Source organism: Zalophus californianus, chromosome 10 (assembly GCF_009762305.2).
Source record: "Zalophus californianus isolate mZalCal1 chromosome 10, mZalCal1.pri.v2, whole genome shotgun sequence".
NCBI classification, from domain to species: Eukaryota; Metazoa; Chordata; class Mammalia; order Carnivora; family Otariidae; genus Zalophus; species Zalophus californianus.
The window spans coordinates 78,104,209-78,164,428 of NC_045604.1; the positions used below are offsets into that span (position 1 = coordinate 78,104,209).

General features: G+C 53.1%; 2 protein-coding genes across 11 annotated transcripts; one reads left to right on the forward strand and one right to left on the reverse strand.

Moving 5' to 3' along the window:
- Window positions 1–263: 263 nt before the first annotated feature.
- On the forward strand, window positions 264–48,031 carry CIITA (class II major histocompatibility complex transactivator). 10 transcript variants are annotated; one of them, XR_003522955.2, is made up of 20 exons: window positions 264–694; window positions 22,989–23,132; window positions 23,383–23,478; window positions 25,789–25,851; window positions 26,031–26,111; window positions 28,154–28,198; window positions 28,853–29,005; window positions 29,473–29,616; window positions 30,568–30,732; window positions 31,469–31,537; window positions 32,356–34,009; window positions 35,064–35,222; window positions 35,866–35,937; window positions 38,792–38,872; window positions 39,423–39,515; window positions 40,761–40,847; window positions 42,957–43,040; window positions 43,208–43,284; window positions 43,967–44,064; window positions 44,524–48,031. XR_003522955.2 is itself a non-coding variant. In XM_027610589.2 (20 exons), the coding sequence occupies exons 1-19, from the start codon at window positions 412–414 to the stop codon at window positions 44,040–44,042; spliced, it is 3,633 nt and encodes a 1,210-aa protein (XP_027466390.2). In that variant the 5' UTR covers window positions 265–411; the 3' UTR covers window positions 44,043–44,073; window positions 44,524–48,031. The 10 variants fall into 10 exon arrangements, 9 of the variants coding, with proteins under 9 accessions (XP_027466394.2, XP_027466393.2, XP_027466392.2 ...); XM_027610589.2 differs by having other exon boundaries at window positions 265–694; window positions 43,201–43,284; window positions 43,967–44,073; XM_027610588.2 differs by having other exon boundaries at window positions 265–694; window positions 43,201–43,284.
- Window positions 48,032–48,424: 393 nt separating this feature from the next.
- Window positions 48,425–59,982, reverse strand: DEXI (Dexi homolog). The gene is made up of 2 exons (XM_027610598.2): window positions 59,522–59,982; window positions 48,425–48,905 (listed from the first exon to the last, which is right to left on the reverse strand). The coding sequence occupies exon 1, from the start codon at window positions 59,955–59,957 to the stop codon at window positions 59,670–59,672; it is 288 nt and encodes a 95-aa protein (XP_027466399.1). The 5' UTR covers window positions 59,958–59,982; the 3' UTR covers window positions 48,425–48,905; window positions 59,522–59,669.
- Between the last annotated feature and the right edge of the window lie 238 nt (window positions 59,983–60,220).

Sequence of the window (60,220 nt, forward strand, 5' to 3'; positions counted from 1 at the left end):
AAGCCAATTGTTTAACCTCTATGCCCCAACTGCCTTCTTGCTGTGATAAAACATCTGAAAAGGACCATCACTGTGTAAGTTCCCAGAGAGGCAAGTTCGCTTCCTGTTTAGTGAATATCAGACTGGATCAAATGGAACCCACAGGCTCTGGGCTTCTCTGACACAGGCACGTGGGCGGTCCCAGCCAGTATCGGTGGGGTCCGAATCAGCCCGAGCACCCATTTCCAACCATACCTCAGGCACCCCAGCCTACAAAGCAAATGAGGAAACCTGCCTAAGCAGGAATTAACAGCACCCAACTGCAGAGGTTCCCTCATCCTGTTTTTCACTTCGTGTTTTGGATGCTGCAGACTGGGTGAGCAGAGATCCTAGGCTTTGGCCCAGGCAGCTAGCCTGCCTCCGAGCCCTGCCATGAACCACTTCCAGACCATCCTGACTCGGGTCCAGATGCTGCTGTCCAGCCATCGGCCGAGTCAAGTGCAGGCCCTCCTGGACCACATGCTGGAGAAGGAGCTTCTGTCCCGGGAGTACCACTTCGCCCTGCTCCGCGAGCCTGATGGCGAGGCCCTGGCCAGGAAGATCTCCTTGACCCTGCTGGAGAAAGGAGACCCAGACTTGGCCCTCTTGAGGTGGGCATGGAGTGGGTTGCAGGTCCCAGCGGCCGAGAGGGATCCCGACTCCAAGGACCACAGTGGTAAGTTGGCATCCCCTTCGCCCAAGTAGCAAGGACTGGCCGTAGGCAGCACACGGGTTTTCCCTCCTCTCTGAAAGGAGAGTCAGTGTGCTCATCCCCAACCCCAGATGGGAAGGCGGAGCTGGACAGGAGTCAGGGCATCTGGATGATCTGGCAGGAGCAGCAAGCGCTTGGACAACTTGGTCTGTGATGCTGGGTGTGCACATACAGCACGCTTCCCACTCAGCTTAAGAAAAGACCATCCCGGAGGCATGCTATCAAATGCCTGCTTCATTTACATTCTGAGTGGCCTTGATGTGTCAGGCACTGTGCTGGGCACCGGCTGGGGGCTACGGATCAGCTCCTGCCTGCAAGGGGCTCACGGTCCAGTAGGGAAGACAGCTGCAGGACTCGGTGGGGTTCAAATGTGGAGAGAAGAGGTACCAGAGAGAGGACGGGCCACAAAGCTGGAGAGCAGAGGATGCTGTGTGTGCACGCATGCGTGTGCATCTGTATCAGTGAGAGACAGAAATCAAAAGACAGGGTGAGAGAAGAGAGAGAGAGAGAGGGAGACCGAGACAGGAAGAGAGAGAGAGAGAGAGAGAGAGGGAGACCGAGACAGAGAACAGGAACCCGATCAGAGAAAAGAGAGGAAGAGTGTCTTACTTTTAGAGTATTGACGACACTTGACACCTCTTAAATCAGAAAAACAAGCCTACACCATGCTGCTTCCACCCACATCCCTGGCCCCGCAGACCGTGTGGGTCTTTCTTCCCTGTTGCGAAGAGGTTCTCGCTTTGTTGCCAACAACGTTCTTCCTAAAGATGCGTGTCTGTTCTGCCTCCTGCTCTATCCAGATCTAGGCTTTTCCAACTTGAGGACACAGCACTCATGGCCCCTCTATGGTTTCACAGTCACTTCAACTGGGAGAGGATCACAGTGATTGATATTTATTGGGCATTGACCACATGCCAGGGCCCGCCTCAGCGCATGGCAGCGCTCTTAGTTCTGACGTAACGAAGAAAGCACAGACCACCCAGAGGTGACCCCACCCTGGGTTCTCCAGGTGGGAAGTAGTGGAGGCTGGATCTGAAGGCAGACAAACTTAATCCTCGGAATAAAAAGGAGTAAAAAGCCTTCCGATGGTCTTGACTGGGGCACTGGGGGGCGTACGCATTTCTCCCGCTCTTCTGCGGAGACATGAACTTACAAGGGGTCAGTTTTCCTCATGGTTCAGTTCTCTCCCAGATGGTCTCTGTTAGTTCCTTGGACTTGTCTCTTACTCTTTCCCTTCCCCACCTGAATGATCTCCCTGATTTCTTCATGGGGGTGCAAGCAGCCTGTGTGGTCTTGAGGGCGGTGAGCAGCCACCCCGGGATGGTGGGGGTGGTGAGTCAACCCCGTCCTCCTTCCTTGCAAACCGCATGCCCCTTTCTCTTTTATGTGAGGCTGCCTAACACCTCGGCACTCCCCTCCTCTGTCCGCTGGTTCCTGTTATTTAACTCTGTTTCCTCCCTGGGGATGTCATATTTTTATTTCTGAGCCCATGTGACTCAAGAAAGGGAACTGGGTTCAGAATGATGTGGCCTTAAGGGGGCTGGGAGACAGAGAAGGGCAGGGTGCCTCCTTTCCCAGCCCTTTCTTCCTGTCCTCCAGCTCAGCCCCCCATCAGGGCTGCCGGGTGTGTGGCTGCGGTGGAAGTTGGAGGGAGCAGCCTTTGGAGGGGAAGCGGGAGAAGGGGAAAGAGAATTGTGTGCTTTGTAAAGAAAGGGCCCTGACTCTGGTTTCAGTGGGGGTTCAGAAGAGGAAATCGTCATGTGAAGGTTTTGTAACTCTCTCCACAACCCTTAACGATCTTCACCCTCCACTGGTCTAAACCCTGTGCTGGCTCCCCATCACTCAGAGGAAAAGCCAAATCCGGACGGTGGCCCACAAGGCTCATCACAGTCTGGCTCTCGTCGCGGCTCTGCTCTCATCCCCTACTTCTGCTCATCTCCTCCAGCCATACTGGCACCCCCGCTGTCCCTGGGACAGGCCTGGCATGCCCTCTACCACAGGACCTTGGCACATGCTCTTCCTACTACCTGGAACATTCTTCTCCACATATCCTCTTGGAGGATGCCTCCTAAGCTCTTCGCTCAGATCTCACCTTCTCAACAAGGCCTACCCCGAGCATCCCCTTTAGCATGGCAGGTCCCCGCGCCTGGGTGGCTCGATCACTTAAGCATCTGCCTTCAGCTCAGGTCTGGTCCCGGGGTCCTGGGGTCCCAGGATCAAGTCCTGCGTCGGGTTCCTCGCTCAGCAGGGAGCCTGCTTCTCCCTCTGCCTGTCACTCCCCCTGCTTGTGCGCTCTCTCTCTGACAAGTAAATTAAAAAAAAAAAAGAAGAATTGCAGGTCCCCATCCACGCTCTGAGCCCTCTCCCTAAACTGACATTTTCACCTTCTATATATTTTACTTTTGTATTATGTTTGTCGTTCATTGTCTGACTCTCCCACTAGAAAATAAGCTCCACGTGGGCAGGGATCTGTATTTTGATCATATCCTATCCTAAATGCCTAGTACAGTGCCTGGCACTAGGTAGGTGTGTAATGTAGATTTGTTGAATGTTGGATGGTTAAATGGATAGATGGAGGGCACCTGGGTGGTTCAGTTGGTTAAGCAACTGCCTTCGGCTCAGGTCATGATCCTGGAGTCCCGGGATCGAGTCCCACATCGGGCTCCCTGCTCAGCGGGGAGTCTGCTTCTCCCTCTGACCCTCTTCCCTCTCGTGCTTTCTATCTCTCATTCTCTCTCTCTCAAATAAATAAATAAAATCTTTAAAAATAAATGGATAGATGGAGGGATGGATGGATGAGTGGGTCGGTGGATGGATGGGAGATGGATTGGGTGGGTGGATGGCTCAGGTACTACCATTATTCTCACTTTACAGAATGGTAAACCGAGGCACAGGGTGGTTAAGAGATGGCCTGGGGTGAGGGCTAATGGACGTCACAAGGTCGGATCTACCGCTACACTTTCTGCTTGGCTGCCTCTCCTAAACAACCCAAGGGATACCGTAAATCTACCCATAACAGGTTGACTATCTTCAAACTGAAACCAGGTCTGAAACTTCTAACTGATTCAGAAGTCATCTTCCACTACCACGGTGCCTTGGTGCATTGTGCAGAAAGCCTATTTCTGGGGCTTTGACCTTGGGTATCTGACTCTGCTACAGGAGACAGCACGGGTGCATCCAACCCCAGGCAAGCTCAGGGGGCGGGGGGAGGCCTGAGAGCCAAGGTCCTTGTCCTGACACAACTCAGCAGCTTCCCTGGGGAAACAAAGCAAACGCTCGGGGCATTCTTTGGTGACAATGGGTCACAACGCGTGGCAGGCAGTCTGGGGACAGAGAAGAGACAGTGAGGATGGCAGTGATGGAGAAAGCCCAGGCTGGACACTGGAGAGCTCTGGGTCTGAGGCCACGCTCTGATTCTTACAAACCGTGTGAACTTGGCCACATGATTGGACCACTCTGACCCTCTGTTTCTTCATCTTGAAAATGAGAGCAATGATATAAAGCCCCCAGGGCTATAGTGAGGGTTAAATTAAATGAGATGGTAGCTGGAAACTGTCTAAGGCAGTGCTTGGCATTGGATAGCTAAGTCTCGAGGGGTCATAGCAGGGAGAATTGGACAAGGAAGGAAAAACCAGGGATTTGAGATGCAGAGAAAACAATTATGTCTACAGTCTCATGGGGGGCCGCACAGAATATCTAGACACCTCTTCCATGTGAAACACAGCACTGAGTGCTTGGGTGCTGTGTATATGTGAGAAGTGCATCAGTGTGCCCCCACCGTTGGGCTGGCACACGGTCTCAGCCCTCAGACTGCCTAAGTGCTGGTCCTCCCTAATTCCAAGGGGTGTGCCTGTGAGCACCTTCTGGAACCTCTCTGAGCCTCAGTTTTCCACATCTGTACAATGGAGGCAATGATAGTACCCAGGGTGGTGCTCTGAGGATTCAGTGACCTCATCCAGTGTAGGGCACTTGCATTTCCGGCAAGAAGAGAGTGGATTCTGACCTATCAGCTCAGGGGTGGTGTTTGGGCAGCTACAGCCCTGGGGTGACAGCCAGCTTGGGTTTTTGAACGGAGGCTTTGCCCAGCAGTGCCTTTGGGCATGTGTTCTCAGAGGCCATAGGAACCTCCCCACCCCCCACTCCCCAGGGGTTTATATTTTATTTTTTTCTTTGGCTTTCTTTTGTTCTTTGGTCACTCTATGCTTTCATGATGCGTTATATTTGCCCACGAGGACTCAGTTCTAGGAACCATAGAACAAAGTCTCCCTCTAGGATGTTGCCTGATTTATTGGAAAGGAAGGGACATGCCCCAGGCTGCCAAACGTTTCCTCTGGCTTCCTTCCTCATTTGGCCCTTACCACGAGAGCCACCTGAGCCCAGACCTCGGAGAGGAGAGGTGCTGTACCCTCCCAGCCTCCTCTTTCCCTTCCCAAGACCGGTTTCTTCTCTGATCCTGGGGAGCCTACTCTGCCTTCTGGAAGGAGACGTGCTGGCAAGAATAACTGTTGTCCATTCACCTTGGACGGCTTCCCCGCCAGCCAGACTCACTTCATCTTCACCCTTGGGGGCTGAAGAAAGAAAAGTGCCTGTACCTGGAAGTTGGCACTTCCCCATGGGTTTTCCCAGGCTGACCAGTGGCCCATTCCATACTCTACTTGGCTCCAAGCCTGGCGCCTGACCCAACCAGAGCCGGTTTCTGTTCTCTGTTGTCATTACCTGAAGCAGCTCACCTGTGTGCTTCCCTAGTACCTATTCATCTCTCTAGCCACCTACCTGCCCAGCCACCTCCCTGCGTGCCCTCAAACTTACCTGGTCTACATAACCACCTACCAGTGTTTACTTATCAATCCATCAATTTATATCTGTTATCCACTTATACATACTTACCAATCTATTTATCTAACCATTTATAGTTTTATGTATCAACTTATTTACCTGCCTTCCTACCAACTCATCTGCTTGTGTATTTACCGACTAATAGGCCTGCATTCTCATGCACATTCCTACCTGCCTAATTTAGATACATACCAGTTTTATTGTATCTATTCACCTACTTCTCTAGTCACCTTTCCCTTCCTTCCTTATACACCTTCCTTCCTTTTTTTTTTTTAAAGATTGTATTTATTTATTTGACAGAGAGAGAGAGAGCCCATAAACAAGCAGAGTAGCAGGCAGAGGGAAAGGGAGAAGGAGGCTCCCCGCTGAGCAAGGAACTGGATGTGGGACTTGATCCCAGGACCCTGGGATCATGACCTGAGCCGAAGGCAGTGGCTTAACCGACTGAGCCACCCAGGCGCCCCTCTTCCCTCCTCTTTAATCATTGTCTTAGCACCTGCTAGGGATTATGGTGGTCACCAAAAAGCATAAGAAAGGGCACTTACAACCTAGGGAGAGGGGACCCTTCACCATTGGGCACTTGAGTCTGCCTTGATCATACCAATCCAAACTCGGTTCCTTCACTCAAGCAATCTTGGAGTAGTGTGAATTTTAAATAAGAAAATAAAACTGTGAGTCCCAGACAGTAGCAACCTCATGATCTAATCAGAAGTAACAGAGTCTCTACTTAATGAAATGGGAAGTTCACCGATGCATTGCCAAATACATGGCAACAAGTTTTCTAAAAATGAGTAAAGCATAAGATTGATGTTACCTGGAAGGGTGCTGAAAGCAAGAGCTCAGGCCTTGAAGGATGGCTAAACTAGAGAAGACAGGAGCTTAGCCCTGCATGAGCAGAGGTACCCACGTAGGGCAAGCAGGTCTTTTTGGGGAGACTACAGCAAGGGATGACAAGCCTACTCAGAAGTTGTTCCCCCCATGTCCTCCCCTTGGGGCTTGGCAGGGGACCCTGGCAGGCAATTTTCACAACGCTTCTGCTGGTAGCCAGTGGTCTTTGTCCTGCTGGATCCTGCCTGGAGGCAAAGACATTTGCATGCCCAGGGCAAGGTGGCTTGAACAGCGCTGAGAGGGCTCCCCAGTAGGGAGGAAATTGATTTTGTTCAAAGCAGCCCTGGGCTCAGAGAACGGTCACCATCTCTGAGGGAGTTTCAAAGAAGGACATCGGCAGGAGGAATGCAGGATGCTTTAATAGGGAGAAATTTGGGGCTCGGCTTACCCTCCGCCCTGCTCCTTGCCCTGACCACCCAGGTGGCTTGGCATTCTAGCTCTGCTACGCCAGGCTGCCCACTCCTCATCTCTGTTTCCACTGAGCCTGCCAAAAGTCAGACCCCATCAGCTCCTGGCTGGGCACCACAATGTCTCCTCTCCCGTGTCTCTACCTGGGGCACTGCCTGTGCTAATCTAACAGCCTCCGGCACCAGCCAAACATGCAGCATGGTCCATGTCACCACCCAGCTCGGAGCCCTGTGTTGACACAGGCATGGTCAGGTTTGGGGATTGAGTATGGGTCTGGGGGCGGGGGGGACGGTTCAGTGTGGATGTGGAAAGACCAGGTAGCAGAGAGGAGATTGGACCCAGTGAGAGGTGATGGCATCCAGGCAGGTGCACTCCGGTCGGACGGACTCTCATTGGCATGTCCTGCCATGAACCAGATTCAGAACTGCCTCAGCCATGGCCGTCACTCAGAACTGGCTGCCTCCAAGGACGGGAAAGGACTCTCACAAGTGGCCTTGAGACAGGTGAATGGGCAGGGGTGCCTCTCCCTTGGCACCAGGTCATGGGAAGGTGACACTTCTTGAGATTTCTAATATTTGTCACGTCTGTCTTATTAGCCTAACAAGGCAAGACCGTGTTTCAAGTTGACTACTAGCGTTTCCCATTGGTCTGCCTACTTCCTCCCTGGGCCTTCTAAAAGCAGGGTCTGTTTCAAAATAACCACCTTACAAAGATAGGCATCATTATCTTTATTTCGTATGTGGGGGAAACCAAGGCCCACACAAGGGAATGAGGGGTCCAAGGACACGCACCTGCTAGCAACAGCAGGGGCTCGATGCCAGATCTTCAGACTCCTAACCCAGTGCTCTTTCAGTATAAGTGCAGGAAGGAGGCACTTGTCATTGCTTCCCAAACTTCATTCACTTCTGGATCACGGTTTCGATTTCTACGCACCATCGTATACTAATTATTTGCCCGACAGGTGTTTTTTCAAAGCGTTCACATTTTTTTTTTTAAATTCAAGTTTATTTTCCAAGGAATGTTTATGTTCGCCATAAGTGGAAGGAATGCCACCCACTGAAGTGAACTGTGAAACAGGAAGGGGGGACAATGTTTATACAAATCCAGCCAGAAACTGTCTCACTGAAGGCTTGCAACTAGGGAATGCTTTCTGGGAAACAGGGATGTATCCTGCATTTGAAGAGGTTTGTTAAAGACCTATTAGCCTGACAAACACTCTTCCAGATGCCATCAGGAGCGTGGGTAGAGACTTGCAGGAGCACTAACTTTCTCCCTGTGGGTCAGTGCTATTTAGCACTGCATCCGTGTGTCGCCCCAAACCATCTGGCTGTAAGTAGACCACATTTGGGGTAACATTGTTTTATGTGTAATTTACGTTTTGGTCCCATGTCTTGGAATAAAAATCCTGAGTGGACCACTCATGATCTCCAAAGCAATTCAGGGCAGTTTGGTGTGGGGGTGGGGTGGTGGAGGAAATGGAATCTGGGGAGCCTGCTGGACCCCAGCTCAGCTTGTCTTGAGGCATTTTTGGGGCTCTGATCCTGGCCCCGTCCTGCAGAGGATGGCAGGGATTGGGGCTCCATTGTGGTCACCATAATTTCAGAATGTCATTGTGTTAAAGGTCTCCCTCCAAGAAACGACTCTCAACCTTCTATGGTCACCCCCTTTGGTCCACAAAAAGGAACTGAAATTACCATCAGAGGCACGGGGAGGGCTTAAGGGAGTGTGGGCAAATTAGAGAGTTTTAGACCGAGAGATCAGACGGCTTGATGCCACTTCATAGGGGGAAAGTTTTCTGTTGGTCCCTTGCTTGCTTTGCATGTGGGCTTAGTCTTGGCGGGTTCCTGACTGGTATAGGTGGCTAAGCTGGAGATGAAGCTGTCTGCTCTTGAGCTGGGCATGTAAAGGCATCGTTTTGGGCAGGCTGAGGGCACCAGGAGGGGCTGCCAGACTCCAGAAGCCACTGCCTCACTGGTTTCCCACACCATGCGTTGCCTGGCTCCACGCCCTGCGGGGTCCTACCTGCCAGAGTCTCAAGGTAAAAAGGGGGGTGAAAGAAGTTGGGGTTGACAAGGCTTCTTGATTTAGGGTAAGGTCTCAGCTGGCCCCACCATCTCTGAACTGGGGAGTGGGAGCAGAGAGTGGGGTCCTTGTCCCATCGGGGCTGTTGGGAAAAGTGAGGTGGTTGATTATTTCCATCCACTTGAGGGACATTCAGATCCGTCCAGGTGCCTGGCATGTGAGAGGACTTTATCAGCGCTAAAGAGTTCTAGAGGGCCAACTTTCAGGAGGCATGTCGTTAGCTCTCAGCATTGATAGCCCGGCTTGGCCAGCCACAGGCGCTCTCTCCACCAGGTAAACACTGAGGGGTGCCCTTGAAGGACAGACCCCACCCTACCCCCGGGGAGAAGCAGGAAAATCAAAGTCGGAGTCAGCTCCTTGGCATAGCTGTTGAGCGCCAACCGGCTGGACAGATGCTCCCCTCTCCCCAGTTTCTAGATTGTGTTTTGGGGAAGAAGTGGGGGCTAGGAGACAGATGGCACCAGCTCTGCAATCAGCATGGCAGGTTTGAATCCCAGCTGCATTGTTGGCTGGGTGTGAAGTGACACAGAACATGTCACCAACCTTCTCTGACGCTCTTTGCCTGGGCTGTTAAAAATTCTGACAGGGTCATGATGAGGGATCAAAGTCCAGCACAGAGCCTGGTACATGGTAGGAACGGAATTTCATCAGGGAAGCCTGCTATTACTAGTGCCGCTGTGTTGTGTGTTTCAGAGGGGGCTCAAGGGGGTGAGACCCCTTTCCTCAGACACCGCTGAGGTTTGCCAGCTCTGTTGGATTGAGACTGTTGGGAGTTTCGATGGGAAGGAGAGGTCAGGAGTCACCTTGACCCACGCCTTCAATTCCAGACAGGAACTCCAAGCGTGGGAAGTGCCCTCCCCAAATTCTCATGGTGGGTGGAGCTGGGGTCCAGAACCTCTGGAGGAGGAAAGGCAGGAGGAGTGTCGGCCTCAGGGATGAGGCTGAATTTCCAGCCCGTGAGGGTCCCTGAGGCACTTTCTCTTGCCTCTGGAGGGCATTTGCCTTCCCAGGAGTGAATGGCTCATGGAGCAAGTCTCTGGGTCCGTGTCCCCTGCAAGGGCAGTTCGCCACCTTCATGGCCGGGCTGAGCTGGAGAGACACGGAGGCCAAGCCAAAGCAAGGGAGAGCTGCCTGCAAGTCAGGGTTTGCAGATGGCGAGCCCGCAGCTCCCCCGGAGAGGGGTGGAAGGAGGCTGGCCCTTTCCAGGAGCCGATAGACGTTCCAGCAGTGCCCAGGAGTGTAAGGATGTGACCCTAGCCCTTCCAAGAAAGCACGTGGTGGGTGCTTTGTGCCTGTTTACTCCCCAGCTTGGCCCAAACCCCGGCGCAGAGAGAAAGTGAAAGAGAAAAGGACGGCCCTGGCGGATGAGGTGGGGGGACTGGGCGACCAACCCGCCCCAGTCTCGCAGCAGCCCCACAGCTGGCGGGAACGAGAGGCCACCGGCAGCACGCGAGAGTCGGGGAGCAGCGATAGGTGACCAGGGCTGTCCCCCTGCACCCCGAACGTCGGCCCGGCAATCGAGGCTCAGAGGTTGGCTGCTACTTTCCTGAGGTCACACAGCAAGGCTGGGAGGAGGAGGAAGGGAATGTGCGGCGTGCCGGACCCGCGAAAGTCCGCGTTTCCGGCATCCGCGGTCTGGAACGCAGGGACTGGGGCGCAGACCGGAGCTGGGTCGGGGTGCCCGGCCGCGGGGCCCGGAGAGAGCGCGGGGCAAGGGGAGGCGGGCGGGAGCCGGGCATCTGCAGACACCCTGGGGGCGCAGAAGAAGCGCGCGGAGAGGAGCCCAGCGCCGGCGCCAAACCCGGGGCGCACACACCCTCCGCGCCTCCTAGAGTCTGGAGAGGCGATGCCTCTATGGGGACCCTGGGCCCGGGCCGCCCTTCTCTGAGCCTCAGTTTTCCAGTTGGATCACAGCACCGCTCTGACTCAGGAGTGCAGGTTTCCGACCCTTGGGTGGGGTGCCTTTTAGGAAGGTTTGTGGGGCGCACGACCTTTAGTGGGCGCCCTGGAGAAATCCTCACCTCTCTCCCCCAGGAGGCAAAACTGAAAAAGGAAAAAGACCTTGATTTGGGGGTCTCAGAATTGCAATTCGGGGAGCACAGAAAAGCGTCTTGCTCAGGTGGGGGAAAACCGGGGGTTTTTATGAGAAAGAAGGAGGGGGGTGATTACATGATTTAGGTAAAGAGCAGAGAACAAGCCTGCTAATTTGGTGCTTCCCCATTGAGCCGCTTCTGTTGATTACCTTACTATTTTGTTGCTGCTATTAGATGAAACAGTCCCTTGTAGGTATGAACTCTCCTGTCCCCATGCGGTCTGAATGCCAGTTGTTCTGTTGACTTTTTATGAACAACTGCTTGTAAAAACAATTGCCAGTCCAAGAGTTCATTAGAAAGGAAAATGAAATTTTAAAATGGAGTCTCTCATGTCCATGAATTTTATACAATTCCAAGCCTCTCTTTGATAATCTGGGGTGGGGGTGGGGCAGCTTTCTGGGAGGGCTTTGACAGGGCTGACATATCCACCTCACTTTGGGGTCCTGAGCCCCGCCTTCCAAGGAGAGAAACCAAGGAGCCCCAGAAACAGCTGCGGGGGGATCTCTCTGGAGCCCCAGAATGCGAGAATTGGAACTGCCATGTCTAGCTCCATCTGGGACCCTTAAGGCCCACAGTTCTCTTCTGAGTCCCATGCCCTCCCCCATCGAGGTGACAAAGGATAGGAGACGGGCGCCCAGCAATCCACAGCACCCCACTTATCACGGCCAGGTGTTCCTAACTTTGGCAAGATGCCTTCCATCTGTGAAGCCCCCCTCCCCACCAACCCAGAAAAGAAATACTCCCAGCCAATCAGAAGGTTAAGGAAACTGGTGCTTCTTGCTCTAGGGCCTGGTGGAGCAGAGGGGGGCGAGGGGGAGACCCCAGAAAGTCCCCACCTTCCAAACCCCAGACTGCCTTAGGTAAGGAGCTGGTCTCCAAGATCCCAGGATGTACAATGGAAAGATCCTCAGGGGGAACTGAGCCAGGGGGTCCCAGGCTTCCCGCACAAGGGAGTCACTTGTTTAGCGTGTAGGCTTCTGGGTTCTGCCACCAGGACCCACCCAGGCTAAACCATCTATCTGGGTGATTCCTATGGCAGAGGCCCAGAGGTTATATACATGTATTGAGAGGCATTGATGTGGTCCAAACCCTGTTGTCTCACCATGTTACAAAACCTCTGGGGACTTCCCCAGGAGGTTTTGTAACCAAGGTCACATAGTCGAGGTTTTGGTAGAGTCAAGATTTGAATCCAAGTCTCTGGAGAGCCCAGTCCAGTGCCTGGGCAGGGGTGTGAGCCTCCACAAATGCAGGGCAGGTCCTGGGTAGTCAGAGTCTTGCTGCTGTACAGCAAAACCTGTCTGACAGCAGGGACCTGGTTTGACCTCTTGAGACCTCAGCCCCTGGTCCCTTGTGAAGAGTAGTTAGGAAATTAGCAAAAGGACTCAACAGCATGGACTGGGGTCAATCCCCGGCAATCAGAGAAGTGGCCTGAGGAAGAGGGAGAAGCTTCTGGACTTGGCTTTCAGACTTGCCATCCATCAACCCTGGATAAATGACTTCCCTCTCTGAGGTACATTTGTAACACGGCTAAAACGAGAGCACTGTCTGGGAAGCACTTGGGAAGAATCACCAAAGAATCCACCTGGGCCAGGAGTAAGCATTATAGCCCCTGAAGGGATTGTATGGAAAGATCTGAGGGGAAGTTGTGGGCGGAAGGGAGGCTTCTAGACTTTGTCACATACCTGATGGGTGGTCCACGGACAGTTCTCAAAGACGCGTTCATTGATACCAGGTAGGAGATCCCTACTTTTCTGATTCGTTCTTGAGCCGCCTCCCCCGTTTTTGTGTGTAGACATCTTTGACAACACTCATACTGAGTGATGTTTCTTTTTAGCAGAGTAGGGCAGCTGACCTTATTGTAATAACATTGTTTTGTTTTTAGTGGTAAGTGATGCTGGGTTTTTCCCCCCCACGGGAGGGAGTGATAGAAAGTTTCCTTTTTTTTTTTCTTAATGATAATATAAAATTTACCAAGGTACCCATTTTAAGTATACGATTGAGCTGTAATAAATACATTCCTGCTGTTATACAACCATCCCACCATCTGTCTCCAGAACTTTCTCATTGCCCCAAACTGAAACTCTGGCCCCATGACACGCGAACTCCCCACTCGGGCCCCCTCCCCCGGCTGCTACCCTTTGATTTTCTGTGTCCGTGGAGTTGACCACTCTAGGTGCCTCGTGTAAGTGGAATTCTATAGTATTTGTCTTTTTGTGACTGGCTTCTTTCATTGAGCATGTTGTTTTTAAGGCCCATCCGTGTTGTAGCAGGTGTCCGTGTTTCCTTCCTTATCATGGCTTAGTAATATCCCAGTGTATGGATAGGCCCTGCTGTGTTTATCCATTCTTCTGTTGATGGACACTTGAGTTGTTTCCACCTTTTGTCTATTACAAAGAGTATGCTATGAACATCCGTGTACCAGTATGCTTTTGACTTCCTGCTTTCAAATCTGGAAGGTTTTCTTTTAACATAAATATATTTATTTCTTTAAAAAGTTAATTCAAGGGACGCCTGGGTGGCTCAGCCATTTAAGCCTCTGCCTTCGGCTCGGGTCACGATCCAGGGTCCTGGGATCGAACCCCAAGTTGGACTCCCTGCTCAGCAAGGAGTCTGTTTCTCCCTCTGCTGCTCCCCCTGCATGCGCTCTCTCTCTCTCTCTCTCTCTCTCTCTGACAAATAAAGAAATAATACCTTTAAGAAAAAAAAAGTTAATTCAAGGAAAATGCAAAGGTAAATTATAGAACAGGTGGTATGCAGATCTGACCCCAAAATTGTAAAGGGGGCTGATGAACACCTGAAGTTTGGGAGACTGGACTGGGGAAAAGACCCGGTAGCAATTGTAACAATCCAAAGTGTGGGGCTGGGGGCTCCTCCATCAAGGGCATGGCAGTCGACAGGGAGTCCTGGAAGGAGAAGGAGAGAATTGAGGAAGGTGTTCACTCTGGTTCTAGGATTTTCAGCTGGGGAGAAGTGGAAAGGTGGCAGAAATGGAGAGCCTGGAAGGGTCACTTGGGAGAAGGAGAATTGCAGACCTCCCAGAGTTCAAGAAAAGTCACCCCAGCGGGGGGGGGGGGGGGGGGGGGGAGGGCAGTGTTTTCTTGGCAAGTGGAAAGTCAGGCTGCCTTGAAAATAAAACCCATTTGAATTCCCTACAAGGCAGGTGTGTGTGTGAGGGGGCACAAGGGGGTGCTCGTTTAAAAATACAGAATCTCTGGGAGTTGGCCCAGGCTGCTGTGTGTTTAGCGCCCTTTTCAGGCAGTTTTGATTCACAGCCAAGCCTGCCAATGGCTCGTCTCTGCCGTCAGATGCTAGCAGGCAGGGCTGGACCATGATCCATGGCTCAGAGGCTCCAGCACCCAGCAGAGGGCCTGGCACTGGCTTAGGCACCCCATTAGGTCAAGCTGGGGGTCAAGACTGGAGCCGAGGGCCTGGCTTGGCCACAGGGTGCTCATTCCCCTCCCCATCCCAGTACCTGGCTCAGGTTGTCTTCCGGGGAGGGGGCTGGGGTTGGAGGGAACCTGTCGGACTCCTTTCCAGGTCACTCTGATTGCAGCTCGGAATGTTGGGGCATGCAGAGTGAGGGCCACCTGGAGGTGGGAGGGGCCAGGCCGGCCTGAAGGGGACGGGCGCTCTGGACAAACACGGAGCCTACCTCCTCCCCCAGCTGCAGCTCGTACTGCTGGTCTCCTGCCTTCTCATCCTGTCCACCAGGACCCTTACCCCCAGTCACTGGCCGTCTGTGGGCACACACGCCAGTTGAGGTGGTATCATTTGAATCCTAAGTCGCGATGAGGTGAATGTCCTCAGTGGGGGTCCAGACTAGATAGGTGGCTTGCCCCAGCTCTTCAGAGGTGGTCTCTGGTGGGGGAGGGCTTTTGTGGGGTTCTGTGTGGTTGCCAGGCCCCCTGGTAGAAAAACAGAATGAGCTAGTCTCTGGTGAGGTTCCTAGGAAGCAGATTCGGAGTTGAAGATTTGCATGTGGGAGATTTATTGGGGAGAGGTGAGGTGGGGGACACCGCAGGGAGAGGGAAGAGGCAGGATTGGGCAGAGGGAGGATTGGGCTGCCAGCCATAAGTCTCAACAGGGGTTTCAGCCACCCCCACCCGGAGGCCCCACAGAGCGTGCTGAAGCTGGGACAGCCTTTAGGGTTACTGCAAATTAAGGCACCAGACTGGAGCTTTGCACCCCACAGGGACCAGTCATCACATATGGTGTCCCCTTGGAGAAGGGGTGTGACTTGGAGCTATGCCCAGAGCTGTGAGTTGTGAGCCCCTTGCCCTCCAGCAACTGGTGGATGGGCACCCCAACCTCAGCCCCTTGAGGGGGTTCGTCCGTGTTGTAGCAGGATGCTACATGTAACACATCACACCAGTTAAAATTGTCAAGTCAGAGTATCTGGAGGCCGAGGTCTACACGCTCCTCCGGAGTTGTATTTTAACCCTACTCTGCAGCCCCTTTTGGGGAGGGAAGGTTGTGGGCCCTCTGTCCCCTTTAAGCAGCGCCACATGCTCTGAGATTTGCCTTCTAATGCATTCAAGGTGGGTCCCTGTGTTTGCGTGTATTCTTGGAACCTCTCTGCTGCGTTTTCATGCGCCTCAATGTCACTCTGCACATCTATGCACATCTAGCTTTGGGGTCTCAGGGCTCATTCTGTTTCTGACTTTTCACTCTGCACTATGTGGCTGGGTGTGCATTTGGTCTGTCGCTTCTAACACGGTATCCTCCTCCATGGATCACAGTGTCTACTTTTGACTGCCCTGCTCTCAGCCACGGACACCCAGATGGCATCCCCCTGCTGTCACCACAAAGAGTCCAGTGCGTCCCCTCATGGGTGTCCCCATGCAGCTGTGGGAGTGTTTCTTTAGGAGATACATACCCAACCTGGAGTTGTGAGGTTGTCAGATCTCTGCATCCTTTGGTATTCGAACAGGTGCCGGGGTGTTCGCTGGGGTGGCTGCACCAGCCCACTTCTTCCAACCTTTGGCATTTCCTAGCTTTCTAACTTCGACCAGTGGTGCAGTATCAAGTGGCACCTCGCTGTTCTTATTTGGAAACTCACATCACTAGAGCACTTTCTGGAAATGTCACTTTATTTTTTTAAAGATTTTTTATTTATTTGACAGAGAGATAGAGAAAGCACAAGTAGGCAGAGTGGCAGGCAGAGGGAGAAGCAGGCTCTCCGCCAAGCAGGGAGCCCGATGCGGTGCTCGATCCCAGGACCCTGGGATCACGACAGGAGCCGAAGGCAGACGCTTAACCAACTGAGCCACTCAGGCGCCCCTCTGGAAATGTCACTTTAGGCAAGTCACAGCAATGTAATAAGGTAGATGCTCTGCCAACCAAATACGGTAGGTTTCACAACTGGGAGAGGCTGAGGAACTTATATGAGGTCACACAGTTAGCACGGAATTGGGATTTGAACCGAGAGCAAGCACTCTTAACCACTGTATTATTATCATCATGATTCGTCTCCCTCTTAAAATATTATCTGAGTCTACATTGCAAGCTTCTTGGCAGGGAATGTGTTTTAAACCTCTTTAGGGCCCCTGGAGAACTGAGCCCAGGGCCTTTTTTTTTTTTTTTTGGTAGGAGATGCTCAGTAAATCATTGTTTTACAGATTTGGATGAAAACCAGTGCGGTATGTCTTTCAGAATTTATCTGGAGGACAAAAATGCAAGAGAAGAGGAAACTTGTTTGATCGATTAGCCCCACAGAGATACTGACTGGGGTCTGGTCGTGGAAGATAAAGTAGCCCTGGGCTCTTGGCTTCCTGCCTTCTGACCCCCAGAAGTAGCTTGTCAGGAGGTTAGGGAGCAAGGTAGTGTTAGGAGGGCCCTTGGGGGAATGGAGAGGGGCAAGGCTGACAAGCAGTGAGGAATCTGGAATCCCAGAATACCTCAGCTGAGTTGGCTGCACCCCATTTCATGAAACTAAGGCTCAGAGGGTACTCAAGAGCAAAAGCTGAGCTGGAACGCAACACCATTCTCTCGGACACACAGTTCAAAGATCTTCATTTCTTCCTCAGGAGGAGAATTAGAGTCAACATGCAGGGAAATATTTCTTTTTTGTGCTCTTTTATCACAGTGCAGAGCAGAGCTGAAGAGTTCGGGGGTAGCAAAGGTGCCCCTTTCTCCCTCCCAGTGCTGCTTGAGACCCTCAAGGACACACTCCCTTTTCTGGGAAGAAAGCACCTGTTAAACTGAGCCTAGCCTCATTGTTCTCATCCGTAAAATGAATATGATAATACCAATTTCCCAGAGTTGCTGTGACAACGTTATGCATCTAGAGTACCCAGCACAGTCCCCCAACACAACAGACTCTCCCAGTAGGAAAGGACCGTTATGTCAGCAGACACCGGCTGTCAGGTTACTTCAGGAAGAGTTTGAACAGTTTGGTAATACTTGATTTCCCTCAGGCAGGGGAGAGAGAAATGAATTTATTCCAGGAACCATCTTGGTGCCTACAGTCTTTCAAAACCTGTGGTGTAGTACAAAATGGGGACGGAAATGAACCCCCCAAAGGGACTTTTGGTGGCCAAGAGATTAGGAACTTTTTCTCAAGTTGGATGTGGAAGGTGGTAGCCCAGGGGGAAGGGCGGGTTCAAAGAGGACCTTCTAAAAATACCATTCATTTACCAAAAAGACACAGACCACTTCTCTGTGGTGCCCCAGACAGCTCCTCAAAAGGAGAAATCATCTTGTCACCCATGCCTCCTGTCACCAGGCAAGGACAAGAAGCCATGGTTTTGCAGCCAGGCATCTGGCTCAGATCCTACCAGTTTTTCTCAGCTGTTTCTTTATCTGAGAAATGGGAAGACAAATCACAAATGTGTGTGTTAGACTGAATGGAATAAGGTCTACACATCATGTCATTTGGTGCCTGGTGCTCAGCGGGCACCTGTGAATTCTAGTTATGCATCACTTTTATGGGTGGAGAGAGCCTGCTATGTGCAAGAGCATGCTGGAGTCTGGGGATAGGTAAGCTAGACAGACAGGGCTCCTTCCCTCACAGGACTCCTGGCCTGTGTGATTTGCCTAGTGCTAGGACAGCTGAAGGGCTCCCTGTCCTTTGCAGTGGGGTGATTTGAGCCATCTCTGTTCCCAGTCCCCTCTAGATTGGCATGTGGGGGAAAGAGTCCAATCAGAAGCACTTCCTAAACATCTAGAGAGAGACATAAGGAACCTGGTTGTGGGAACCCTGGTCCCAAGCCAAGATGTAAGTCGATCTTGGGCATGAATGGGAGACACTGTGGCTTTGGGAGATCGAGACCAGGAGACTAGACTCCAGAACAGAGCCCCAGCTCTGCAGCATCCCAACATCATGGGATTCCTTTGACTGTGGGCCTCCTGTGTGCCTCCAAGAGCTTCTCTTGGCCTTTCAATGGTCCCACAAGGGAAGTGTCAATTATCCTGATCTAGTAGTGGGAAAACTGATAGAGAGGTGAAGTCACTTGCTTAATGCCTCCTAACCAGGATTCAGATGAAAACTCTCCAACCAGGTGACCTTGGACAAGCCATTTCACAGAAGTGTTTGACTATCCTCATCTATCAAATGGGCATTAAATCCTGCCTTCTCCCTAGAGCTCTTTGGGAGCTCAAATGAGGGGGTAGGGTGGAGGCAGAAGCCCATTATGAGCTGGAAATCCCTGTATACTCAAGACAAGTGCATAAGGTGCAGAGTTCATCTTGGGGTAGCTGGAAGGAAGGTGTGGAGGTATATGTTGGGGATATCTGAGTGTGCATGTCCTCTTCTTCTTCTTCTTCTTTGAGAGAGAGAGAGTGCGCATGAGTGGAGGGGTTGGGAGCAGAAGGGGAGTGAGAGAAAGAATCTTAAGCAGGCTCCATGCTCAGCATGGAGCCCAATGTGGGCCTCGATCTCACGACCCTGAGATCATGACCTGAGCCGAAATCAAGAGCCAGACGCTTAACTGACTGAGCCACCCAGGCACCCCAAGAGTAAATGTCTTCTTGTCTGGGTTTAGCCAGTGACACAGAACTCGGGCCCATAGATGACTTTTTTCCCAGGCACTTCTCAGTGGTAGCGATGGGGGACATGAGCAGACCTCCCAGGCTGCACTGCTGGCTGTGGGATTTTCTTGTTCCTATGGGGTCTGTGGGAGCTCCTTAAGTAAAAGAACGGAAAGCTTGGCTTCACAATGTTGTGACTTACGGAGGAATGAAAGAGAAAGGGCCCCTTTGTCAACCGCCAGAGCTTAGAAGCAAATTAATAATCATAAATAATGATAGTGATGATGATGGCCATCTCCCACATTTGCTTACCGTGTATGTGCTGGATGCCATTCTAAGCCACCATTCCCTAAATTCTTGCTAAGTGCCAGTCACCTTTCTGAGGGCTTTATGAGAATTAACTCACTGGATCCTAATGAGTTACCAGTTATTATTCCCATTTTACAGATCAGGAAACTGAGACTCCAGGAGGTTGATATAACGAACCTACCTAGGTTGTGGTGAGTTGGTAGGTAGGAGTGATTTCAGAGGCAGGCAATTTGACTCCCAAGCTCACGCAAGTTGGCTTTTTTCTCTTCTGTCAGTGTGTTTCTCTGGGATCTGATCGCATTTGGCAATGCTGTCCAAAGTTTGAAGCTGAGCCCGTCAATAGTGGGGCTGGGTTATACTTCTTCAAGCTCCTCTCCATGGCACCTCCTGCCGTCACCCTTCTGCGATAGGACCTGGTCCCTCCCTATTCCTGGGCCTAGATATGACGGGGAGAGTTCACTGAATGGAAACATTTTGATCGGCAGGAAAGAGCAATGGACTGAGAATCTTGTGCTTGGGAGGGATCAGGTGCAGGCTTGGCCAGGGACAGGCTATGGGGCCTTGAGCAAGTGGCATCCCTTCTCAGGGTCTCATCTGCTCTGTAGAGTGAAGAAGGTTGGACTTGAAGGCCCCTGGCAGACCTGTTACCCTGTGAAAAAATAGTTTGGGGAACTTGACCAAAGTCACCCAACTCATTGGTGAAATGGTTAGGCTCAATCCAGAGCTGTTGTCTCCAGATCTGGCTGCCTGGAAAAAGAGGTGGATTGCTACAATGTAAGCTGTCCACAAATACCCCAGACTGAAAAGAGGAGGAAGGCACCGGGCAAGATTTGGGTGGAGGGGGGTCTTTTCTTACCTCCCTGGAGAGAACAGATTTCTTCTCTGGTCTCAAGCCACTGTGCTGGGAGGGGTGGAATTCTTCCTCTGACCCCCAGGCTTGGCTTCATGACAAGAAAAGGGTGGGGACTCCATCTTTCGGTTCCGCTTCCTCCAGTCATGGCTGGCTGGACCTTTGAGGCAAGTCTGTGATGTTTGGGTTCCCGCGGCCCCCACCCAACACATTATCAACAGGCAGCCCCAGCCAGGGCCCCATGATGGCCTGGAAAGTTCATTCTCCGTGATATCCGGGGTCTGTGCAGAGACCCTCCATAGGTAGTGAGCATTGTTAATGAATCAAATGAAAAGCAGCAGCTGGAAGGCAGTGGTGAGTTGTGTGTGTGTGTGTGTGTGTGTGTGTGTGTGTGTGTGTGTGTGTGTGTGTGTGTGTGTGTGTGTTTCTCCCGCCCCTACCCTCTTTGGTCCTTCTCCCTCACCTCCACTTTCTTGCGGCCCAAGCAGGGGCACTCAGAAGGCTCTGGCAGGTCCTCTGGCCTTCAAGGCCAGCTCTCCTCTTGCCTCTTCCAAGAAACTCTGAGTCCTTCCAGCAAGTGTCTGCATTTCATGTATAGGAGGCTGAATGGGGGCCCCCAGAAGATATGTCCACATCAAATCCCTAGAACTTGTGAATGTGACCTTATTTGGAGAAAGCGTCTTTGCAGGTGTAATCAAGTTAAGGACCTTGAAATAAGATCATCTTGGATTATGCAGGTGGGCCTTAAACCCAGTGGCAAGTGTCCTTTTAAGAGAGGGGCAGAAGATCTGAGACATGAAGAAGAGACAATGGGACCACTGAGGCAGAGATTACAGTGATTTGGCCACACAGTCACAAGTAAAGGACTGCCGAGAGTTTCTAGAAGCTACAAGAGGCAAGGAAGGACTGTCCCCTAGAGCTTCTGGCAACACCTTGATTTTGGACTTCTGGCCCCCAGAACTGTGAGCGACTAAGGCTCTGTTGTTTTAAGCTGCTCAGTTTGTGGTACTTTGTTACAGGGGGTCTGGGAAATGAACCCACTAGGGAGTGGAGCAGGAAGCATGAGCCTTCAGAGTGGCTCTAGCCAGCAAGAACTGCATATTATCAGGGAGGCTAGTTGGCCTCATCTACAAAATGGAAACAATAATGCCTATCTTCCTGGGTCGGTTTTTGTTTTGCTTTTGCAGCTTTATTGGGATGTAATTCACATAGTGTGTAATTCACCCATTTATTTTTTTTTTTTTTGAAGATTTTACTTTTTCATTTGAGACAGGGAGCTACAGAGAGACAGAGAGCATGAGCAGGGGGAGAGGCAGAGAGAGAGGGAGAAGCAGGCTCCCCGCTGAGCCAGGAGCCAGGCGTGGGGCTTAATCCCAGGACCCTGGGATCATGACCTGAGCCAAAGGCAGACGCCCAACCATCTGAGCCACCCAGGCGCCCCCACCCATTTATTTCTTTTTAAAAAATATTTATTTTTAGAAAGCCAGAGTGGGGGAGGGGCAGAGGGAGAGGGAAAGAATCTCAAGCAGACTCCTTGCTGAGCGTGGAGCCCAATACAGGGCTCGATTCCAGGACCCTGAGATCATGACCTGACCTGAAATCAAGAATTGGATGCTTAACTGACTGAGCCACCAGGGTGTCCCGCAATTCACTCATTTAAAATGCACCGTTCAGTGGTCTTTTCAGTATATTCACACAGTTGTACAACCATCCCCACATTAGCTAAAGAACATTTTTGACATCCCCCCAAAAGAAGCCCCACCTCTGTGATCATTTGCTCCCCAGTTTTTTCCACAACTCTCTCCCAATCCTAACCACTAATCTACTTTATCTGTAAAGATCTACCTATTCTGCACATTCCATATAAATGGAATCATACCATCTATGACCCATTGTGTCTGGCTTCTTTCCCTGATTGTCATGTTTTCAAGTTCCATTCATGTTGTAGCCTGTGTAGTACTTTATTCTTTTTATGGCTGAATGGTATTCCATTGTATGTTTATTCATTCATTGATAGATATTTGAGTTGTGTCCATATTTTGGCTATTATGAATTATGTGTCTATGAAATTTCATACACAAGTTTTTGTGTGGACATGTCTAGGGTGTTTGGAAGATTGAATGAAGTGGTATCTAAGGTGTCTGATATGCCCTTCACCAAATGAGGAATTTTAGAATCTGCCCCGACTCCTTCAGTTTACAGATTAGGAAACTGAGGCACGGAGAGGAGCAGAGACTTGCTCGAGGTCACCCAAGGCCGTAGATAGAGCATAGGACTTAACTGCATATCCTTGCGTCAGAATGCCCAGAACCAGATCCGGGTTCCACTTGGACTTGGGTCACCTATGTAAGTCACCTCACGTCTCTGATCCTCAGGGTCTTCATGTGGAAAGTGAGGATATTAAGAGTATTTACCTCATATGATTGTTGATGTGAGAATGGAATGTGCTAGCCCATGTGTCTGGCACGAGGTAGGTGCTCTACAAATCTCAACTGTTATCACTCATGGCAGCACTAGATGTGGACCTCAAGTCTCCTGGATCCCAGGTGTAAGGTGTCTTGAATCTACACTTCCCCACTTCCCTTCCCTGTATGGTGGGCATCTTCTCAGAGCGACTATAAGTTCCTTGGAGGAAGGAGATATGACTTGCTCTCTCCACTGCCCAGAGCGTATAAGAGGTGCTGAATGAGTACTTCTGCTCACTTTCTTTGGCTCTCCCAAACCCTGGCCTTCACCAGGTGACCCAGCTAGGAGCTATGGTAGGTGTTAATTCTCTACATCTTTCCAATGCTCCCTGCGCTGACTAAATGTGTCTTCCTTCCAGGCAGCGGACAGTGTGCCGCCATGGAGTTGGGGTCTCTAGAAGGCGGGTACCTGGAGCTTCTCAACAGCAGTGCCGATCCCTTGCAGCTCTACCACCTCTATGACCAGACGGACCTGGCTAGAGAAGAGATTGAGCTCTGCTCAGGTGGGCTCTCCTCCCTCTGGCCCCTCCCAAGTCCTTCCTCATCCCCCTCAGCCTGCGGTGGAGACAGTCAGCAACCGGGCAACGTTCCGGCCGCAGAGCTCTGGTCAGCACCGCGGACAGCTCCAAACGCTTGCGTGTTGTTTGCTATCCAAAGGGGAGTTCTCCCAGCCCCGCCCCCGCCTCTCCTTCCTTCCCCACCAGCCCTCTTCCCAAACCTTTCCTGCTTCATCCATGGGGCTTTTCCCTCCAGAACCCGACATGGACACCATCAACTGCGAACAGTTCAGCAAACTGTTGTGTGACATGGAAGGTGATGAAGAGACCAGGGAGGCTTATGCCAATATCGGTGAGGAAGCATTCTGAACCCAGAAGAGGGCCAGTTGAGGGGAAGAGTTCCTTTTTCTCTTTTGGTAACGTCACCCATTCACCACAAGCCACAGCAGGCTCCTCCCTCATAAATTAGGGCAAGGGGGATGCAAAGCAAGGGCTAGAAAAGAGACTCCAGGGAAGAAGGGAGATTGACCCCTTGGCCAATGACCACCAGGCAAACAAAGTCTCACTTTTGTATCCTCTGCCTCCAGTTCTATACCTTTTTATATTTCTTGCTCTTCTTTCCTTCCTTCCACACAGCCCATACCATATACCCCTCCCTGTCTTCTCCCTAGCTCCTAAGCCAGACTACTCTAGTATTTGTAATATCTACCATTTGGGCACACTTGGTGCATGCACATCACTGTATGTGTGTTATTGCATTAAATCCTTACAACAACAAAGGAAGTAGATTCTATTAGTATCTCCGTTTTATGGAGGTGAAAATCGAGGCTTAGAGAGGTAAAGCAGTGTACCCAAGCCTGCATTAGAGATAGTAATGGGCAGCTCTGAGATTCAAAGCTAGGTCTTTCTCATTTCAAAGTCCTTATTTTTAACCACGAAAAGGAAAGAGTCTAGGGTGGAGAGGTTCTCTAAGGCTTAAGCTGAGAGGCTGATTTGCAGGTTTAAAAAGGGCTACTACTTTCAGATAAGGGCAGAACTCTTTGGAGAGATGTGTTGCTGTTGGTTTTTGTTTTTGTTTTTTTGGAGGAGAGTGGGGTAAAGGCTCCCTCCTCACCACTATTTCATACAGAGGCTCTGTTGAATTAGAAAAAGATGCCCTTTTCTGGAGGATGCAGCCCCCATTTGTCCTCTTGCTGGACACCCCTGTGCAGTGAACAACCTGTACAACCGTTCTTTGTGGGCTTTTTCCTGGCAACCCAAGAACCACATCACTCAGGAGGTCTGTGCTTAGCGTGAATGTGGCCAGTCTTTCCCCAGTGCACAGTTAATCATGCAGCACACAAAGTGGAAAATGGAGAGTAGTAACTATGTGTCTCAAAAATTACAGAACTGAGAAGTCTGCCCACTTCCTTTCCTTCTTGGGAACTTACTTGAGGAAGCAGAAGTGTTTGGTGCTGAGGGCATTCATATTCCTCACAGCTGGAGGCAGAGATGAAGGATTTGAGCATTACTTAGGATTTAAGGGCTTTTCGCTTGGGGGCATCTACACAGGAAGTGGAAGCTGCCAAAGCAAGGCGAGGCAGAAGCTTCATCCAAATCTGTTGCTTAAGTCTGTGGGCTTTCTCTGTGCTTCTAGGAAGTCAGGCTCTGGCCTGAGCATCCAGTCATTTGAGGCATCTTGAAATATGTCTAGAAAATGGCTTCCATATGTGCATAGTGGGTATAATAATCACACCCACCTCATGGGATGGCTGAGGATTGGATGAGTTTGTGTGTGTAAAGTGTTTAGGAAAGGAATTTGCAAAGAGTAAGTTAGGCACCCCCCTCCACGACCACCATCACCATCATCAAGGTCATCATGGTCACTGCTCCCCTTTTATGGCTCTCCATTGCTGATAAAATCAACCCTACCTTTCTCCCAGCATGAAACTTTCCCACAGACACCTGTCTGAGTTTTTCAAACACTTTCCTCACTCTGTCCTCACTGCCGGAAGCCCTCCACTTCCCATCTCTCTGACTGTGACCATCTTTCAAGGCCTGGCTCCAGGATCCCTTCCCTCCGGAGCCCTCCCTGACAGATCTGTGCCACCATACACTCTTTCCTCTGAACTCTTGCCATGATAGCTGTCTTCCCCTGGGCTCCAAGTCATGTACCACTTTATTTAATTAACCACTATTTATTAAGTGCTTTTGGTGTCCTGGCTACTATTTTTGATGCCTTAACTTAGAGGTGGAGCCTCTAATCCTGACCATCCATCCCTGGGTTGCAGGCATTTTTTGTTCTCATTACACAGATGAGGACGTGGAGTCCCAGAGAGGTTAAGCAGTTGGTCCAAGTTTGCACAGCTAGTAGGGTTAATTGGGGGTTGAGCTGGGATTTAAACTTAAAGCCCATCACAACTCTACCACACTGCATTGTACTACTTGATAGCAATAGTTAAGTTTTCATGGATGCATATCATCCCTTCAATTAGATTAAGAGCCCATGAAGTTTCAGGGTTCCTTCATTAATTTGATCATTCATTCAGCAAATGCTGATTGAGCACCCCCGTGTGTGCCAAGGCTGGAGGGTCACAGTTCCCTGGTACCTACCCCAAGGCCAGGCACACAAGAGGTGTTCAGAAAACTCATGGACTGACTGTTCTTTTCCTTGTCTGGGCAGCGGAACTGGACCAGTACGTGTTTCAGGACTCCCAACTGGACGGTCTGGGCAAAGACATTTTCAGTAAGTTGGGGGATTCTTGGCTAAGCCTGCGTTTCCTTCCTTGTTCCTTGGGGAGCATCATAATACCTGATGACCACCCTTTGAAGGGCGGTCAGATCCCTCCCCAACATAGGGACAATGAAGGCTCACTTTGGGCATCCACTGACTACATGTTGGTGTCTTTTTTTTTTCCCCCAAAGTCGAGCACATAGGATTGGAAGAAATGATCAGTGAGAGTGTCGAGGTGCTGGAGGAAGCAGGGCAGAAAAGTCAGAAAAGACGTGAGTAAGCCCCTCTCTGATCTGACCTCAGCCTGCTTGACTCCTGGCCCTGCCTTGGCTCCAGAGACTGCTATGGCTCCCTTGTTAAGTCCTGTCTGTTCTGCCTGGGTTTGGATGTTCTATCCCCCACTCCCCTCACTGCTGCTCCCTGGTGACCCAGGGAAGAAGCAGACAGCCCAGGTGCTAACGGCCATTCTCCTGGTGTGTCTCTGCCCCTCGCTGTCTTGATTGCCATTTCCCGAAGGCCATTTGGGCTCTGGCTTCTCTTTCATCCTTAGTTGTCACCTCTGTGTTTGAGGGAGGTGTCTTTAACCATAGATTCTGGAGTCAGCAAGAACAGGGTTTGAGTCCTGGGTCTGCTATCTATGGGCTGTGTGGCCTTGAGCAAGTGCTTGTCCCTCTCTGAGCCTCCTACTCCGTCTCCCTTTCTCCTTAATCTGTCTTTACTGGCAGTCCCCATAAGCTTTTAAATGCAAATCATATCATTCTGCTGTCCTGCTAATGCTCCAAGGGCTACAAAATACATACACAAGACCTATATGATCTGGTCCTTCCCACCTTTCCAAGCTTGCCCTGGGCTAGGACACTCCAGCCACACTGGCTTCCTACCATTCCTAGAACTCACATACCCTTCCCAGTCTCCAGCCTCAGGGTTCTTGCACTTGCAGTTCTATCTGGAATGCCCTTTTCCCAGTTCTTCGCATTGCAGGCTCCTTTGAATCCTTGAGGACTTGGCTAACATGTCACCTCGTTCTGAAGGCCTTCCCTGACCACCCTTCCACATGGATCACCTCGCTGGTTTTCACTTTGTCTGTGTCTCTCCTAGCCCCTTAGTGCTTGCCACCATCTGGACTTTTTTTTTTTTTTAATTGCCTTTTGACTATTTCCCCACTGTGAGGACAGCGATCTTGTCTTCCTTACTCATTAACTAAGTTCTAACACAGGGCCTGCTGTAGAGCCTCAATAAATGTCCAGTGAATGAACATATCTGTAAAATGAGCTCAACAGTCGAGTGAGAGCTTCCTATGCTCCAGACCATGTGTCAGACTTGTACCTACTTCTTCATTTGTCAACAGGTGAAGCAGGTGCATGCTATAAAAGTTCAAAAGGTGCAAGGATATTCAGTGAACACAAAAAAAATCTCCCTTCCACCCCTGTCTCCCAGACCCTAAGTTTCCCTCCCTGAAAACAGCCCATGTTGCCGGTTCCCTCCAGGGAATTCCTCTTGCTGGTCTGCTTTTTTTGTTTGTTTGTTTTATTTGATAAATATTTTCCCCAGCATTTTACTATGAAACTTTTCAACATAGAATAAAGGTGAAAGAATCGTACTGCAAACAACCATGTAGCACAAACAGTCTCCAGTTGATGTTTGGCTGTATTTGCCTTAACACATCTCCCTCCATCTGTCCATCCCTCTCTCCACCCACTTATCCATTTGTTTTATTTTGGGAACATTTCAAAGTAAATTGCAGATACGAGTACACTTCCCCGTACGTCCGTTAACATTCTTGTTCTTTTTTAGGGCTGTGTGGAAATTCACTGGGTGGGTGAACTGTGATTTGTTTTGCCAGACCCTTGCTCAGGGACACATAGGGTTTCCCTCCATCGCTGTGCTGGCACTTGCTCCCTAGCTCACCAATTTTCCATGTACTCCTACAAAGTAGGAAGCCCCACCTCTGTTTCACAGATGAGCGATCAAAGTCTCAGAAAGGCTCTGTTGCAAAGACACAAGGCTAGGGAGGGACCCTAAGCAGGTTGTTGTTGTTTTCATTTTTGTTTTTCTAAACTCAAACTCGTCTTGTGTCCCATTTGCACTTCAGCCTCCTCCAGTCCCTCGCTGCCCTGGGTCTTCAAGGTGGGGTTTGGGCACAAGCAGACAAGCAGGGCAGGAAGGGTCAGAGGAAGGGGGGGGGTACTGGGAGCTGCAAGGCCACTTTCCAGCCATTTAAGGCAAGGCCATGTGGGCTGCTGGGGTTCATGGGCCCCTCATGGCTGGGACCACACCTTCCTTGGGGTGGCTGACCATGATATTTCCTCTGCAGCCTTCCCAGAGGAGCTGTCCGTGGACTTGAAGCACAGGAAGCTGGGTGAGCAGGGCGGGGTGCACCCGGGGAGACTGTGAGGCAGGGAAGCCAGGGCTCAGAGAGGTGAAGTCACTTGTCCAAGATCACACAGCTAGTGAGAGGCAGAGTTGGGATTCAAACCAAGATCATGGTTCCATAGCCCCCTGCTCTGCAGTTTGAAGGCCGCTGGGAGATTCAAGTTCTCCTACAAAGCCTCTCCCCCAACACCCCTTCTTAATTCTGAGTCAGAGCTGAGAGCCCGCCTCCCGCCTTACTCCACTGCCCCTCCGGACCACACTTCTCCTTTTGGAGTACAGAGTCACCTAGGGTCAGCTGGTCACCCAGTGCCCTCTGGCCTCCCGAGAGCCCCATGCCTCAGCGAGCCTCTTCCCCAGGCTCGCCGTTTCCGCCCACCAGAGGCTGCCGCTTCTCCCTCCATCTACCCTCTCATCCCGCCCTGTTGTTATTGCAAAGTGGGGGAGACCAGCCCCTGAGCGTCACAGAGTGAGGAAGACAAAGCAGCTTCACCCAGGGCTGAGAAGAGGACGGGAGCTCCCTCCCACCGCCCGGAGAGAGATCTACTGTGCTTCTGCCATCCTTCCCAGAAGGGCCCCGCGAGGCGCCCACTCAGATCCCGCCCGTGGTCCCCTGGATCTAACATGGTCGTCTTGCTCACAGCTGAGCCCCTCGCTATGCCCATGGTGACTGGCACGTTCCTGGTCGGGTCAGTGAGTGACTCCGCAGCTCTGCCCTGCTTGTCACCACCTGCTGTGTTCAACAAGGAGCCAGCATCCGGCCAGAGCTGGCTGGAGGAGACCGTCCTGATGCCTGGTACGTTAGGGACTTGGAGGGGGTAGGCTTCCTACCCCCCTTCCCTGGGGGTGCCTGAAGAGTGGCCACGGTAGGGCCCACCAGGGACAGGAACCCCCCCTTGGTGTCACCCACTTCCATCCCAGCTAGTCCCATCCTCAAGGTCCCTGTCAGCTCAGCCTGTGCCAGAGAATGTGCCTTGGAAAGAAACATCCCTGGGAGATAGAGCAGGGAGTCCCCACCTATTAGGGCATTTGCTCATCAGCCCTCTTCATTCATCAGCTAGGCACTGAGCACCTTGTCTGTGCCCGCCACTCTGCCGGGTGCTGGGGACACCACCATGGGCAAGACAGATGCAGCTGCTGCTCTGGGGGACAGAGGAGCCTGCCCTTTAGAAAGGGAGTCAGATCTTAATCGAATAATCAGAGAACAGGATGACGAACGTTGGTGCTCTGGAGGATCCCACCTCACTGCCTTTGTCTCCCCAGTGCACCCTTCCAGTTCCTTGCTGAGCCACCTGAGTCTTCCTGCTGGATGTATCCAGATCATCCCTGGCCTCCCCTCTCTGCCCCAGGGGCTCTGGCAAATCTCAGGGCCTGGGACGGGGGTGTCTGGTATGGTCATCTATCAAGGTGAGTGTTCAAAGCCTGCCCCCCATCCCCTCTCGCAGCTACCTGACTACTCCCTGATCCTGTCCTCCCCCAACCCCGGGCATTTGGCACCTTCTCATGATCCTCCCTCCCCAGAACACCTTTCTCCAACCCCCTTTCCCAAATATCAAAGCATAAGGGCAGAGCTCCCCAGGGTGGTCGGGGTGAGTGACCCACCCACCCAGGGGATGTAGCTTCCTTAGGTATCACTTTACCCCACCAAGCCTTAGTTTTGCCTTTTGTCCTTTGTATTAAACTTTACTATATTTAAAAATCACATCGATACATGCTCATCCACAAGCCAAACAAAATGAGATGCTTACAAGAGTTAACGAGGCTCTTCTGCACTCTCTTAGTATAGAGTGGTGAACCGTTTGGTGTGCATCCTTGCGTGGCTTTTTTGGAATTGCCTTATTTCCTGATTGGCAGGATGGTCCCTGCCGACCTCCCACACTGAGGAGTTGTGAATTGCCCAGGGCAAGTCTCCTTTGGGCTCTCAGGGATGGGAGAGAGGATGAAGTCAGGTGGGGAGACTTCCACCCAATCCAAGAGCATCCTTTTAAATGTTGTATGCCAGTTTTTCATATACTGCGCTGGTGGTCCAGAAGGAAGGGAGCATCCCTGACCTGACATCCAGACAAATGAGCACTGATCGTATAGCAGGAAGAATGTTATAGTAGCACTTACCCTAAGCTCCCTGTGAGCTGACTGTGCCCATTTCACAGGTGGGGAAACCAAGTCTCAGTGAGCTAGGGGTAACTCCAGAGTTCCTTCCTCAGTCCTGTCCTGAAATGTCTTCCTCTGGAAGTTCCCCAGTTTCCTCCCCAGACTTTCCAAGCCACACAGCCTCCTTTGGGGCGGAGAGGGGGTGACCCAAGTGGGGTCCTGGGTGGATAACTGGTTGTTCTAACCCTTCCCATTGTCCCAATGTAGGCGAGATGCCCCCGGCCAGCCAAGTGCTTCCTTCTAGTGGCCCAGCTGTGCAGAGCCTCCCCAAGTCCCCAGATCGGCCCGGCTCCACCAGCCCCTTTGCCCCGTCTGCAGCTGACCTTCCTGGAATGCCAGAACCAGCTTTGACCTCCCGTGCAAATAGGACAGGTAAGGACCCTTGGGGGCTGGTGAGAGTTACAGGAAGGAGGACGGAGGCCCTGGGGGAAGAATTGTCTCAATCAGGTCCACGAACCAGGCTACCCACAGGGACAGGCAGGCTGTGTTTAGGGGTAAAACAAGGCAGGGGGTGTCTCTGGGGAGTGGAAGGCATAAGAGAACACATGTTCCACCTAAACCGGACCACTGGCCTTCAGCTACTTGCCACCCAGCACGAAACCAGACCCAGTGTGCACAGATCTTCTGATTTGTCAGCAGAATCTATAAATCTCAGTTTTTACATAGTGTGATTTTTAAAGCATTGGCGGAAATTTTTAAAGCATAGTGGCCCAGTTAGGGGCGCCTGGGTGGCTCAGTCGTTAAGCATCTCCCTTCAGCTCAGGTCGTGATCCCGGGGTCCTGGGATCGAGCCCCGCATCGGGCTCCCTGCTTAGCGGGAAGCCTGCTTCTCCCTCTCCCACTCCCCCTGCTTGTGTTCCCTCTCTCGCTGTGTCTCTCTCTGTCTAACAAATAAATAAGTCTTTAAACAAATAATAAAGCACAGCTGGTCCAGTTAAAGGCCTCTTTGAGTAGGATACAGCCTCAGGTCACCACCTTATGACTGTTGTCTCAGGGGAGACCCAGCCCCCCCCCGTTGGTTCTGCCTTTGGGAGCCTCAGAGGACTGAATGTCCCCGAGGCAGGAAGGTCCCCAGGCAGTCCCCTCACCCGAACTTCTTCATCTCCAGAGGACCAGATGTCCCCTACCCAAAGCCAGGCAGCTCACGAGATCTCCAGCAAGCCTCCAAAATGGCCTGGTGAGTGGTGGCAGACTCTCTGTGCCCTGGGGCAGGAGGTGGAAGCCCAGGTCTGGTTCTATTTCACTCACTCACTCACTCACTCAACACGTACTCAACCCTTCTCTGTTGGCAGTCTTGCTCAGTCATCTGTTCACTTGCTCACTTTATTCTATGAGCAAGTCACTGTGCTGAGGTCCTGCCCTCATAAGCCCATGCCAGGTGTTGGCACCTTGTTTTCCAGGCCAAGGGAATGAATGAGGGGAGAGATGGATGAAGGAGGGGGCTGACTCTGGGCACGGGGGCAATGGGAGGTGGGATGATGAGAAGATGACCGAGCTCCTAAGTCTTACTCCGTTCCGCATGCTCTTCTAAGCAGATATGTTAAATCATGCATGTCGCAAACAGCCCTAATGTTATTCCCCCTTTTGCAGTTGAGGGATTCCTGGGGCATCCCTGCAGACGTAGCAGAGTCTATAACATGCTCAAGATTACAGTAATTAGCGGTGGAGCTGGGATTTGAACCAGATACATGGATTCCACTCTCTTAACCCTTAACACTGCCCCCCCCACCCCACGGCCTTTCTATAGTAAGGGAGCAAAAGCAGAAGGGGGTTAGTGAGTAAATGAAGGGGCGGATAGATAAACAAGGGAGAAGATAGGTGAATGACGGGTGTGAGAGTGAATGAGTGAATGAATGAATGTCTGCGTAACTGAGCAAGGCAGTGGACGGGCACTGACTGGCGCAGCTGGTGGTCCGGCTGGCCTCGTGGTGGCGCTAGCGCCCTCCGCGCCCAGCGCGCGCGCGCGCACCCACCCACCCCTCTGGGCCTTTGCAGAGAGCGTGGAGCGGTTGTGCAGCTCCCTACGGGACGAGTACCTGGCTGAGTTCGCAGGCCCGGAAGACATCCTGGTGGAGGTGGAGCTGGTGAAGGCGCGGCTGGAGAGAAGCAGTGGCAAAAGCCAGGAGAGGGAGCTGGCCACCCCGGACTGGGCAGAGAGGCAGTTGGCCCGCGGGGGTCTGGCCAAGGTGCTGGGGGCTGCCGGGGACCGGCGGCGGCCACGGGAGACACAGGTGATCGCCGTGCTGGGCAAAGCAGGACAGGGGAAGAGCCGTTGGGCCCGGGAAGTGAGCCGGGCCTGGGCCTGCGGCCAGTTGCCCCAGTACGACTTCGTCTTCTACCTCCCCTGCCACTGTTTGGACCGTGCCAAAGGGGACACTTACCGCCTGCAGGATCTGCTCTTCTGCCTGGGCCCCCAGCCACGGCCCATGGACGAGGAGGTCTTCGACCACATCTTGAGGCGGCCCGACCGGGTTCTGCTCATCCTGGACGCCTTCGAGGGGCTCGAAGGCCAAGATGGCCTCCTGCACAGCGCGGGCGGACCCATGTCCACAGAACCCCACTCCCTCCGGGGGCTGCTGGCCAGACTCTTCCAGCGGAAGCTGCTTCGAGGCTGCACCCTGCTGCTCACCGCCCGGCCCTGGGGCCGCCTGGCCCAGAGCCTGAGCAAGGCCGACGTCCTGTTCGAGGTGGCTGGCTTCTCAGCCGAGCAGGCCGAAACCTACGTGACGCGCTACTTGGAGTGCACTGGGGCCACCGCGCACCGGGAGCGAGTCCTGGCCCTCCTCCGGGGCCAGCCGTTCCTGCTCAGCCTCAGCCACAGCCCCACCGTGTGCCGGGCCGTGTGCCGGCTCACTGAGACCCTCCTAGAGCTGGGTGACAAGGCTGAGCTGCCCTCCACGCTCACGGGACTCTACGTGGGCCTGCTGGGCCCCGCGGCCCGGGACAGCCCCCCGGAGGCCCTGGCAGGACTGGCCAAGCTGGCCTGGGAGCTGGGCCGCAAACACCAGGGCACCCTGCAGGGCAGCCAGTTCCCATCGGCCACCGTGAGGGCCTGGGCCGTGGCCAAAGGCCTGGTGCAGCCCATCCCGGGCGCCCCCGATGTGGAGCTGGCCTTCTCCAGCTTCCTCCTGCAGTGCTTCCTGGGGGCCGTGTGGCTGGCCTTGAGCACTGAAATCAAGGACAAGGAGCTGCCACAGTACTTGGCGTTGACCCCGAGGAAGAAGAGGCCCTATGACAACTGGCTGGAGGGCGTGCCGCGCTTCCTGGCTGGCCTGCTTTTCCAGCCTCACGCCGACTGCCTCGGAGCCCTGGCAGGGCCAGCCGCGGCCGCCGTCGGGGCCAGGAAGCAGAAGGTGCTCAGCAGGTACCTGAAGCGCCTGCAGCCAGGGACGCTCCAGGCCGGGCGGCTGCTGGAGCTGCTGCACTGTGCGCACGAGGCCGCGGACGCCGCCATCTGGCAGCACGTGGTGCAGGGGCTCCCAGCCCGCCTCTCCTTCCTGGGCACCCGGCTCACACCCCCCAACACCTACGTGCTGTGCAGCGCCTTGGCGGCGGCTGGCCAAGACTTCTCCCTGGACCTCCGCAGCACTGGCATTGACCCCGCTGGGCTGGGGAGACTCGTGGGACTCAGCTGCGTCACCCATTTCAGGTGGGGGCAGGGGACAGGGCAGAGGGCTTCCACCATGGTCTTGGCGCTGTGCCCGGTGCTGAGCATCGCGGTGGGGTCTCATTTAGTATGCACTGCAGCCAGGCGGGGGCGGAAGTGATTCCTTCCTTTTAAAATGAGGACGTCCAGGCTCAGAGAGGGATAGCGGCTTGCCCAAGGTCACACAGCCAGTGAAGGGCAGCATCTTCAACCAATATTTGTGGGGGTTTTTTAATTAAATTAAATTTTTTTTCTATTTTAGAGAGGTGGGGGAGGAGGGGTAGAGGGGGAGGGAGAGGGAAAGAATCTCAAGTAGACTCCACGCTGAGCAGAGCCAGATATGGGGCTCCATCTCATGACCCTGAGATCATGACCTGAGCCCAAACCAAGAGTCCAGCGCTTAACCGACCGAGCCACCTACGTGCTCCTTCAACTAATATTTGAAGGCCTGACAGGTGCGAGGCACTGGGCCACATTTAGGATCTAAGACTGATGTGGGCTCAAATTCGTATTCTTCTCTCCATCCCCTAATCAAGCCACTGTTTTGTCATGGTTAAAGCCACAGCCTCCCCTCGAGCTCCCCACCTCCCTTCTCCCTTTTCCATTCTACTTCATAGTCAGCCGTCAGAGCAGTCTTCCTAGAACTTGCATCTGATCATATTCTACCCCTTTGATTCCTCAACTTGGCTCATTTAAATCCTTCTGTGATCTGTTTGATCACTTTAGCCTAATCTGCAGAAAATTTCTCCCACCTTACCCCCAAATAAACTTTACCCAAGCTATAAAGTCCTATACCATTGTAGTAGTTCAACCAAGAATTTACCACTGAGCTTCCTGGTAGCCAAAGCAAAAAGGGAAATAAAACCACTGGGGGGGCGCTGAGAAAAGGGAGGGATCATTAGGAACTGGAGTGGTCATGGAAGGCCTCCTGGAGGAGGTAGGGATGAAGCTGAGGACAGAGAGCGTCTGACTAGGTAGGAGGTTCCTTCATGGAGCTGCCCCTCCATTATGGTCTAGCCCGGCTCTTGTGCCTGGGTCTGAGGCCCTTCCTCCGCAGGGCTTCGCTGAGTGACATGGCGGGGCTGTGGGAGTCTCTACAGCAGCGTGGGGAGACCAAGCTGCTCCGGGCAGTGGAGGAGAAGTTCACCATCGAGCCTTTCAAGGCCAAGTCCCCAAAGGATGTGGAAGACCTCGGCAACCTCGTGCAGATCCAGAGGTGAGGAGGAGAGGGTGTGAGAGGTGGCTCAGACCATGCAGGTTGAGGACAGGCAGGACCCATTGGTACTTCTCCTCTCCTTGGGGAGATCCTGTGTCCTCCCCCAGGCCACCCAGAATCTCCTGCAGCAGGCACCCCCTGGGGACAGAGCCTCCAGGACCCATCACCTCGTGCCCTTCAAAACTTGCCATCACGAACCCAATTTGTCCTCAGCTAGAGCCAGACAGAGACTCCCTGCTGAGGGTTGAGGAGGTAATTTCTGCATCTAGTAACAGAAGTGACACCGATGGCCGCCCTTCAGGGCAGGCAGGACGAGTTACTGTCCCCACGTGATCAATGGCAGAGCGCTAAGATCCAGAGGGCAGAGAAACTTGACGATAGAACAACTGTTTCTTATTCTGTCCTCACCCACTGTTTAAGCACCTACTCTGTGCTGTCTGGGCTGGGTTTGGTAAGCACCTGCTGTCCGTGAAACCCATAAGAATGCCTTCATGACGTCCTGTTTTATTTCTTTTTAACGGGGGACAACAATAGCCTCCAAGGAAGGCAGGTCTCCCCGGCAATTTGAGGCAGGCATCCTGGATCACTCACGTAGGGGCTCAGGGACTGCTCCCCACCCACTAACACTGCCCCTTCTCTCGAGGACAAGGAATTCCTCGGAAGACACAGCTAGAGAGCTCCCTGCTGTCCGGGACCTAAAGAAGCTGGAGTTTGCGTAAGCAGAGGAGTGAATTGTCTCGGGTCCCCGTGAGGTTTCTTATCCGGCATTATTAGCTGGGCCTGAGCCACCGCGATTGGAGAGGGGTCCCCAAAATCATTCTTTTTTTAAAAGATTTTATTTATTTATTTGAGAGAGAGAGAGTGTGGGAGGAGGAGCAGAGGGAGAGAGACAAACAGACTCCGTGCTGAGCTTGGAGCCTGACGCGGGGCTCAATCCCAGGACCCTGCGATCATGACCTGAGCTGAAATCAGGAGTCAGTCGCTTAACCGACTGAGCCACCCAGGTGCCCGCCCCCCCCCCCCCGACACCAAATCATTCTTATCCTATTGCCTCGCCCCTTTGGAAACCAGCTTCCAGCATCTGGGGCCCAGCTGGTCAGGGATGGGGCTGGAGCTTCTCGGGTGTGATGCTAAGTGGCCCATTTACTGGTGAACATGCTCCTTCCCATTCATGCATTGGACAGACACAATCCCCTGACTGAGGCCACTGTCCTCAATGAGCCTGAAGTCTAGTGTAAACAGACAATTACCCCCGGCTGTGATCAGTGGCCCATGCAGTGGGGGAGGCCATGGGGACTCTCTAGAGAAGGTGACCAAAGGGCTGAAACTTGCCTGGCTCTTGTTCCAAGAAAGGAAGAAGCTAAATTTGTGTGCAATCTTTGTTAGGGATCTAAAATTGCCTAACAATTAGGAAGAAATTATTAAACACCTACAGTGTATGCAGTGCAATTTATATATGATCTGGGAGGTAGTCACTACCTTCCCCATCCTACAGATGAGAACATCAAGGCCTAGCCAGGTTAAGTGACTCGCCCAAGGTCCCTAGCTGGTCACCCTCAGTTACCTGCCCCTCCTGATCTCTGCTCCCCCGCACCCCAGAAAAAGGCAAGCGTTTCTGGTTTGGAACAGTGACAAGGTGCCACATTTGTGCAGAAATAAAAATGTTGCTGGAAAGAGGAAATGTGTGAAAACAATCACCAAGGGTGCCTTCTGGCTTTGACTTATTTTTAGCTTAAAAAGCCCCTAGATGGAGGTCGGAAGTGTGCTCTGGGGAACAATAGCATTGAGGTGGAATGGCCCAGAACCAGGAGACTAGCCACCTGGAGGCCAGAAGCCCCAAGAAAGTTCTGAGGAAGGAAGGAAGGAAAGGACTATTTTGGGTGTGTGACTGCCAGCCACCACACCCGGTACCATGCAGGCCCCAGTGGCCTGGAGATGAGGCTTGTTGGCTGCTCAGAACCCGTGAGGCGCTCTGCGAGGGGACAGGGTCCTGATTCGGCCCCTGAGGAGGCCTCCTGCATCTCCCATACTGCCTTCCCCGCTCCCTCCACTCCAGCCCCAGAGGTCTCCTTGCTGGACTCCAGCCTCATAGGCAGGGTCTGGCCCCAGGGCCTTTGCACTGCCTGCGCCTTCTACCCATGATGCTCTTCCCCAGATTTCCGCACGGCCCACGCCACTACTTCCTCCCTTCTTTCTGGTTTCCACGGAGCCAAACGCTCCCATGTTTGAAAGTACAGTTCTACCTCACCTGCCACCGTGCTTCTCTCTGTACTACTGATTATCTCCCACACCAGATAATTTACCGATTTCTTTCATTACCTATCTTGCCCATGGGACTGTCAGCTCCACGAACGAGGGCCAGGATTTCTGTCTGTTCTGTTCATGGCCCTGTCCGCGACAGGCTCGCATGGGCGAGCAGTCAATACTGGATGCACAAACTCCATAATCCTTCCAACAGGCTCATGAAACAGGGGCCAAATCTGAGGAGACCAAGACGGAGCTGCAGGGGTTTGCCCACATGGCCCCACGGGAGCCACGTGGTAGGGCCCAGGTTTAAGTCAGACGTCAGACTCCCATCTCATGACCTTTTATCGAGGCTCGAGGTTCCCAGACTTTGAGATTGCAAAGACGCAGAACACTTTGGAGTAAATTTGAAGGATTATATGCAGTTACCATGTTTTCATGTTTATCAAGTGTGTTCATTCCAACAAGCAAAATAGCCCCTGCTGGGACCAATTTTATCAGAGAATGAACATTTTTGTGCCAAAAACGCTCCAAAGGACACAATTTCAGAATAAAAGACAGTTCTTTATGTTGAGTTCCGTTTAACCATATTTTAAAAGCAGAACAAAAGAGCCCTGCACTGTCTTTATTTTTCTTCCCCTGGGAGTCGGGTGTAAATGCTGATCCAGCCTGTGAGACCTTGTGTAAATTAGTTAATCCCTCTGTGCCTCAGTTTCCCCATCTGTAAAACGGGGATACGAAGTGCCCTTAGCTCAGAGTTGTGAGGGTGAAATGACATCTGAGGGAAGGACCCGGCGTGTGCCTGGCACGTAATAAGTCCTCAATAAATGGTTTTATTTGTTATTAAAATGTAATGACAGGGGCACCTGGCTGGCTCAGTCAGTAAAGCATAAAACTCTTGATCTCAGGGTTGTGAGTTCGAGCCCCATGTTGGGTGTAGAGATTTTCTTATTTTTCTTATTTTAATTAAGTAAAAAATTTAAAACTTTTTTTAATTAAAAAATAATTTAAAAATAAAAACGGAAGGGCAGATAAGTCAAGTCATTTTTCTCAAGACTGGTGGTGGTCCTCAGGCTGGAATTTGGGAAACACTTCCCCAGGCCAGGAGCCCAGCTGCCTCTTGGGGGGCTTTGGTGAAGTCCGGCCAGAGCAGAAGGGATTGGGGTGCCACCTAGTGGGGATCAAGGGAAGGAGGGTACTGGTGGTCAGGGAGGGGAGGGGGCCTCAGACTGGGCCTGCCTTCTGTGACATGTCCACCCCACCCTGGTGCCACATTGAGGAGCCGTGACTCTTTAGGGGTCTTACCTCTGTTCTTTGCCTCCTAGGCTGGGCTCTGTCTTAGGCCCCCAGGCTTTTCCCAAACTGGTGAGGATCCTTGAGGCCTTTTCCTCCCTTCAGCATCTGGAGTAAGTATGGACGCGGGCACCCTCAGGTTTTGATAACCCCAAACCCTGCTCTGTCCTACCCTCCCTCCCTCGCTCCCTCTCTCCTGCGGCTTCCTCAGTGTGGCTGGTGGGAAGGGCCAGAGGACCCCACTGCAGGGAAGGGAGGACAGATGAGACAATCCCCAGGAATAAAAAAGGGTGAGTCCTTTTGTGACCTCTGGAACTCTTTTCCCTCCCTGGACTCCCATGCTGTTCCCAGCACCGCCATGAGGAGGCAGGATCTGGGAGCAGGCGCCCCTTGCACAGTTGTGGTCCCAAGAGGGTTAAGGAAGTTGCCAGAACTCACGGGGCTCCCAGGGAAAACAAACAAACAAAAAACCGATCCGTGTCTGTGGGGAGTCAGAACCTTGTTCCCTGGCTGGCCAACTGGTCAGCCGCCCCCGGGGGATGCAGACTTGCTCTGGAAAGTTTGCCTATGGTGTGTCCAAGGTGGGGGGGTGGGGGTGGGGGTGGGAGGAGGCGGGCCTCCTGGGTGTGGGCTGATGGCCCCTCTGTCTGATTCCACCCACAGCCTGGACTCGCTGAGCGAGAACAAGATCGGGGACGAGGGTGTCGAGCAGTTGTCAGCCACCTTCCCTCGGCTGAGGGCCCTGGAGACTCTCAAGTGAGTGCTGCAGGTGTCCTTCCTGCTGCATTGGGTTTTTGTGTTTTTCTGTTCACTCACCCATTTAGTCGTTTCTTGATTGAATCACGCATGCAAATGCTCATTTGTTAATTTCATTGGCGAATACCGAAGGAGCACCTACTACGTGCAGGCACCATTCTGGGCCTTGCAGACCCAGCTTTAAACAGGACAGACAAAGCCCCTGACCTCAGTGAACTCCTAGTAAACAAGCAAACAAATCCGTGATTATGAAGCACACAGTGATGAACGTAAATAACATTTAGGGAGAGGAAGTTACGCTGGGTGGTGTGAAACAAGAGACGGACTAGATGTGTCACTAAAACATCATCATCAAAATAGTAAACTTTAATTAAAAAAAAAAAAAAAAAGGAGCGCCTGGGCGGCTCAGTCAGTTGAGCGTCCAACCCTTGATTTCAGCTCAGGTCTTGATCTCAGGGTTGCGAGTTCAAGCCTGGCGTTGGGCTCAAAACACAACTGTCCTGGGTTTTGGGAAGTGGATGGATGTGATGTAGGATGATTGTTTACCGAACGGTAGAGGGGATCATCAAAATCTGTCCACACTCTGCTTCATAACTGGGCCCGGGATGGCAGCAGGGTTCACTTTGGGATTTCCTTGACTGTAGGACATTGAGACTTGCCCAGTAATTTATAGTATTCTAGGTGATGCTGTGGGTAAGCTACATCCTCCCCTCCCCCACTCCTTTCTTTGTCCCTCCCTCTCCTACCTTTCCTTCCTGTCTTTTTCCCACCCACTTACATATCGAACACCTACTAGGTACTTGGAACTGATGTAGGCACAGGGATACAGTAATCAAAAAAACCAGACCTGCCATTAAACAAATAACATGAACACGTATTCAGTTCTAGCTGGGAAATGGGGTCCCAAGGGAAAAGAAGGATGCTATCAAATCACAGAACAGGGTGGGGGGGGCGTGACCTCTCTCCCTTTCCATCCTCACCCTCACCCCCACATCCCACACAGCCAAGGGTGGGACAGTATCTTTTTATTTACTAAGAATCAGCATGTTACCCACAGTGGTGCTCAGAGCCTGTTACCCACGACTCTCCTCGAGGTAAATAGACATGTGTTTGCTGCTCGGGTCACCCTGTGGGGAAATGAGAGTTCCCCAGCTCTGCCCCGGAGTGGGTGGGCACGGATGGGGAGGGGCATGAGAGTTTGGTCCTGAGCGCCCCCCCCCCCCCCCCGTCGCTGTGTCCCTGCAGCTTGTCCCAGAACAGCATCACTGACGTGGGCGCCTGCAAGCTCGCCGAGGCCCTGCCCTCCCTGGCTGCGTCCCTCCTCAGGCTGAGGTGAGTGGCCCCCCCCTCACCGAGCTGGCGGGCTGGGGCAGGGTGGAGAGCCGCACCACCGCCCCACACAAGAGGATAGCAAGGGCCTGGGGCAATGCACCTGACAAACTGGGCAAGTTGCTTACTCGTTTGGAAAATGGGTACCATCCCAGTGGCCTATGGAAAGCACTTGGCGCAATGCCTGGCTCTAGTGCACACTAAATATTGGTCTTCTTTCCCCAGAGGATGGCAGGACTGAGCCTTTTCCGGAGTCCAGGGGTGATGGTTTCTAGAAGGCTGACCGTGCTGTGGCGGCCTTGGCTGGCTCTTGCAGCTCACACAGTGCCTGCACTGCCACCTTCTGGCCGGCCTTGGCATAGCACCTTTTGCTTTTGAGGACTTCCAGCCTGGCTCCCTGGTGGTCCCAGGACTGATGAGGGGAGTTCAGACCAGAGCCCCAGCCCTTCAGCTCAGCCTTGCCAGCTCTCTTCTCTCGCCAGGCTTTCCTACTCCTTCCTCAGGCTTCATCACCTGCCAAGGACAGCCAGAGCCACATTCCCAGGGGAGATGGTATCTGGTTCATCTAGTTATTGACGCATCCACCATTTATCGTTCCAGCCAGGGTCACCATGTGCAGCTGTATGGGTTATGTATTGTGCAAATCATAGTCTATGTGACTGTCACTCCCCAGAGTTGTGCAGGGCATCTAATTGCCTCTTATATCAACCATGGGCCAGTACTTGTGCTAGGAACTAGAGATACAGCTATGAACAAAACAAATATTCCCTTGCTTTCAAGCTTCTTGCCTAATAGATAAGCACATGTACAAACAAAATATTTTTAAATAGTGATTCATACGGGGGAGGAAACAAGGGCCCAGGAGGGTACAATGGGGAGTATTGAATTCATCAAGGAGGTCAGGAGACCCCCTTCCGTGGGAGGTGCTCAGGAACAAGCATTCCAGGAGGAGGGAACAGAAGATGAAAAGGCCTTGAGGTGGGAAAGAGTTTGAGTCTTTGCCAGAAGGGCCACTGTGGCTGGCTACAGGAAATGAGGGATAGCAGGGGGGAGATGAGGTGGGAGAGGTAGGGGAGGCCAGATTATGCAGGGAGACCTTTGTAGGTCCAGAGAGGGCTTTTGGAGTTTTTCCATTGTGAATGGAGAAGCATGTGGGGCAAATGGGGGCAATATCTGATATGACCGGCACTTTAGAAAACACTGCTAATTAAACCATGACATTCATTGATGATCAGACACATCTGGATCTCAATGATATTCAGATGTGAACATGTACATCTTGGCATCGATGAAATATGGGAAGAATCCTCTGTGGGAGGAGGGGAAACCCCCCTGGATTCTAAGACCCTTGCCCCACCCCCCCAGGAAGGAATTGTAAAGCCTCCACCTGGTTCCAGCCCTGGTCCTGGCCAACCTGTGACATCCAGGGATGCTGGAGGTTAGCCTTAATCCGCTTTGCTGCAGTGTAGACCTGCTGCTTTTCCATGCAGCCCTGCATTGTAGCCCGGAAGCTGAGTCATGGCAAAGTCATGGCCTTGAAATGAGCACCTCGGAAGCACGTGATGTGTTAAAGGGATGGTTGTTACTGAGTGTATAGCTTCATTTGGCGCTGGCGACACCCATCGCATTATTTACCATGCTACTCAGAATAGCTGTGACCACACCGAGAAACCCGTGCTGGCCCAGTGGTTCTGGTTTTTTTCTCTCCCCTACTATTCCCCAGTGCTGGTCATGCCATCTATGGTAATTCATATAACCTTCACCATCCGCCCCCCCCCCCCCCCCCGCCCCAGAGAGTAGTAATAACCACAGCTAGGATTTAGTCATTCCACGTGCTGGGCTCTGTTTTGGGTGTTATACCATCATGAACTCATTTACTCCTCCCTGCGATTATTCTATCGTGCCCATTTTCTGGAGGAGCAAACTGAGTCACAGAGGAGTTAAGTTACTTGTCAAAGGTCACACAGGCCGCACGCAAGCCCCAGAGCTGGGATTTGAACTTGGGAAAATCTCGGCCAGGAGTCTCTGGGCCTCAGGTTGCCCCTCTGTAAAATGGGGCAGGGATCTGGCTGGGCGTGAATCCCCATGGGTCCTGACCTCTGTTTCTGGCAGCCTGTACAATAACAGCATCTGTGACGTGGGAGCTGAGAGCCTGGCACACGTGCTTCCAGACATGGTGTCCCTCAGGGTGTTGGAGTGAGTGTGGGCAGTGGGTGGCAGGGGTCTGGGGCTTGGGGGTACTGCGGGGTCTCCTGCTGCCAGGCTGGGAAGGGCTGCTTGTCGAGAGCACGGGCCTTGGTCGGGGGCTGGATGGCCCGAGCGAGGGCCAGGCCTCAGGATGGGTTTCTCTCCCCAGCGTCCAGTATAACAAGTTCACCGCCGCTGGGGCCCAGCAGCTCGCTGCCAGCCTGAGAAAGTGCCCTCATGTGGAGACACTGGCGTAAGTCTCAGCCCCCCATAGGTGGAGGGCCACCGGCTCTCCAGGGGTGCAGCTCCTGTGAGCCCTGAGCTCAAATCCCGCTCTCGCCCTCACCAGTGTGGGAACTTGGATGAGCAAAAGTTTGCCACCCTGGCCTCAGTTTCTCTGTAAAATGGGAGTGGTAATATTTACCCCCAAGCAGTTTTGTGAGGTTCAAGTTAATCTTAGAACAGTGGCTGGTACCTGAAAATGCTCAATGCTTTAGGGTCAACGATATGAAACCACTTACATTCTATTATTTTGGACCTGGCAAATGTGGCCATTTCGTATGGTTCAAACTTAGGTGTTATCCTGTCACTATGGTGTCTGATGTCTGATATCAGTACTTTAAATTCTTCCAAGGCACTTTCACCTACATAATCCCTCATATCTTCTAGGGTAGAATTTATAAGACCCATTTTACAGATGAGGAGAATGAGGCACAGAGAGGCTAACTTTTTGGAGGTCACACAGCACGTCAGCAGCAGAACCAGGTCTAAAGAAAGGGGTCTTGGGGCTCCTAGGCCTCTGCGATCCCTATAACCCCACACTAGTCTGGTTCTGCCAGGTGGGAAGTCTCCAAGGGTCTAGGCTGGCTGGTAGGAGAGAAGTAGGGCCCCCTTCTCTTCTCTTACCTGGTCCCTGCATGCCGTACCCGTCGCAGGATGTGGACGCCCACCATCCCGTTTGGCGTTCATGAACACCTGCAGCAGCTAGACTCACGGATCAGCCTGAGATGAGCTCCATGATGCCTGGGACGAGGTAACCGAGGTGGGCTTGGACAGGGAGAACTTGGGGGGGCTCCTGGGTGGGCACCTCGAGACCATGTACCACCTGGGGCCTCCACCTGTGATTGGTGGAGGTGTCTTTACAGGCTTTGGGGACTGGACCCTGAGCCTCCTGCCTGTGGCCAGGCGTGGAGAGGTGGGGGAAGGACAGGGGTGGGGGGGGCGGTTAGCCATCCACAGCCCTTAGTTTGGGGAAGAGCTTCCCTAGAGGTCCCCGCAGCCACCCCTGCCGCCTGCCCTGCATGGTCTTCATAGGAATTTGCTCTACATGTTTCTGTGCAAATGACTGTCCCCCAACTTCTGTGCCTCCCCAGCCTGTGATGTCCCCCTCCTCCAACTCCCCCTCCTCCCCAATCTGGACAGCGCTCTGTCCATGTGTACAGCTGCACCCTCCTGAAGCTCTCTGACCCCGCCTTCTCCTGACCTCTCACAGCATGTTCTCTGAGGACGCTGACCACGCTGGACCTTGAAGTGGTTATCTGTGGACACAGTTGTTCTTGGGCCCACGAGCCAAGCAGCCTGGTGCCCAGCCCTGCCGGCTCAGGGTCGGCCCCCACCCAGCCACGGGAAGGACCTGCTCTGCGGACGGACCTGGGCCCGGCTCCAGGCCCCCTGCGGGGCCCAGGTCGATGGCACCCCCGGCAGATGGGGTGGGCGCCCGGTGGCTGCTGCAGTCCACCCAGGAGCACTGAGGCAGGCCCTGCGGGATGCTCCCGAGAGTGGTGACCAGGCTGGAGCGAGGGAGCGGGGCGGCCCCATCTCTGCCTCCCCAGGTCCCTGCTGGCCTGGGGAGAAAGCACTTCTCCATGCTGCTCTCCTAATAGGGCACGCGTGGCGCTCTGCAGACACCAGCAGCCTGCCCCGCCTGCTCCTTTCCCAAACTGTGACAGGCGGGGATTTGGTGGCAACTGCTTTGTGTCTGCAGGATTCACTGTTTTTGCACTAACCTGGTTGAGGCCAAAGCTCAGCCTGGCGCAGACACACTGGGCTTTAGCTGGAAAGAGCTGACAGGACACTAATGGGGGGGGAAGGCCTCTCGGCCTTCATCTCTTGTGTCGTCTTTCACTACATTATAAAGGGCTCGTTCAATCTCACGGGCGTGTCCACCGTTTGAGTTTATACCGTGATTACCGTTTTTGGAGAGCCCACTGTTCGGTTATCGAACGCATCACAAACTCCCCCCGAGATGCAGTGGCTTAAAACGACTTTATTCTGCCCCCAGGCTGGTCATGTGGGCTGGGCTCAGTGGGTCTCTGCCCCACTCCGCGTCAGCTGGGGCGGCGTGAAGGCTCGGGGACTCCATGCTGGCTGGGGGCCTGGGGCCTTGGTTCCTGTAAGGAACCGACAACAGAGGGGGAGCCTCTCCACGTGCGCTAGTTTGGGCTTCCTCATTGCATGGCAGCTGGGTTGAAGGGCGGTCACCCCAACTGGAAGAGGGAGATAGAGACATAGACCACAGAGAGAGGTAGCCTTTTCATGACCCCAGCCTTGCCAGTCACATAGCACCTCATGCTCCATATTCTTTGTCCCGTGGGACAGGGGGCGTGGCTCTCCTACCACCCCCCATGCCCCCCGGCCCCCCGGCGGAATCCACCGTGGCCCAAGTCCTGTCTCTTTGGAGAGGATCTTCCTACGGCATCCCAAGCTTTAGCGGCAAATTCGTTATTTGGGGCTCGGCAATGTTGATGCCCCGTAAGCCTTGCAGAGGGGATATTTCCCTCTGCCTCTGTCTGACTTGGCATTCTAACCTGGGAGCTGTTTCTTAGTCGAGCTGGCATCTTGCCTTGGCCATGCCGAGCCTGGAAGGGACCTGGAAGCTTTGCTGTCTACACCGAGGGCTGCCAGCTCAGCTGGTGTTATTTTTACTGGAGCACGGCCTGCTTGGTCAGAAGTCCCAATTCGGGACAAACTGGCTTTCTCCCGGCGGCAGCTCTGTGGCACCAGCCCTGGTGCCCAGTTCCCAGACTCTCCTCCTCTTCCCAGAAAGTGGGAGTCAGGGGTTCAGGAGGGTCAGAGGGATTTGGACCCAGCTGCCGAGTTGGCAGTCCCTGCGGAGAGGGATGTTGTCTTCTGCCCTGGCCCCGCTGCGAAGGGCACTGGGCATTCTGACCTGGGCTTGGGTTTTAAATAGCATGGGCATCACTCTGCAGGGACTCCTGTGTGTGCAGCCACAGTGGTGAGCACCCCTCAGCCGGCTGGGGAGGGCACCATCACACACACTGCTTTCAGTCTGTTCCGAGATGACAGACTGTAATAGAGGCCATGATTGTTCGTAGTTCTGACTTATACGATAGCTACCATTTACTAAATAAGGTGATACCTGTAAAGTGCTCATCACAGTGGAAGGAATATAGTAGGTGTTCAATAAATATTAGCAACCACGACTTTGTGCCGGTACCACATTAAGCCCTTCCTGCTCAAAGGGACCACAGCCTAGGGCCAGCAGCGGATCCCAGAGCTAGACCACGTGGGCTCAGTGCCCAGCTCACCACTTGTGCAAATTACTTCTCTGTGCCTCAGTCTCATCGTACGTAAAATGGGCATAATTACAGTACCTTCTTCATTATGCAGAGATTCAAGGAGTTAAGACACTGACAGCAAGAGCCTGGCATACAGCTCAATACTTGCTAGCTGTCCTTGTTACGTATGAATCCGTGTTTTGTTCCTGCCTCTGCCTGGAATGTTCTTATCAGGCCCTTCGTATTGGACAACTTCTGATCCTGTAGGACTCAGTTTAAAGGACAGCTCCTCAGGAAGGTCTACCAGACCATCCTATTAAATAGACACGCCTACCCCCACTCTCCAAATTGGTCATTGGTTTATTGTTTTCATGCTTATTTGTTGTGGTTGTCTGCTCTTGTCCTAGGATGTGAGCTCCAAGAGGGCAGCTCATTTGTCTGCTTTGTTCATTGTTGTGCCCTCTGTACCTTGCAAGGTGACTGAACACAGTAAGTGCTCAATAAATGTTTGTGGAATGAATGATCCTCACCACAACTTTGCTTACGTGTTTTGTTCATTCCACAAATATGTAGAAGACACAGTGGGCTACTCAATAAAATGCTCAAGGTTCCTGCTCTGGGAAGTCTTGTATTTTAGTAAATTAAAAAAACTCCCTGGGCAGGGCTGTCTGGTGTGGTTGGGTGGTCCGTGCACTGCACAAAGGGCCCTGAACAAGGGGGCAAATGGGGGTTACAAACCAGTGTGGACTCTGCTTGCCAAGCTGTGAGTCCTGATGCGGAACGGTGTCAGCCCAGCGGGGCACCTCTGTAATTATTAACACAAAGTCATCTTATGAGGTATGTAAATTACTGTCATTTCACAGATGTGACTTGCCTAAGGCCACACCCCTGTAAAGGAGGGAGTCAAGAAGCCAACTCGCCTTTTGGTTTCCATGGAGGGGTGGGTCTCCATTGGTACAGGCACAGCGTGCTGGGATTGCTCTCTGAGAGCCATTTGCTGTGGGGGGAGGAGCGATGCCCTGAGGAATAAACTAAAAATAAACTAAATAAATCCTGTTTCCCCTCAGGCCTCTTCCCCATCAGAAACCTCTCCCTTCGCCCGCTCACCTCTTTTCCTGGGCCTCTCTCAGATGTGTTCTGTTTACAGCCCTTGATGCCCTTTCTTAGCACAGGAAGACAAGGGGTGCTGGGGCTGTTTTTTTCTCTGGACTTCTGGGGGGGTTGACCCTCCCTCGCCTGTGTCCTCACCCACACAACAGAGCCAAACATCGTGCCTTGTGTAACTCGGTGTATGTGAGGGCGCTTTGAGAAGCATCGGGCACTGTGCAGAATGAGAATCATGGCTGTTTTCTGATGAAACTGCAAGTCAACCCAACGTCACCCGTTCACCTGCTCTTTCCCTTCCTGATTCCCTGCGCTGTGGGCACGCAGGGAATACCGCGCCTCCCATGTCTCCGGGATCAGGGCCACTGGGCCTTGGCCACCATGCCCCACAGCCTAGCCCTGGCCTCTCTGGCCTGATCCCCACCCCCCCCAGCCCAGCTTGGGGGGAACTCTCCCAGCCCTGCTGGGTCCCAAGCCGGGGAAGCCCAGATTCTTCCGCCTTTTGTGGAATGCGAGGTCCTGCCTAAGGGCTCCTTTCCCAGATTTCCAAAAAAAAAAAAAAAAAAGAGGCAGGGACCCCACAGGCTGGAGTTGCATACATGTTTTAATTGAAAGAAGTCAGCCTCCTAAGTATTGCTTTTACAGGTTTATCAACGTCAAGTATTCATACCACTCACATTTTCAAAAATACTTCTGGCCAGAGGAACAACGTGGCATTCCCCTGGCATGATGTATCAGTCCTGGCAACTTGATGAAGAACAAGCAACTTGAAATGAGTAAGTCACACCTGACCCTCGGCCCCTGACACGATCTGTGGCTTCTTTTCCTTCTGACTTACTCCCTGAAATAGTCACTGCATCTAAGACCAGCCTTGGGCCCAACCCAGCCGGGCTGGGGGCTCCAGTGGCATCAGATGGAGCTGGGAGTGGCTTCCGTGTGTGTCCGCAGTTTGAAGTATCCTCTCGGAAGATTAAGTGGGAGAAGCAGGTGCAGTCGGGAATGAAGAGCAGGGAGGCAGACTCTGGCTGGGTTCTTGTAAACATCCATCGCAACTGCGAAAGGTCAAAAGCCAAGGCAAGGCCGTGTGTGTGGCGCTGCGGGCGGGGGAGGTCTTCGGATGCCCCTGCCTTTCCCCTTGGGCAGGGGCAAAGGCCTTCTGGGCCTCCGCTCTCAGTCTCAATCTCTCCGCCCCACCCTCCTGGGTCCGGACGGAAACCTCTCTGTTGGCATGGAGCTTCTGGGGGAAGCAGGCCTAGCGAGAAGGGAAGAGGGGTGTTACCAGCACGAAAGCATTGTCCCACTGTCGCCCATTTGGTGGTGGCCTCAGGAGGCTCAGGGCGGGGCAGGGAAGCCTTCCTCCAACCCTTGCACTCAGGAACCATCAGAAAATCCCAGACGCAGGCTGGGCGTGTTGTCCTACAACTTTTATGAACTCTTTTTTAATGAATTTGCCTGATTTCTAAGGGCCCTGGTCTGGACAGCCAGTGCAATTTTCACTTGGGAGAGGAAGGATGGTCCATTCCTGGGAGGGAGGAGGGGGATCCTGGTACCTGAGGAAGGAGGGCAGCGTGCTCAGGGGTCACCCAGGGCCTGCTGGCCGACCTGAGCCCCAGGGCCGCTGAGCAAGCTCGGGTAGTGGGCAGGGCTTGGCAGCACCACCCACCTTGCCCGGAAAATGCTTCACAGGCTACCGGAAGGCTGTGGCCACAGCCAAGCTACTCAGCAGCCCCGCTGCGCTGGTCCTCCTGGGACATGGCATCATCCACGGTGCCCGGCCCCTCGGCTGGTCCCCATTTCCCATACCCTTCACTTTCCGTGTCTAGCTGGGTGAAAATGAAAAATGCACCCTCACCCCATTTCCAAGGGGCGCCGAGGGGGCAGAACTGCTTCTACTGAGAACCATGCATCTCCCCAAGGTTCAGAGAAGCCAAGTGACCTGAGTCACACAACTGTGACAGGCAGAGCTGCCACTGGACTGGTGGCAATGGTAGAAACCATCACAATCAGGCAGCTGCCACCCCCTGAGCTTTTACTATGTGCCACAAGCCCCAGGCAAAGGCTGCGGGTGCCTTGCTCTGTTCCTTCCGCTCACCCCTCCAGGGCACGCCAACCTGGCAGCTTCCACCTGTAGGATGGAAAGCCTCCAAAGCCTGCCTGGCCCCCAGGCTGCAAGTGTAGGCAGAGCCCATGTCTCCCCAGAGCTGCCTTCCAACCAGTGATGACCAGGAAGGCAGGGGGCCAATACCCCAGCTCCTGCACCCCGCAGCTGAGTCTCCACCTACCCTGGCCCCCAGAGTTCCTGAGCAGTACTGAGCTCAGGGCTGCAGTGGTGACCTACTGGATGACAGAACCCTTTCCTGTCTCACCAACCCACTCCCGAATGGTAGTTCTGGGATCACCTCCCGAATACACGACTTGCACTTGAACCCTGGTCCCGGGGTCTGCTCCTGGGAGAGCAGACCTGAGACAGAGCAGTACCTATATCATGTCATTCAGCCCTTCTAAAACTCCGGGAACGACACATTATTATGAGTCCAGTTCACAGACAAAGACACTAAGGTTCAGACACGGTAAGTAACTTGTCCAGGATGCTCAGTTCTCCAGGCTTTCGTTCCCCTGGAGATTTTCAACACTACCTAATTTCATACCTCCTGCATGCCAGGTCCTGAGCTGGGTGCTGGAGACCCCGCGATAAATGCGGCCATGCTTTTGAGACACAATCTGGTGAGCAATCGCAGCCCAGGGTAACACACCCTACAGGAGGGAGCACAGGGGACCAACGGAGCCCAGAGCCCGGGCAAGGCTGTGCACGAAGAGCACACCAGGTAGGGGGCAAGCTTGTGACAAAGGCACAGCAGGCCCTAGAACCCCCTAGAGTTTGGTACGGGGAAGGAAGCAAGAAGGCAAACCATGGTAGACACACAGCTGGAGAGGGGAGGAGGGGCCAAGTCAGCCACGTTTCTTGTGCTATCTGCCAGATTCACCTTCTAGAGGCCAGCTGGGAACACAACCCTTCCCTGCTGAGACCCTCCCTGGCTCCCACTGATGACACGGGCCAAGTTCTTGTGTCCTGGGGCCCCAACCCACTCCCCACTGGACCTGGCATGAGGGGGAAGCCAGGGCTGAGACCAGAGCACTGGTAAGCTCAGCCCTCTAGAAAGGCATGTACGCCCCCCCCACCCCTCCCACCAGGAATCCCCCTTCTGCTAACGTCCCTCCAAGGAACCCCTAGGGTTCCTTGTGGGGTCAGTGGTGGTGCTGCTGAGAGCAGAGCTCACTCTAGAGATCTCCAAAGCAGGGGTTCATACTTAAGCCCACTTCAGACTTGTGTGGACTGGGTGTCAGAGCACAGAAATCACCCCCAGCATGGGGACCCACTCCCCTTCCAATCTTGGCGTCCGCCACCAGCACGGAGTCCAGATGAGCGTCAGTCTGGCTGGAACGTGTCTCCGACAGGTGCCAGTCTCCCCTCTGACCAGGCCCAGGGCCCCACAGGCGCCGGCTCTAGCTGGGTCCACTACTGTTCTGTTTTCACCGGGCTATCTGCAGGGTCACCTTCTATTTATGGCAAGTGATGCCAGGTTTCCACTTCGGATAGTAATATAAAGTTCCTGTCGTTTCAGAGCATCGCTTCACTTGAAAAAGAGCTCGTTTAAAGAAAACAAGGACACAAATGAGAATTCAGACAATAGAGAAGAAATTGCTGACGGTGTCATAGGGGGTTTCGGAAACCCCGATCAGGGTTGGTCCCACTCCTTCCACGAAGAGCCCAGACAGGCCGGGGACCTGCCCTAAGTCACAGAACAAGGTGAGGACAGCCCCGGTCTCTGTGTCCTTGGCTGGAAGATGTCCTGAGACCACTCATCTGTGCCACCCACTGTGGCTGTTAATCAATCCCCTCGCTCCTTAACTTGCAAGTCTGGCCTCACAGCAAACCCCCCAATGAGAATCCTGAGAATCTCAATAACAGGCGGTATTTCTTAAGCACTCTACACTTACCTTGTACTATCTGCTTTAACTCCTGTCCTAGCTCATGTATTCTTCAGAACAACCCTGGGCGGGGGTGGGGTGGGGCACGCAGGCTCATCATCGGGAATTTCGGATGGGGCTCAGAGAGGCTTCAGTAAATTGTTCAAGGCCACAGAGCTTGCAAAGGGCAGAGGCGGGATTTGAACCTCCGTGGTCTGACCTTAGGTTCATCTCTTTCCTCCCAGGCATCCTGGAGATGCTGCAGCTTGCAGAATCCAAAGCAGTGGGCTCTCCGGCCTTCTAACATCATTACAGCACGACAATTCATTAGCCGTTGGCTTTTTTTTTTTTCCCCCCTTCTTTCTTTCCGAAACTGTAACCTTTCATTCCAGGCTACTCCCGAGAGCTGGAGAGAGGGAGTGGCCGGCTGACTCATTTCTGTCATTAAAGAATGACAGCTGGGCACTTGATCCATTTTAAGAAGCAGCGTCTCGGCTCACTACCTCCGGGGACAGTGCCTAGTTTGGGATTGGCCGTTGTGTCTGAGGGGTGCTGGCAGGCGATGCTCTGGGACATGCCTTCTCACGGTCCTCCTGGGGGGCAGTAAGGGCAAGGCCTATCTCTGGGAATTCTAGCTCTGTCCCTTCCTCGCTGTGTGACCTCAGGCAAGTTCTCTCTCTGGGCCTATTTTCTTCATCTGAAACAAGAGAATGGTGCCCACCTCGTTGGGCTGTTTGTTGTTGTGAGGATTACATGAAGTCACATCAGTGGAGTGTCTACAATACATGAGGCATCGGCACGCAGTGGTCCCTCCCCTCCTTCCGACCTGTTCCCAGCTAGCAAACACACCAGGCAGGGGGCCTCTTCAGTGCTGGGGGGCCTTCTGAAAACAGCAGCCCTGTCACCCTCCAAAGACCTTGCGTGCTGGAAACCCATTGCTCGTTCCTCTTTCCCATGCACCAACCGACCAATTCAAGTGGCTAAAGACAGATGTCACCCAGGGCCAACTGGGTGTCCACCGTGGTCTCAGTGACGGGCTGTGTGCAGAAGGACCTCTGCCTCAGCTAGTCCAAGAGTTCACGGCCGGAGGCGGATGGGAAAGGAGACGCTGCCCGGCTGCCTGGGTCCCTGATGGAAGTCAGTGTTCTGGGGGAACAAGGATTGGTTTCTCAAACCCAGATTTGGCTTTACATGTCAGCTGCTGACCCTCACCAGCTATGGGTTTTGTGAAGAATCTTGGTTCAGAACGTGTCTCCAGCTGGTCGGTGCCTCCGACTTAGTGAGGCCCTTCTGAAGGGACGGCGTTGGTCCAGGAGTCTTGCCACATCTAAGAACTGCCCAGACGATTATTTATTTATTATTTTCAATCAAGGCATTTTTTTTAACTCCAAATTTTTAAAAGGAACCTTTATGTCACTATCATGAATAAGAAACAGAATCATTTTGGGATGCCTGGGTGGCTCAGTCGGTTAAGCGTCTACCTTCGGCTCAGGTCAGGATCTCAGGGTCCTGGGATCAAGTCCCACATTGGGCTCTCTGCTCAGGGGGGAGTCTGCTTCTCCCTCTCCCTCTGCCCCTCCCCTCCGCTCATGCTCTCTCTCTCTCAAATAATAAAATCTTAAAAAAAAAAATACAATCATGTCATAAACAGAAGGCAACACTAAAAACAAATAGGAAAATGAAACCATTAGCTCTAGCCAGATACCCCTGGCCCACAAAACTGAGCCCGGGTCTGGTTTCTCTGGTCAAAGGGAGAAGTAGCAGGTGCTACAAAGGGAGAAGAGTGCCAGGGCTTCGAGAGCCTGGCCACACTCTGCTTCGGCGGCCTCACCTGTGCTGGAGGACCTCACTCGAGGAAGCACTGGGAACGTGGCTAGGAGGCCACCTCATAGCTGGGTATCTGGGATGAGTCACTGAATGTCCACAAGCCTCAGTTTCCCTCCCTGTATAAGGGAGCTAATGAGCCCTGCCCTGCCTGCTTCGTGGATAATGTGGATGATGCTTTGGGGAAGCTAGGAGATGTGGGAGAGGAAGGTATTTTTAACCACCCAGCCAATTCCCCTGCCAGGAAGGAATCCCAGGAATGAGGCCTTCCCCATCCAGGGGTGCCTGGAACTAGAGCTTGCTCCCAGCCCCTCCCCAGGCTCGGAGCAGGGAATGGCAGCTGTGATGGTACCAGCATCCCCTGGACTCACCAGGTACCAGTTATCATCGCCCTGGGCTGCTTCAAAAAGCAGAGTTGAGGTCCCAGATCCCATCCCAGATCACCCTTTGCCTTAAAGGCACAGCCACATCCTCCCTGGTAATGGGCCCCCAAGAGGAGGAGGCGAGCACCCAAGGAAAGGGGAGGCTTCTTGGGCTGAGTCTCCTCTGCGTCTGACACACCACCAACACAGCACCATTATTGAGGGCTACACGCCATTCTTTTAAAAATAAGTTCACATTAAAAAAATATTTTTGAAAAATGAAGTACTACAACTAGTGGATTTAATCATAACTACAAGTGATGAAGGGAGAAATAGTAACTTCACAGCGGGGAGACCCGGCAGACACCACTTTAGCCAAGCCATCAAAGTTAACATCACCAGCGGTGGGACAGACAGACGTCATGTGTCTCCCAGATACCCTGCACTCACTTCTCTGCGGGGCCCCTGCCAACAATGCATCATCTGAGCCTAATCTCAAGAGTAAACAACAGATAGACCCAAATGGAGAGAGTCTACAGGACACCCGACTTGTACTCCTCCAAAATGTCAATGTCATGAAAAATAAAGACAGAGTGAGGAGGTCAGAACTGAAGGCAGCTTGAGACACACGACGTTTAAGGAAAAGGGTTCTCTGCGTGATGGGATCTGGGACCTCAACTCCGCCTTCTGACTGGGAAAGGTCACTACTGGGACAATCTCACAGATCTGAAGAAAGTCACAGATTAGATTGGTCATGGGCTTGCATCGGGGTTAAATCTGCTGATCTTGACAATCACACTGAGGTTATGGAAATGAATGTCCTTGACCTAAGAAACTATCCAGTGAAATATTTAGGAGTAAAGGAACGCAATGTCTGCAGTCGCTTTCAAATGGTCCAGAAAAAGAGCTATACATATGTATATGTGTACGTACACACGCACGTATATAGTGTGGGCACACACTGCCTATGTAAGCAAACGTGGCAAAATGTAAACACAATCGGTGACTCTGGGTGAAGGGTACGGGGGCCTTCTCTGCACTCTTGCAACTTTTATATACTCGAAGTTATTTCAAAATAAAGTTTTATTTAAGAAACTCAGCAAAAAGGAGGAAGACCTACACAGGAAGCCTGGCAGAACCACGACCACTATTCCGAGGTGGGACTTGGGAGCCCCCTCCTGGAGGCCCCCTGCAGCCCCTGTGAACGGGGCTCAGCTGTTTCACTCAGCTTTGCTCCCCGGCCCCTCACTTCTCCTTTCTGGGCTTCAGCTTCTTTATTTGTGAGATGCGGATAACAGTCCCTTTAACTGTGATCTTGATTTCCCACACACAGGCTAAGCTTTCAGAAGTTCTGGGGGAAAGACAGCAGGTGAATCAGGACTATGAATGGTCAAGTTGAGAGGAGCCCTTAATTTTTTTGACACGAGGACTTGTGAGGGTCTTCCTTGGATGAAACCTCCAGTTTGTGTAACTTGGAGCCAAGGGAGCCGAACCCCTGGCATCTCAGCTGTCTTGAGACCCCTAACGGGGCCTTCTCCTGTCCACAGGGGCAGCGAGCACCCATGCGCCCTGTGGCCAGCATGCTTCCAGGTGAAGTCTTGTGCTAGGACAGAGCTGGAAAGTCAGCCAGGCCTGGGGTGCACATGCCTCTCCTTGCCACCATCACCTGTCTCCTGTCTGGACCACAGCTATGGGAGACCGCCTGATTCCCCTCATTTGCCCTGACCGCTCTCCTTCCCCTCACTCCTGGCAGGAGCTCCACCAGGGGCCTGTGGGATTGCCCATGACTTCAATCTATGGTCCACGTCCCTGCAGAAGGTCTGGGTTTCTGAGCAGGGCAGTGACATGCCAGCCGGGATGTCCTGCTGTCTCAGGCTGCAGACTGGAATGGAGGGACCAGGGCAGGTGGATCAGGAGCAGCTATGGCACCGAGTCAGAACCCAGAAGCCGGGAGACCCTGTAGTAAGTAGACTGATGAGTCTGGTTACCCTAGCTCTGTGTCTGAGCTACACCAGGCCCCACCGACTCTGGCAGCAACGTTCTGCAGGCTCTCCATTTCCGGTGCAGTAAGGCTCTCTCCCACAGCCCTCCCTCTGTGCCAGGAACACAGGGACAGATCAATCCAGCTGCTCTGCCTCCGCATCGGAAGTGCTGGGACATGAAGACTCTCCCTGGCTCCCAGGCCAGCCGCAGTGGCCCTTTCTCCTGGGAACGAGGGAGCGCCTGACTCCCCACTCCCTGCCCCAGGGCAATGATTAAAACTCTAGGAAAACTGCAGGCCACAGCTTGCTCCACAGCCCTCCAGATCTCATGGACTTTGGAGACCACAGGCGGTGGGAAAGCTGTCCTGAGGGTCCCAAGCCAGGAGGGCAGAGTGGGAAGTCTGTCCCAGCGGTCCACACTTGAACCCATCCAGCACTCAGGCAGGCAGTCCTCTGTGGCTCATCATGGGATTTAAGTATTGATGCATGATTGCACGTGCAGGTTTATACATTTGCAAGGGCCTGAGTGTACACCCTTTCCATTATATCTGTTAATGCTAGCAGTGGTTAATAACATATGACTTAACTGTACACAGGAAGGTCTGCGAGCTTTATGTGTATCTCACTTGATCCTCACAACGAGGAACATCTCATTACCCCCACTTTTTAGAAGAGAAAACAGACACACAGGGAGATACGGAACATGCCCAAGGTCACAGCTAGGATTGGGATTTGAACCAGGTTCTTGTTCCTAATCCCAACTCTTAATACTCCCTCCTTCGATAAGTGCTCAACAAATGTTGGGTGGACCGCACTGTGTGGGCACATACCCAAGAGAAAAAAGAGAAAGAGAGCAAGTGAGTGCACCTTGCGATCTACCCCAGTCCCCACTGCCTAGCACGCCCCACACCCTTAGTCAGTGCTTCCATGACCTTCTCCTGGGTAACATGAGAATATGTTCACATGAGAACAAGCCAGAAAGAATGAGATCTGACTACCGATGTTCTTCTGCTTACAGAAAGGGGCCCAGAGCTTGGGCCCATTTTTAGAGATTTCCCAAAGGCTTTTCCCGCTGCTGGCTACCCTTCCCCTCCCCCAGCCTGGGCTTCCCTGGTCCTGGGGCCAAGAACGCCCCGGCCTGGCCTCAGGACTGGGGAAGAAGGAATCCTATGCGTGGTTTCCCCACTTCTTCAGGCTCAAGTATTTCCCCCAGCCCCCGGCCTCCCTACCTCCCAGCTCGGGCCCAGGCACTCTGACAGCTTTGCAAGGAAAGGTGTCCCTGAGACACACTTCCTGGCTTTTCTGCGCAAACAGCCTTTGCTGCAAAGTTTGTCGAAGCATTTGGGCTTCAGTTTTTGGTTCAGAGTCTGCCAGTGTTTTCATTTGGAAGGGGAAGTGTTTCTGTTGATGTGGTGAAGAGATAAAATAAGACATTCTTCACCAAGTTACACTGTCTGAAAGTCAAGCGCTTGGCTTGGAGGCAGAGATTCATTTTCAGATCTGCAAGGCCTAGCGCAGGGCCTGGTAGAAGAGCAGGCAGAAGCAAAGTTTGTTAAATGGCTGACTGAGTGAATACGTAAAGGGCCTAGAACCAGGCATGGTCAATGATCAATACTCAGTCCGGGTTTTGACTGGTTTCCACAGGTTCTACCTTTAAAAGGTGTTCTCAGTCTGTGTTTCTCCATCTTCAGCAACCTTGCCCTACCCAGGCCCCCGTTACCTCCAGCCCGAGCAACTAAACAGTTCCTTACTGGCTTCCCCACTTCCGTACTTGCAACGACAGCCCATTCTGCCCACAGCTGCCAAAGTCATTTTTGCAAACTGTGAATTGAAATTGTGTCATCTCCTGCTTCAAACCTTCTGATGGCTTCCCATTGCTCATGGCCGTGGCCTCCCAGGTCCTGTATGGTCGGCCCCCACCTGCCCCACAGACCTCTCCTGGGGCTGCTCTTTAGCCACACTGGCCTCCTTTAGGTTGCTGCAAAAACCAACTCTCCTACCCCACAGCCTTGGCACTAGCGACTCCCTCTGCCTTGACTAGTTTTCCCCAGATCTTCAGTCTGGCTCCTGCTACCAATTTAGGCCTCAGCCCAACTGTGTCATCTCCTCAAAGAGACCTTTCCTGACCCTCCTTTCTAAAGCAGCCCATCTCTATTCTTCTGCTTCGCTCACTCAACAGACATTTATTGAGTGCCTACTAGATGCCAGGCACTGTTCTAAGTGCCGAGAAAGCAGCAGGAACTCAATAGGGATGCCCAGGTCCTTCCTACATGTCCTCATGGCTCTCAAAAAATCTGATCATCTTGTTTGGGAATCTGTCTTTTCTCACCAAGGGCCAGGAGGCCACAGCTAAGTCTCTCTTGTTCACTGTGTTCACCCACTGGGCACAGTACGTACCCTGTAAATATTTGTTAAAAGAACGGATGGATGGATGGATGGAGGGATGGCAGGCAGGTAGGTAAGGAGACTGGGTAAGTATGCAGGGCAGCTGACCCACTCTCCACCTGGCACTTGGTTCTTGCTAAGGTCTCACTGAGCTCAAATGAAGTTTTATCAAAGAAATCTCACTGTCCACCTCTCAGGGGGAGCGCTCAGCCCTACCAATATCAGGTCCTGCCCCACCCTGCATTCCCTATGACTATGGTCATCTTGGCAAAGGCAGGCCACAGAGGAGAGGAGTTAACTCAGCCTGCTTGGCGTAAGTGGCATTAGAAGGAGCTCTTGCCACCTCAGTATCCTCCCTTCATTGCCATTCAGGCCCTATGCCTAGTGACGATGCACACTGTCCAGTGGAGGAGCTCAGCCAAAGAATGCCTGCAAGTCCCATGAACCTTCACCAGACCCAACAGCCTGCCTACCTCTCTCTCTCTCTCATCTTGTTCAGCTGCCTCTCTTGCCGGCTCTGAGACTTTGGCCAAGTCCCCTCTCCTTCCTGGACCTTCATTTCCCTCCCATCAACACACAAGGTGGGGCAGGACACACAGCTTCCTGGTCACAGCCGAGAGGCAGGACTTGAACACCTCAGTGCAAAGATCCTGTGGTCCCTACTCCTGCTGGCCCAAGAGCTCCCTGAGGCCTTGCAAACACTGCAGGCAGAGCCAGCCCTAGCTTGCCTGGTCTGCGAGAGCAACCTGCAAAACTGGCAGTCCTTGCAGATGCAAGCTGCGCAACTGTCGAGCTGGGGCACCCTGAAACCCGACTCCCAAGTAGCAGCAAGCCCAAGGCCAAAAGTAAGTGCAGACTTTGCTGAAGGAGGTTTCTCCTCTCTCTGATTCAGCCAGGCCCCACCCAGACCCCAGGGGCCACAGGACAAAGGCGGTCACTGCCTGGCTTGCTACCTCTTCTGACACTCCAAATCTTTATCCTTCTCAGGACTGTGGGAATCCCCAGAAAGCCAAGGTCACCATCAAGCCAGACTGAGGCAGAAGGGAGGAGCTGACAGCTCTGCCTCAAAGGGATCTGGGTGCAAAGGCACTTACAAGCTGTGGCAGTAAGTACCATGGCTAACCCAAACACCCCTTAGGCTCTGCCTCCCTTCCCCTCTTCAACAACTGTCACCTTCATCAGAGAAAGCTTTCCAGCCCCAGCTAAGGGCCTAACCGGGTCTGGCCATTGCTGGCATCCAAACAGACCTCCAGGAGCCTGGGGGAAGGGTGTGTGTCTGGTCTGGAGATGCCATCCTCTTCGCCAGCGCCCCCAACCCACCCTCCTCTGGAACAGAGGGCACTCACAGGTCTTGGAGGCCGGAGGCGGCTTCGTCCTGGGGATCCCATCCCTGGCCCGACGATGCCCCCAACCAGCAGCGGCGGCATGATTTGGGCGGCTGGTCCAGGCCGAGGGGTGCGGGTCGTTGCGGGGAGGGGAGGACGGTAGCCAAGCCTACTCCAAGTAACCATCGAAGACATCGAGCTCCGAGTCGGCATCGTAGAGGCCCGAGCCGGGGTCGGAGAGCACTCCGAGGTCCACGAGCGCCTGGTCCATGTCCTCGGGCAGGAAGACGAGGCCCACGTTGAGGACAATGTATTCCATGAGGAAGGCGTAGTATAGGATCAGCACATTGACGAAAAACAGGCCCACGTAGAACATAGAGGGCAGCAGAGACGGCGGCACGTAGGGGACCAGGGGGCCCAGCGCGTCCAGGTGGGCCGCGACCCGGGCGCCGGGCATGCAGGGGGCGGCGAGGGCGGCGGCCCGGCGATCCCAGCGATCTCAGCCGCTGCGGCGCCCGGGCGGCCGGCAAGAGGGCAGTTCAGCCATCCAGGGGCGCCCCGGGGGCTGGACCCAGGCGGCGCTGGGCCCCGGCGGTGCCCCCGCCGGTGTGGGCCGGCCTCTGCGGACGCGCCCCGGCCCCTGAAACCTGCCCGGCGGGGTCCACGCACCCCCAGATGTGCCCACACGGTCCTCTCGACCCACCTGGCGGACAGGCAGGC

What these genes read in the sequence shown, in the direction of transcription:
- DEXI (XM_027610598.2), bottom strand. Translation starts at nt 59,957, where the DNA reads ATGCCCGGCGCCCGGGTCGCGGCCCACCTGGACGCGCTGGGCCCCCTG.
- CIITA (XM_027610589.2), top strand. Translation starts at nt 412, where the DNA reads ATGAACCACTTCCAGACCATCCTGACTCGGGTCCAGATGCTGCTGTCC. An exon ending in AGCTGCGTCACCCATTTCAG is followed by an intron (nt 34,010 to 35,063) that starts GTGGGGGCAGGG and finishes CTTCCTCCGCAG; the next exon opens with GGCTTCGCTGAGTGACATGG. An exon ending in GCGTCCCTCCTCAGGCTGAG is followed by an intron (nt 40,848 to 42,956) that starts GTGAGTGGCCCC and finishes TGTTTCTGGCAG; the next exon opens with CCTGTACAATAACAGCATCT.